The following is a 72089-nucleotide window of genomic DNA, read 5'->3' as shown; positions in this document are numbered from 1 at the left end:
TCAAGTATAGGTTCGAAGCACTCATGAAAAACATTTAGAACTTGAGACACTGGAACGAGAGGATGAGCTCGTTCATTATGTACGTTACAATCATTTCTTCTAGATCTTGTAATAGTCCAGGTTAAGCCTTCCATCCTTGTTGGATTTGAAATTTGCAAGTATTCATGAAGACGAGAACATATCTCAAAACAGCTTCTGCTACAGAATTTGTCAAGGAACGAGTCATCAGAGACTGATGCTCCTGCTTTGTTAAGGCAAGCCACATGATCTACAAAGCAAACATAAACTATGATTATGAAACAGAAAATTAAGCTATACAACAATATGGATGACCTAGACATTATTTCAAAGGCAGAAACACACATTGGCGGCTGCATTGGTAACACACTTGAGTAAATAGTTGATCCCCATTGGCAGAATGTTCCAAGCCACATAAGCCACATTGACAAGATGGGCAAAATGATTCTCCGTCAGGAACTTCCTGAAATGGCCACAGTAAAATGTATCTGTAAGGCAATTTCTTGATGCATTGAGTTAGAATCTTGTACTCAGCTAAAGCAGTTCAGAATCAAAACAACAGGAAAGCATAGAAGAAGATCACCTGTAAAATCACTTCTTAACCATATTGTCAGACCTAGGGAGTTGTATCAAGCAAGAAAATACAACTACTACCAGTCACTCTGAGAGAGTAGGATATAAAAAAACCATTACAGTGGTCATGAAACTTACACAGAACATTAGTACCGATAACACATTTATTGATACTGCAAAGTGACTTGTGTCCAAATTATATACAAACCAATTTTGATTTAGACAACCTCATCAAATCAAACTCCTAGATAGCTTATTCTATATGACTGAAAATACACAATGTTTGATGTAAAAAAAATTATTATCAATAATAATATAGCTGTCAAGCTTAGGTAAATTCCACCAAAAACATGCTATTAGCCCAAGGTTGGATAAATGAAGAAGGCCTTCAAAAAAAAAGAAAACACTCAACTCACAAGCTAAGAGTACCTCGACAGGTATGCAGAGCTGTTCTAGCGTGTAAAGAACATTTAGCTACTAAGCCTACTTTACAATCCTTTACTATGGACCAAATATAGAATAGGAGTTTTTTTCTGCTGCTGACTTCCAAGCTTCTTCTTTTTTGGAAAGCCATAAGTTACTTAGGAAAACAGGGATAATTAAAGCAACAATTGGAATCATTGAAGCTCCAGTATTACCGCTGCATACTAGGTTTTCAATGTAATGTTTTTCTATACCTACAACTTCAGGTTATCAATTGGGTAATTGGCATAAGACTACACCTCGTCATAATATTAGAGTAACTAAGACATGCTTAAACCTAGCTTATATGGTGAAGTCTGGAACACTTTAATATTTGTAAAACTTTACCCACTTTGCATTCTAATTTAGTTTTGCACCACATTAAAAAAATGATTTTACATAAATAAATAGCATAAAAGTAAAACAATTTATCTTTTAAGCCCACCCAAACCACAAAAGAAACATAGATTGTAGGATGACATGAATTGAACAGAATAAACTGCTGAAAATCGTTCTTTACTAAGGTACATAATTCAAGAAATGGAAGCTTCACCTGAAGATCGATGCAGGTCATATGGTACGAAGACAAGCAATGATCACAATGAAGTAATTCGCCTCCATACTGACAGATAAAGCAAACTGAGTCACGGCATCTACCCTTCCTAACCTTCTGCTTACGAGGACTATCTAAAGTTTCTTGATGTTTAGACTCTTGACAAGAAGCTGTGACAGATTGAATCCCTTTGCAACCACTTCCCAATAGACTGGCTTCTTTTTGTTTAGGTTTTGATAACTCCAGTTCCTTCTGCAATGTGGGTTTAGATATAACACTAGCATCCTGAGTCTTCCTTGGATATAATTTTCTGATCCTCTTGGGGCTTCTTTTCTTCCCAATGCTGCGTCTAGAAATTCTAATCCGTCTCTCTTTTCTATGAACGGAATATCTTGTACTAATGCCAACCTTCTTTTGCTTTAATAACATCACTTCTCTCCTATTGTAAACGGGATTATTATCTTGAAACTGTAAGTGCACTGAATCAAGCACCTGCCTTGTTAATCTGGAATCACAGCTTTTATGTCGTCCTAATTTATTACCACGTAGAGGGGAAGGTGTCAGTTTCCTAGGTGTCGACTTGTCTTCAGCCAACTGCCATTTCTTTCTAAAACAAATATTTGGAGACATATTTATATTTAAATTCTTTTCAGACATGCTAGGATTTCGAGAGGGAGCACCATCATTTTGAGAGGTCCTCATGAGATGAACTCCCTCATTCAGAGCTCTGGCATTTGCCAGACTACAGATCTGACTAGGAACCTGTTCAGTCTCACCATTGTCGCCAGCCTTTGAAACCTCAATATTTAAGGAATTATCAGCAGTTGCTGGTTGACTTCGCATGCAATCACCATCAGTCATATAGCCTCTCTTGTCGGCAACAGAAATCAAGGAATCCTCCGCTTCACTCAGACACATTCGCCTTGTTCTTACCCTAAGACTAAGTTCTTTATCCTTTCGTTTCTGCATTGACCTAGTTAGGACAGAAGTATCTACAAAGGTCACGTGAGACCTCTTGGGTCTGCTTTTTCTTTTCTTCACTGCGTGTATCTGAGTATTAGTAGGAAAAGAAAGACCCTTTCTTCCTGGTTTAGTAGTCATGTTATAGATAACTTCCATAAAGTATTCTTTCCACACACAATATGCACCACATGTCCACTCTGATATCATTTTCTGAAACCCATAATTTACTTTCAAGCGAGACCAAACACGCCTAACAAAATGGAATACATGTTTGTCTATTTTGTGCTCCTTGACTAGATCCACTAACTTCCAAACACCCCTTTCTCTCCATTGACCAGTAAACTCATCCCATTCAGAAGTTACACGCAAATCAGTCAATTTGAATGCACGTTCATCACCTTCATCAGGGAAATAAACACGTCGCTCCTGTGCACCCTCATCACAATCAAAAATCACTCCCTCCCACCATGCTTCCTTAAACATAACATCAACGCAGACTCCAAAAGTTAACTTTGCATCTGAAGCACTCATTATTCTAGGAAGAGGAGGTATGGGTCTTATACGGCCACGGTAATTAAATTTGACACAAGGACGCTGGTAAAGACCCTCAATCGCCCCGGTGACAGGTATTGACTCAATGAGCTTGGAATTTCCTGATTCGCACAGCAATTCATCATATTCAACCTTGCGACATGAATCTGAGACACCAACAACTACTCCAGGGTGCCATGACCCCCCTAAACCATCCTCAAGTTGCCGCACCTAACAACCACAAAAAATTAAACATTTCAAATCATCAGTTACAGCTCTTAGACATGCATTTCTAATTCAATCTACTGGCAATTATGATAAAACTACCAAAAACTATATATTTATCAGAATTTCAAAGTATAACTATAATCAAAGACTCAAAAAATAATTGCCAGCACATTTAAAAGATAGAAGAGTAAAATAAAAATAGTTATGCAACAAAAGACCATAAAAAATGCTATAAATTACTCATTATCAGCAAACTGCAAATATAAATGTGAAGATGGGTAGAAAAGGGAAGGCATAAAAGCTTCTTCCAAAATAAGAAACAGTGGAAGTACGAAAAATGAAAACATTCACATATTGTAAAACTGGACATTGACATACACTCCATTAACCCATATGACAATCATAGGTTCAGTTCCTACTAGATGCACACTACAAGTCTCTCCACTAACACAACTGATAAATATCAATCACGTATGGAATAGAACAACCATCAAGGTTTACACTCATTTCTCAATGGACAAACATTGCAAGTCCAATTCGTGCATTGCAAATTCATAGGTTCAATTCATGCTATATGAATGCAACAGGACACCACCAAATTAGTCAATGAAATTGAATCCGCAGCAATGAAATATGCGGGGATAGAGATGAAATTTGGCCCCTAAACCCCTAATGAGCAAAGGAATCATTTCCTTAATATCTTTCATAAGATGATTGCACTATTCCCGCCTACTAAAGAACCGTCACCAATCAACAAACACATCCTTACTTCACTACCCTAGCTCACTAATCACTATATCAAACTGTGGAAGCGAAATCTTCACCTTTCAATTACCCTAACAATTTAGCACCCCTCCTCCAATTTTTATTCTCGCTTATAATAATTGTTACCGACATAACAACAATCGCGATATTACCGGATTTTCATGTCCCATATTGAAATTTGTACACGAAATTGCTTCAAATAATGCACAGCAAACCTAAATTCTTTTCCTCATCTATACATAAACCATTAAACGGAAAGAATTCGCTCGATTCGACACTAACCTACACTAACACCCTAAATTTAATCAACACAAAACATAACTTCGACTACCACCGAGCGAAAATACATTACCAATTTCAATCAATTAACCAATTCCAGAACTAATTCGAACTAAAAAAAATTCAAAAAAAACAAAATATGGCATTGTTTCGTCACTCAAATCGGTCGACTGGCAATGTTAGCAGATTCAAATCGCACAATTATTAACCAAAACTATGAAAAAACAAAGATTGCGAAATCGAAACTCGATTAAATCAAACACAAACCTCAACTTTCTGGCGCAACAGCAATTTCCGTGCATTCATCAGGAGAGAGAAAATTAGGTCACGAACTCGAAAAAATTGGGGGAAATTCGAAATTTGAGATTTTGGGGAAATTAAAAAATTGAGTGAAGTTCTGGAAATTTAGTACGTTAGGGCTTCTGTTAACGAACGTATGAATGACGTGTGCTTGAATTTTGTACTTTTTTTTCCTTTTAAATAATTTTTCGCCCTATTAATTTCTATTTTTGCGCTCTTCATGTTTTCAAGAATTTTGAATTGAATAAAGTTTGTGTTTTATTTGGGCTTATATCCACTTTTTGGTTTGGTAGGTTGCTTTAGTAGTTGTCTAGTGTCATACACTTTTATTTTTGTTTGTACTAGTTTTATTCCTGTGCAAATGCACGGATTTATAATAATAAGACTTGAAAATAATAAAAGCCAATAAAAATGGAGTTAGTTTAGATGAAATGGCTTATATATATCATTTTTTTATTTTTGAATTTGAATTCATATTATTTTTATCCTTAAAATTCTCTTGTTAGATACATTATTTAAAATATTTTATAAATTATTGTAAGTTTTTATTCATTAAATTTTTTTTATCATGTTATTTTTTAAGGGAAAATAAAGAAATTAAAAAAAAAATAAAAAATATTTGGGCGGGAAAATTTTTGTTGTGAATGTGACATGTGTACTTAAGGGATAACTCTGGTGATTACTTTAGTATATAGTATTTTTTTTATCATGTTATTTTTTAAGGGAAAATAAAGAAATTAAAAAAAAAAAAACTAAAAAATATTTGGGCAGGAAAATTTTTGTTGTGAATGTGACATGTGTACTTAAGGGATAACTCTGGTGATTACTTTAGTATATAGTATAGATATGAGAAAAAAAAAATACTACGTAGATAAATAGATGAAAGATTTGTAGGATTGATTGTATATGTGGCTATAAGCCTATAATGCTGTATTGATTTTTGGTATAAATACGATTCCAAACACATGAAATAAATCATCCCTGTATATTGTGTACTAGATGAAGCCCGTGTGATGCGCGGGTCGTTTATATTTTTAAAAAAAAATATTTTTTATATTTATGTGATTACATTTGTTACTCCGTATTTTATTAGTTGTACCTTGTACGTAATATATCATTTTTTCGTATTTGTTTTAAAATATTAGATAAAATTCCTAATCTCATAAGATAATATTTCGTATTTAAATTTAATGTAATTATTAAAATGTCATTGGTCAATTATGCTTATGTGGCACTTGAATTATTCATTGGATATAACTGTAATTTATAATTCTACGTGGCACATTAACTAATTTTAGGTGCCATAATCCTATTGTAGCGTTTTAAAAATATTAATCATATGTGGCGCTCTAATAATTTTTAAAAAATAAAAATCCTATGTGGCGCTCTAAAATCTCGGGAAAAAGATTTGGGACTTTTTTTTTTTTGAGGAAAGTGTATTTGGGACTTGGGAGCATGATTTACAATTAGAGATTTGATTTCTTTTAAATTTTTTTACATGCATGTAGGTGTACTATATACTCCCTTTTTTATAATTTCGATGTGGTTTTCGCGGTTGTTGGGGTGGTTTTAGGGGAAGGGGAAGAGGAAGGGATGGAGCCGCTAGTTTTGGGGTGGTGGTTGGCTGGTTTCAACGATCGAAATGGGGGCATGGGGTGCCGGTGGTTGGGGTTGGGATATCAGCAGTGGGGTCATGGACTCATGGTTGCCGGTGGTGGGATTTTCTTTTTATTTTAATTATTTTTTTAATAATAGGTTGTGGGCTCCGCTAACGGATTTTATCCAAAAATTCATTAAGTACCGATGAAATCCAATTTTTGTGGTGTTAACTTTTTTTTTTTGGGTAATGTTATAATTCATTTTTTTTTATCTTTTTTTGTGGTTTTATAAGTCAAAAAAGCCATTTGATTATTTTAATATGTTAAGCCTGAAAAAAAATAAATTAATTCCAAATTTTTTTGGAATTTTTTGTGAAGCAAATTAGCTTGTCCAACCTAATTGTATTTTTTTGTTCTAATGGTCAAGCAGTCAAGATATACTTGCTAGAGATTTTTGAAAATTGAAAGCAGGTCTCTAGCTATAACCACTAGAGTTTTCCAATCCATACATGTCTCGTTAGATAATTTGGGCCTTTTTAAAACACGTTCATTTATTAAAAGAAACTAGTTTTTTTGTCCGTTCAATGCACGGGTTGTTACTTGGGTTAATTATTTTCATATGTAGGTATGTTTTTATACAAAGTAATTGTTTTATTTCTAAAACTTAAAAGTAAAAAAAGAGTGTGGATAGAATTGTGAAAAACGATGAAGGAATTTAGTTAGATGTATATACATGAAGATTGTGGGATATGAAATGACATATTAGTTTAAATTATATTTAAAGTCTATGAGATGAAACGACAATTTTTATTATAATTCATATGTTTATGTAATGTGTACTAATCAATTAAACTTAAATGTGTACTAATCAATTAAACTTTATTTTATTAAAGTGGAAATGAAACCGTTAATATCTTACATAAATTTGCAAGTTGTAGAATGCATAAAGACTAAAACATAAATATTAAGAGAGATGACATGTGGCATATAGAGTAATGAGTGACTTGTGATGTCATGTGTCATGTAAAAAATTTGTGGTTTGTGTTTTTAAATACGAAGTACTAAGTATAGATATAGATATAGATATAGATGTCATTAATCCTTACATTGTTACTGTAAAATTCATTGAAATAAATCACCAAGTTATATCACACTTCACGCTAGCTCTTTTAATCATCTGTATCATTTTTTATATATCATTTCACTCTTTCGCTTGAATATTAGTGACAATTGTGAATTAATAATTAACCAGCATTGAAATAAGAATAAATTGTAGCTTACAATAATATAAGGTGTTGATTAAGGATAAGATTTATTCTTATATGTCTGATTAAAATTATTTTGCCTGATTAAATTCCGATTAATCATCAAAAATTAATTTGCAAATAGATTTAGTACTAGTCAAAGTTGTGCATTCCCTTCAAAAAAAAAAGTCAAAGTTGTGCATTAGAGACCGTGTAATAAATTGCAAATGAGTATAACACTACACCAATTAAAAAAGATAATATAAAATTATGTAAAATAGATCTTGTTATTTTATTTCGATGTGTATTTTTATATTAGTAAACAAGATAATATAAAACTAAATACAAGTAAATTAATGGTCGGATGTGTATACAATATGCTCCAAAAATGCAAATGGGTGAGGGACATGTTGGAAGACGTGCATTTGTTCTAATGCAAAATAAACAATTGTATATGAGCGTGCTAAATTTTAATTGAACATATTATGAGATTAACAATTAATAAAATGGGAAAAGCAAAGGTATCAAATTACATTAGAAAGGAGACAATAATAAACCAAATTTTATTCTTATTTCTTGTAGAATTTGAGGTTCAAATGCATAGAGACAAAGCATGATTATGCTTTACATTTTATGGTTTATTTTCGATATCAGGGGCATTAAGAGACTTGATGAGACCATCCAAGTCTTCCTTGGATAGCTCTTCAATCCTTTTCTCACCCTCTGAAATCAAATGGTATAAGTTACTCATCTTCCCCTCGTGATCTTCTTTTTTCATCTTATCTAAAAATTTCTTCACTGCTGTTCGTCCTAATTCAATCATCATAGCCTTTTCAGAGTCAATTTCTGGACTAGACATGGTTGAACTTAATTAGACAAAGTGTTTTGTAAGAAATTTGGGATGTGATGATTGTTTTAGCAGTTTATGCAATTTATATATAGCTAGAGATTTAGAGGCTGGCAATACAAATAATGGTGGTAACATAAAACATGTGAGGAAAATCATGATTTTGTTACCAAAATTTCAAGATCAGATCTGCCAGCTAATTAGATGACGTGTAAGATAGTATTATGTATAGGGTGCACATCTTGTCAAGCTAGAATAATTTCATGTCAGAGGACCAATTAAACAAAAAAACCTAAGTTGTTGTGTGTTAGAGGACCAAGCCAATTCAACCAAATATTGCAACAGGTATGAGGAGGCCCATGCTAATTGTTAGAGGACCAACTCAACAAATAGGTATGAGGATCAATTCAACCAAAAGTATTAAAGAATCATCTTAATCAAAGCACAAACCTAATTATTGAGGCCTAATAATATGTTCTATATACTATCACACTGACAAGGTAAAGTCGTATCCCCTAATCAAAAGTAATTACCTAAGTCCTCTAACTAATGCAGATAGGGAAGTAGGGTCAAATCCACAGGGAAATAAGTCTTTCTATTCCTAATTAATTATTATAATCTAAATTATAAGGGTCGTAACCAATGTTGTTATAATTAAAGTCTATACTACGAAGAATATGTAACACCCTAGAAATTCCTTTCCTTTAAAATACACTTTGCCCTCTTAAAAATAAGTTTTAGGAATATCTAAGACATTACCGCCACCGTGAAAACGGCTAAGGCAACAATCAAAGATACACACACAATCAGCAAAGCTGAGTACATAAGCATATTTAAACACACTAACATGCAACTCCTAGCACCACACATACTTACCTCATTGCACCTGTTTACAAGCACACACAACAAACAACAAGACACTTTAACTGGACATTAAATAATTCATTTAGCGTTGATTACGCATCGAACGGGTTTCCACCTAAACCTCCCTCAATAAATTAAGGTTCACTGACACGGGAGCTAACCGTGCCAGCACACCTATGCCACACATTGGTGGCGGAATTCCAGCGCATAATAATAAAAAGGAATATACAGCGTCCTGTACTCCAATAGAAGTTATGGTTAAATGTAAAACCCCATAACTCCCCCCATATGTTCATACTCAAGGTATATACGTTCCAAGAGTTTTGGTGCGTAATCTCTTTCACTTTACGTTATTTACAGATTATTAAACTTGGTGATGACTCCCAAAGCATAATAATTCAATCAACAATGATTATTCAATCAAACAGACATACCAATTTAATTCTTGAATAATTAGTGACCACATATAATTTAATGTTGAACCCTTTTTAAATCTACCTCAGTGTCAAAGACACCTTAAACGCATAAAGCGCCAACAATCCTATCTCTCGGTATTAAAAACACCTTAAGTGCACAAAGGCACCAACATACTATTTATTCCTTGTGTACATAGACACTTATATAGCTCCTTCCTCATGCTTAAAGCATCAATAAAAATTATATGGACTATAATAAAATTCCTTTTCAATATTCTGAACATAATTAAACAATTAGTTTAATTAAACATGCTCTCTAACATGCCATAAATAAATATGTAGTCCATATACACATGCAAAAAATATAATTTCCAATCCATAAATCATCACAAATAATTCATGCTTCATAATTCAATCACCAATACCAATAATTCACAATTTAATACATAAACCTTAGCATGATACTACTTGTAATTGATTGAAACCAAACCTAACATGATTCTACGTCATCAAATATGCTAAGTACGCGTACGTACCTCAATTAAGCCCATAAAGTGGCCGAAAATACTACAACAATTTCCGAATCAAGTCTCCTACATAAAGGGACAATAATACTAAATTAATTACCCTTGTATACACAATTTTCAGCAACTTAACTCACTTTAAACCATTTAAAATAATCTGAAAATTATTTAAAAACCCCTAATTAAACTCATTTTTAATAGGTTATCACACCCTTTTATTAAAATCACAATTGTACTACTTTAAATAAAATTCCAGCATTTTAAACTAATCAAAAACCCCTTTAAAACTTCATCAAAATACATCTCCATACTTTAATTATCCATAGAAAAATTAAATTATCTCTTATCCTTTAAACTCAAGGATAAAATTTAAAAAAAAACTTCGTTAAAAACCAAAAACTGCCCGAAAATCATAGTTAGAGGCTGAATTTGGCCACGAGATTAATATTAACGAACGGAAATCTAAAAATTAAAACACTTTTTATAAAAATCGGATGAGTTTAGAACCTAATCGGGATTTATACGGGATTAATATTAACGAACGGAAATCTAAAAATTAAAACACGAATTTATGTGTTCAAAATAATCTGGAATTAAGTTAAACTAATTAGTAGTTATAATCACCAAAATTTCCAAAATATCATTACTATAAAAGCCCTAAATCAATTGTTCATAAAAACCCTAAAAATCAAGTCTTTAATAATTTTAAAACCCTAGCTTAGAATACTTTATAAAATCTGAAAATTTAACACTTTAAAATCTAAAATTTATACTCTTTATTTGTCAAAAAACAATTATACCATATACTAATACAATTTATAAATCAAAATTCAAAACCCGAAGTATATAAATTGTATAAAATAAAACAAGATAAAAGAGGAGAGAGAAGGGAACAACCGCCGGTGGTTGTCGGGGTGGCTGCAGTCGCCGGCTGCTGGTGGTCGACGGGAGGAGTGGCTGCCAGCGTGACTGTCATGTTGTGAGTGGGTTTGGGGAAACCGATTTCCACGCACAATAAGAAAAGCAGGGGGAAAAATAAGAGAAAAAGAAAGGAAAGAAAAAGAAGAAAAGAAAAAATAAGGAAAAAGAGAAAATAAATACTTACCCCAAAAATATGATTTTTGAGCCTCTTTGTGTGGGAAAATTTTGGAGTTTTGAGAGGTATTTATAGAGTAGAAAGTATAGGGTTAAGTTTGGGCTTATTAAAAATGTGGGCTTAAGTTATGGAATATTTAACCTACAAGGGTTCAAATAAGTTATTGGGCTTAGTAAAATGAAATGGGTAGGTCTAATAAGAATATGTAGGAAGAGTATACATATGATTATTTAAATGAGCTCATATAGTTAATAAACGTTTGGCCCAAAATATATTTTACTTTTATAAAACCTTATATTTAAAATATATTAACACCTTTAAAATATTTAATCAAAATACTTGAGCCCTTAACAATACATTTTATTAATACTTAAATACTTTATAAAAATACATAAAAATACGGGGTATTACAGAATATGAGTAGAGAAATAATGTAGGGAGAAATCAAATAATGAAAGGCTAGGGCATAGGTTCACTAATAAACAATAAACAATATTACAGGGTAAAACATAATAATTAATCATCAATGCATCAATTAATCAGATCATAAAGGGCTTTCGCTACGTATTACAATCACAAAGTTAATTTACCGGTATTAAATCTCATCTCTCGAATCTCGACCTAACCATTTATAAATTAGTCTGCCTATTGAAACTAAGCCTAAACATCAATTCTCATCTCTCGAATCTCGAATCAATATTGCTAAACTCATACAATCAAATCAGACCTAATCTAATTGCATAGCATTAAATCAATCAATAGGAAATTAATTAAGCATTAACAATCAATAATCATAAATTATCCCTTCATATTATTTATTAGATCCCCATAAACCCTAGAAAGTAAATTACTCAGACATGATTAAAACTAAACAAATCAAAGCGATTAAACAAGTCATAAGGAATTGAAGGAATAAAAATGCTAAATTAATAAAGTAGAAATCGTACCGAATCGACGGAATTACAAAACGGAGTAAAGAACAAGAGTAAAAGTTTAGAGAAAGAAAATCTAAGTAGAGAGAGAATAATAGTAAGAGTGTGTGTAAGAAGGTCCTAAACTTGCTTCAAAATAGTATTTATACTAAGCAAGAGATCCTACGCTAAAACAAACTAATTAATTCGGGGCCTTAATTAATGCTCAGAAACTCGAGACTTCTTTTCCTCGGGGCTCCCTTCTCGCGCCCAGTCGGGCGCTGCTGCTGTTGCTTCATTGACTCGCCCCGCCCGGCCGGGCGCACCTTCGGGCGAGGCTTCATGGCCCAGGCGGAGCGTATTGGGCACTCCATTGGACTTCGATTGGGCCCCTAACCTTCAGCCCAATCGGATTTCCTCTTTGGGTCTTTAACACTTGGTCCAAAACGCCTCAGAATCTCAAGTATCGAGTCCTCAATCACCGGTTCAAAAACTCTAACCGGCCTTGGGCTTCAACGGGTGGTCGTGCTCCTCCAATGCTCGTAGTCACTCCATGAAAATCCGGGAAAATTCTCCAAAAGTGCAATTTCCTACAAAACTCAACCAAAACTACGAAAACACTAGAAAACACCAATTAGTAATAAAAGTGGCTCGAAAGAGCCAAAAACACTACTAATTATGACCAAGGGACGGGGGTAAATCACTATATAAAATAGACATATCACACACATGAGAGCATATTGGGATTGAAGTGGTGATACAACATGGGCCCCTCATACATATCGTAAAATATTCCACATGAAAGTGGGAGTGAATGAGGTTTGAACTCGCAACATTTGTGTCGCATTGGCTCTAATATATACCATGTTAAATGATCATCTTAAGGGTTGAGGCCCATGAATATAATTTATATTATATCAAAAAGTGTAAGCTAATGAAGACCAGCTTGAGGCTTGATTGGACTCCATTTTGTATTCTCCGAAAAACATAGCATAAAGATTTTCCTATTTTTTATTTAATTAAATATTTCTTGAATTCTCATATTGTAATATCTCTTATATCATTTCTGTGGTTATATTAGTATTCACAATAATCAATGTTGGACTTAATTAGGTAGGGTGTTCTTTAAGAAATTTAAAATGGGTAATTATTCTAAGTATCAGAGTAATTTATAGTTAAAAGTTTAATCATACTAGATTTCTTTTAAGAACTAACGGTTTTAATGTGTTAGTGAAAACACAATACTATGGTCTATGGGACATTTAAAATTATAACATGTATGTACTCCCATTATTTTTATTTCAATCGCAATACTTTATTTGATATTTAGTTTTTTGTGATTGATTTATATTTGTTAAAATATTTATGTGGCTGGGATTTACTAGGGCATTTAAAAGTGAGAAAAAAAAAATGAAAGTGGATGAATATTTTATATGTATGTAAAAGTAAAGGATGTGAGAAGGAAAATATTTTTAAAAAAGGGTGAGTTGGGTATAAGTGGGGACTATATGAGATTGGAGATATGATAAAATAGTGAACAACATTTTCATTTTAGAAAATGTTGCAAAAAAAAAAAAAAAAAAAAAAAAAAAAAAAAAAAAAAAAAAAGAGGATCAATTATAGAGAGTTGAATTAAAAAAAATAGAATGAGTGAGAAATTTTCATGCTCAAGCACAAATTCAGGTACTCAATTCGTCCTTTTTTCACCGTTTAGGTACTCAAATTTTTTTACTTTACTTTTGGGTACTGAGTTAAGAATTCCGGCCAAAAAAAATAAATCAGCCTAAGAATTCAGTACCTTTGGTTAAAGAATTAAGTACCTTGGTTAAGAGAAAGTGGGCCCCACCCAATTAAAAAAATTCGCAAGTCACCCTTAATTTTTTTCCTTTTCTTATTCTTTATTCCCCCTTTTTGCCCCCTTTATTCTTTCCATTTTTGGAAATTCTGTTGCGTTATTGTCGAAGAACACGAGCAAGCTTGGGCTCGATTCTGGGGAAAACGACACCAAAAGCCGCCATTTTTTGAGGTAAGCTCAATTACTCATAGATTATGTTGTTATTTTGATATAAATTTTGAATTTTTTGCCCATTTCTTGATGTTATTTGCGACCTAGGGTTTTCGATTTTTGGGGGTTTTTTTTGAACAAATTGATGATGTTGATTTCTTGTGTTTTTTGTGTTAAATTTGTTGCTTTGTTGTTGGATTAAGCTAGTGTTGTTGTTGAATGTTGATTGCATGTTGTTTAAATTGCGTAAGGGTTTGATTAGTTGATATGTTTTTCGCACTAAAACAGGGGAGATTTTGGTGAAATTGTTGAAGAACCTAGCAGCAGCAGGGGAAGAACCTAGCGGCAGCTTCTGTTTCTGTTTTTTTTTTCTAAAAAATCTGGGAAAACCTTGTGATGAGTCTATTTTATATATATTTTATTCCCCGTCCCACGTTCATATTTGTGCTTATTTGAGCTCTACGGAGCTATTTTTATTACTAATATACGTTTTTTAGTGTTTTTGTAGAGTTGGTATTGTTTTGCAGGAATTTGCATGTTTATGTCAATTCCCGTGCTTATGGAGCCACTGCGAAAATATTAGAGTCGAATCGTATTTTATGATCGTATATTAAAGCTCAAGATCGAGTTAAAGGAATTTAGTTAGGTGAATAAGGGCTCGATTAGAGAAGAGAGTGGTCTACATTATTATTATGGATTAATGGACCGAGCATTATAGAGAACTTGGACTCAAGTCAAGAAGCCCAAGTCCAAGGAGAAGCAAAGCAACCCAACTTCAGTTGACCGGGCCCGATCGGGCAAGGCCTGGCCCGATTGGGCGAGTTTGTTGCTGTTTGTCGGTTACTCGTTTTTTTGTGGGTTAGATATGTAGTATAAAAAGCCCATTAGTAGGCAAATTCTAGGGGAGTTAGATTATCTTTTCTTTTAATTCTTTAGAGCTTTGTTTTCCGTAGAATTGGGTTTTAGTGGTTTTTTTTAAGGAATTTTTCACTTTTGCTACCAGCGAAAGGGCCCTAAATCACATTTGCTACCGGTTTAATTTTTTATTTTATATTACTACCACCTAAATCACCGTTTTTTAAAAATCACTACCACTTAACGGAATCCGTTAGGATTTCCGTTAAGTTTATTAAAAAAATAATAAATTTTTTTTTAAAATAAAAAAAATTAATTAAAAATATATATATATATATATATATATATATAAACCACCCTCCCCAATACCCTGCCACCCCTCCCTGCAACTACCACCACCCTGCCCTCCCCCCCTGCCGGCGGCCGGTGCCCAGAGCTTCGGCAGGCGCCGGCGCGTACCACCCCCATCCCTTTCCCCCACCCCTACGCAGCCAAACGAACCCCCCTTTCCCTTTCCCCGTTCTCGTTGCCCTGACCCCCACCCCTTTCCCCTCCCCCCCACCGGAATCCGTCCCCGCCAGCCCCGTTCCCCCCACCGAATCGACCCCCCTCCCCTTCCCCTACCGTTCTCGGCCTTCACAAACCCTAAACCGCTCGTCCACCACCCCAAAACCACCCAAATTGAATTTAGGGTTTTGTTTCGGTCTCGATTCAGGTTAGGGTGGGGGAAATCGGTTGTTTTAGGTTCGATTTAGGTTGGGGAATAGGGGAAATCGGCCGTTTTCGGCTCGATTCCGATTGGGGTGATGTCGGGGTTGGTGTTTAAGGGTTGGGGGTGATTGTTTTGGCTGTTTTGGGTGGGGGAAGGGTGGTGTCGGGGCTGGTGTTTATGGGTGGGGTGGGGGCAGCGAGGAAGGGATAAGGGAAGGTGGTGGGGCTGTTACCGGCGCCAACAGGGGGTAGGGAGGTGGTCGAAGGTGGCTAACGGGGAGGTAGTGAGGGTGTTCGAGGAGGGAGGGGTGGCAGTGAGGGTGGTTGATGTCACTAACGGAAATTGTAATGGAAAATGTTAAGTGGTAGTGATTTTTAAAAAACGGTGATTTAGGTGGTAGTAATATAAAATAAAAAATTAAACCGGTAGCAAATGTGATTTAGGGCCCTTTCGCTGGTAGCAAAAGTGAAAAATTCCTTTTTATAATTAGTATTTATCATGCTTTTAAATTTGTTTAGTGGCAGCTTTTGGAGAATCACTTTTTAATTTGTTTTGCTTTCATTGCATTATGAGTTTATGACTGAAGCTCTTTGTTTTTTTTTAACTTCTTATTTTAATGCTTTTGTTTATTAGTAAAGTTCCGTACCTTAGTTTTCGTTCTTGATTTCGTAGTGTTATTATTTTCGTTTGGATTGCAATTTATTATTATTGCTTTGTTTTAGTTTTATTATTATTGTTTTAAATATGTTTAATTTAATTGCTTTGCTTAGTTTAGTTTTAATTATGCACGAGTAGTTTTCTTTCTAGGGTTTGTGGGGATCCATGAATAATATGAAGGGGTAATTTATTGTTGTTAATTATCGATGCTTAAATAATTTCCTATTGATTGATTTTATGCTCTGCAACTAGATTAAGCCTAATCTTTTATGCATGAGTTTGACAATATTGATTCGAGATTCGAGAGATGAGAATTGATGTTTAGGTCTAGTTTCAATAGGCAGGTTAATCTATAAATGGTTAAGTCGAGATTCGAGAGATGAGATTTAATACTGGTATATTAATTCTATGATTGTAATACGTAGCGAAAGCCCTTTATAATCTGGTTAATTGATGCATTGATGATTGATTATTATGTTTTACCCTGGAATATTGTTTATTGGTGAACCTATGCCCTACGCCTTTTAATATTTGATTTCTCCCTACTTTATTTTCCCTACTCATATTCTTCGTAGTATAGTCTTTAATTACAACAACATTGGTTACCCTGATAATTTAGATTATAATAATTAACTAGGAATAGGAAGACCAGTTTCCCTGTGGATTCGACCCTACTTTCCTATCTACATTAGTTAGAGGACTTAGGTAATACTTTTGACTAGGTGATACGAGTTTAGCCTGTCACCTTGTTGAAGAATTTGTGCCTAAATAGACATTGTAAATGAACCTGTTTTGATGATATTTGTTGCTGGTATACTGCTACAGCTTCTGTGTTGCTGTTTTTGTTTTTTTATTTTTTTATTGAAATTGAATCAGGGAAAATCGTTTTGGATGAATTTTGTTACGAAAACATGGTGAATCTGCCCTAGAGTGATGCTAGTGTTTTGCAGGTGTTTTCATGGCATTTTTTGGCCAAGTTCATGCCCCTTTAAATAGAGTAATAACGGCTAGTTTCTAAGTGATGAGTTAGTGGTGAGTTAGTTCACCTGAAAATAACTTCGAGTACCCAAAAGCAAAGCAAAAAAAAAAGTTAGTGAAATTGGGTCATTTTATTCTTTACTTTATAGGCTTGGAAAACAAAAGTTGTGTACAAACATTAAATTATTTCCAAATTTTATTATGTGACAAGTCAGACAACGAACTATCTCCATCCCTTGAGCTAACACCTTTGAAGCTAGCACTAGAAACCAAGTTGTTTGCATCTATATATAAAACATATATATGGTGAATTTGGTGGCTACTTGTAAAACTTTTTAGGGTAAAGGTAAAGCACCTGCAACCCAGAGAATCGAAACTAAGTGGAAAAGACTAATTGAAGGGACTGCTAACTTGAACGTCGATGGAGAATAAAAAAAATATGGAAAAGCAGGATTCGGGGGCATTATTCGAATGAGTTATGGATAGTGGTTCCTCAAGATGTTTTGGAAAATCAAAGCTCAAAATCCAACTGAAGTGGAGTTGCAAGCAATCAAGGGTTGTATATATAGAAATGGATTTAGAGACAAGGCTTAAGTAGGTCACGGTCGAAACCAATGCATTGTCCTCAAGAAGGACCCTTGATGATATATGGAAAATTGGAAACAGGGGACGCATAAACTTGCAGCTATATTGAAAGACATTATATTGGAGCATTACTATATTCCAACAGAAGCGAATGGGATTGCCCGTTATACAGGGAAATTGGCGATAGATATGGAAGATCGTGTTGAGAACCATGTGGTTTCGCCCAACTACACAAGATATTAGAAACAGTAGTAATTGACATCCCCTACTACTCGCACTTGCTATTAATTTGTTGGTCAATTGTTTTGAGGTTTTGTCTTGTACTTTGTTACAAGCTTACAGCATTTAAATTCCTTATTAACTATAAATAAACTGGTTGTTCTTTTGAGTTCATATTGGGCTTCCTTCAAATTGATGTTGTTGGATAATCTCTTAAATTACCGTGTAATATGTTTCCCATAATTATTGATTTGTACACCCGGGTGTACCTTGAGCATGGTACACCCGGTACAAAACGACATTATTTAATGCATAAAACGCAGGCCCAAGAAAACACAAAAAGGACGGAATGAACAAAGCGTTATTAATAAAGTACATGCGGGTTTTAAGGAATATCAGCTATTCACGGGATAAAAATATTCCCATGGCCCACCTATTTTACCATATACGTAGTACTGGTAAAAATTATGCTACATATTTTATCTTTTAAAAAATTATCATGGCCCACAATGTTGACTATGTATGTTGAATATTTATCTTTTACCAAAAACAAACTTTCTCTCTCTATAAAATCACTCCATCTCATTTCAATTTCATGATCCTCATTATTTAAAAAAAAAAAAATTAAGCTCCCAAAAAAAACCGTAAGAGATTAAAAAGTAAAATTTAGTCTCACGTTGATTAAATCCTCTAATCTTTAATGTCCTTTTCCTTGTTTGGTAGGGTCAAAATATTAAATTATTTGTGTTTATAAAGTAATTTTCGTTATATTTTTGGTTGGATGTTCTTTAAGTTAAATTGTATATTCTATTTAATGGATGTTCTTTTTTATGCTAATAGATGTTCTTTAGTATGCTAATGGATGTTCTTTATGTCTATACTTTCTCTCTCTCTCTCTCTCTCTCTCCTCTCTCTCTCTCTCTCTCTCTCTCTCTCTCTCTCTATATATATATATATATATATATATATACTAGGGTATCCTACGCGCACAATGCGCGCGGAGGGGCTAGCTCTTGCGGAGAAGTTGTATGGGCGTGTATTTACACCTTTGGTTAGGGTGGTAGACCTAGTGGTGAATTTGTAGAATTATAAGAAAGCCACACCAAAATCTTTTAAGACAATTATTTTTTAAATCCTCAAAAGTTTGATAGTGTTATATCAAAATTATCATTATTATATAATATTTGATTGTTTTCCATCCCTTCATATTTTAAGCGGCCATTGTTAGTTTAGAACTCTTAATTGTTGTTCATGTTTCAATAGTACTTAGTATAATATTTCTATCGTGTTTTTCTTCAAATGAATTTTTTGTGAGCTTTGGTCATGTGGAGTAATAATATGTAAACAAGTTCTTTAATGTTCTACGACGACCATCTAATATCTATATCAATACTAAAGCAATAGCCAATTAGTTATATTTTTCATCTTAAATTCTCTTCATAATTAATACCATTTTTTTCTACCACCGATTTCGCTTGATTTTAGGATATTTAGTTCTTTATACCTCTTGATAACATACGCCTGCTCAAATATCACTAAACTATTTAATATATGAATCCCATTCAAATTCTATGATGGATGTTGTTTATATGTAGACTTAAAAAGCTAATAAACCACATAGTGAGGGATAACTCAAGTGGTTAGAGCTCCCCTCCCGGTCCAAGAGATCTTTGGATCGATCTCATCATTCGCCCTTGTGGCTCTCTAAACACCAAAACAAAGCTAATAAACCTTAACAATAGTTGCAATTAAAAAACGACAAGTTTTTTTTTTTTTTTTTTTTTTTTTTTTTTTTTTTTTGGGGGGGGGGGATAATAAATTAGTAGGATTTTATTCCAAATCAAAGTTCGAAAGAGTCAAGAGACTTTGCGGAAATAAGAAGAGCAAATATGAAAAAGTAAAAATAAACAGTCACTTGGTAATAAACCGTTTCATTGTACATACAAATTTTTTCTTTTTAAATAATAATAATAATAATAATAATAATAATAATAATAATAATAATAATAATAATATCATATAAGTGTAAAGCATTAGAATTTTTTTATTTTAAAAAAAATCATTACAAATTATTTGTTAACAAAAACAAAATTAATTGATGATATGTTTAATGATAAAAAAAAACATTAAATATATTAATGATAGTAAACATATTAATGAGGGTATTAAAGTAAATACACATTTTGTACATAACTTTGTACATAGTTTTGAGGGTATGATTGGTAGTACACTATTCCTAAGAGAATGTTTCTACTTTTTATAAGGTAGGGATATATAGTTATAATTTAATGTTCTTTTTTATGCTAATAGATGTACTTTTTTATGCTAATAGATGTTCTTTAGTATGCTAATGGATGTTCTTTTTTATGCTAATAGATGTTCTTTAGTATGCTAATAAATGTTCTTTAGTATGCTATCAGTTACAATGTCCTCAAATATCATCATTATCTAGATCATAATTAACGAATCTTGAATCTGAATCATGGCGAAATTCGTATTGGTAGGACATTATATTGCTAAATTCTCTATAATTTGGATTGTCAATATAATTCTTTGTAAAATTCTTTATGAACTTCTCTCTAAATTCAAATTTAAAAATTGGTGGAAATTAACAAAAAATTCTCTATCTAAATTTAAAATTGAAAATCTAGTGCAATTAAAATTTGGAAGTTACAGCAAAAAGGAGATAATCACGCCTCCCATGAATTGTGGAGGTTTTTTTTTTTTTTTTTTTTTTATTTTTTATATATGTGTAAAACTGGTAGAATAAATATTAATTTAATGAAAAATCCAACGTTTAAAACAGGGTGTACCATGAGCATTGTACACCCTGGTGTATTATGTAAATTTCATGTTTCCCATTCAATTTTTTTAAAGAGAAGATGTCCTCGCCTCCTCGGTGACACAACATAATATCTTTTTTTTTGGCAACAATTTCCTATTTCATGCTTGATTGCAGATAAACGAATATTGTAAGAAAATCATGAACATAATTGATAGACATCGATGCGAGGGAGGAGGTTGAGCGTGGGTTGGGAAAGGTTGTTTTTAAATTGTTTTTTTAAGAAAAGTTTTTGGATTGTTAAAAAGATGTTTAAGTTATCAATATATAGGGAGCCCCAATTTATCTTCATGATAAGCAAAATATCATTTATCCATGTTATTTTTGTAAGTAAATCAAGAATCAACCAAATATCCTAGTCAACATGACATTTTTCGTAAATAAATCAACATTAGTGGAACCCGCATTTAATAGAAGTTGACTTATTTACAAAAATAACACTAGATAAATGTATACTTTGTATATGTTTTTTTTTTATTTTTTTATTTTTTATCACGAAGATATACTTGTATTTTTTTTTTTTTGTAAAAATACATTTTAATAATCTGAACTTTGGCCAATTTAATTTAAATAATCTCAACTTTCGATTATTCCGCAATAATCCCAACTTTAACCTGTGTTTTCCTTCTTTAGTCCCAATTGCCAGTAACCTAGAGGAAGGGTTAATTTTTTTTGTACAAAAATGTATTTGCCACATGTCGCACGTTTACTGGTTCAAATTTTTTTTAATACTATTTTTTTTTTTAAAAAAAAAAGAAGAAAATTTTGAAAAAGAAAACAATAAATCAAAGCCCAAGCTTGCTGCCTGCCATGGGCACCACAAGTAGCCAACGACCATTCTATCCCAGTCCTATTTTGACGCCAATTTCCGGCGACCACCATAAATTTTTGGTGACCACCACCAATTTCCAGCCGCTTCTTTCCCTCCACCGTACCCCGTAAACCAATCCCCACTCCAACCTATACCCGAAACAACTTTCGTTGGGAGTTTGGGACTGATTTTAAAGGTGGGTGAAGGGATAGGGTAGGTTTATGGGTTAGGGGAAGGGAAGGGGGGCAAGTTTCGGTGGTGTGGGAAGGGAGGGGACGTCGATTTCGGAGTTGTACGTAGGGAGGGAGTCCATTTAGGGGGTTGAGTTGGAGATTGGAGGGGAATGATATCTTGGCGGCGTTGTGAAGGGCGATGGTGGTTTTTTGAGGTGGCATTGGGTTGGGGGCCCGATTCCCGGTGTAAGGGATGATTCGGCGGTGAAAATTGGTGGCGGGGGGCTGGGAAGGTGACTGGTGGTTTAGATTTTTAAATTTTTCTTTTTCTTTTTCTTTATTTATTTTTTGAGTTACTTGAATCACATGTTGTTGACTTTTGTTGACCGGTTTTGGATTGAAGAAAGAAAACGCAATAAAAGATGGGGTTATTTAGAATAAATTAGCCAAAATTGGGATTATTAAAGTGTATTTTTTTCTATTTTTTTTTCCAGTTTCTCATTTACCAATATTCAAAAAAAAAAAAAAAAAAAAAAAAAAAATTCCCCATTTACCAAATAGAAAGATAAATAATTTGATGTTATAAAGAGATTTTCCCTATTCCTTTCCCTTGTTCCATGATTTGAGCCGATGTTTGCCAAAACCTCCAAATCAAGCCTCTTTCTCAATGTCGCCAATTTCTCTCCCCAAATAAACTGCGCAGAATCTTCTACTACTGCTACTGCTACTGCTAGTCTGCTGCAAAGCTTGAGCTAACTCTTCGATCAAATGCTGAACTCAAGCAACAAAGCATGGAGAATCATCCCAAGACCTTTACTCGAAACTGTCCTCAACAACCATGTCCAACATCACCGTGTTCATCAACCACTCATCCTCCACGGCCCTCGTGGCGTCGGCAAAACCACCGTCATCCTCGAACGTAACTCCCCTTTTCCCCTTTCTCTCTCTACTTTCTCTCTCTAACTTCATCTTCTTCAATCTTCTGTTCTTCATTTGCAGGTTTAATGGAGAATTGGAACAAAGGACCCCATCTTACAGGGTACATTGATTTTGCGCTACCCATTAAGGAGTACCACCCATCTCACAATGCTTCATTTCCATGGTGTTCTTGGAATTCCTGCTCTGTAACTCTTCCTTCTCTCTCTTTGTTAAATACCCATTTGGAGAAATGCTTAGAATCAATGGCTGAAAGGGGGATTGAGTTGGGTCAGATTAATTCGCATCAAATTTTTACTACCCTTAATAAGTGGCATGGGATTGGTAATACCCTTAGGTACATTTTGAAATCGTCTTCGAATTTGGGTTTGAAAACTGGGGCGATTTCGAGTAAGGTTTCGGCTTCTGTGTTGTGGGATAAGGCGGTTTTTGCTTATTCTGGTAAGCTGAATAGTAAGGAGATTGAAGGGGTTATTGGGTTGGAGGGAGTGAAAAAGGGGTTGACTGTTGAGGAGAGGTCTTACTTGAAAGAGGCTGTGGTTGCTTTGAGATTGGCAAAGGAGGTTATAAGGGTTCAGCAGCAGTGGAGGGCTAAGGCTGTTGGTGATTTGAATAGGACTGGTGGGTTTTCGAGATCACTGGCGATGTTGGCTACTGATTGGCCGTATTTGTTGCTAGAATTGTTGTCTTCAGCTTCTGAAATGGATCATTTTCAGGTATACTTTTTGTATATCCTAACCTTGGATGTAATTTGTTTATGTCATTGACTACATTGTAGGGGCGCACAGGATTCACATGATTTTCACTTATTGGAACTTAACCGAACTTGTATGTATAACTGGAACTTGGGTAGTTGGATAGCCCTTATATTTCCTGAACTTATCTTTTCAGAACTTGAACACTATTTATGAACTTATTTGAACTTTTTATTGCTAAATTAAGTGTAATTAAGGTTAACATTTGCTGAATTTAGCATTCATGTGTGACAATGTTTTGTTTCATATTGAGAGCTTATAATGGTTATGTGGCTGTTATATTATGATGCTTAATGCCAAATCACACTATTTTTATGTCCTAAATATGGCCCTGGCAACTTTGTCATGGCTTAAGAATTGTCCCCTATTGTTTTGTTTCATGCCACAAGCTTATGGCTGTTAGGCGATTGGCTGTGCAGCTTTTGTAATTATCTGTCCACAAGTTTGTTTCTCTAACTTTTGGGAATAACTGATATATTTTCACAACAGCCGAAGCTCGTGATTAATAATATAGAAGTCCTGAAGAATGCTATTTCGACAAATGATTCTACAGTGTCTGCACCAACTTACCATGATAGTTTAATATGGAGAATTATTTCTTTGGGGGCAAATGAGATGTGCCTTCCCATCATTTTTGTAACATCTGATAGGTAAATGGTGTCTTCTTATAACTTATTGTTTAATAAGGTGACTGGTTATTAGAAAGTGCATGTTAATTGTAGTTTTGTGATTGGTAAAGTGACCTTTATGAGTGTCTTGTGTCTATCGTCATTAATATCTCAGACCACCTCAGTCCTTTCTAAAATCTACCTCAATTTTCTAGTTATCTATTCCCATTGTGTAAGTTATTGATTCTAGCTGTGAATTCCTCCTCCTTGGATAGCTAAGATCCTGTTCCATCTTCTCAAAAAATGTCTCATGTACAGTTATCAGCCTTTGTAATCTCAGGATCACACAACCTAGCTGATCCACTGGATATATATGAAAGTCAATGGCTAGAGGCTATGTATGGTCTTAGCAGGCAGCATTTTCCACACTACCTTCTTTTGACATTCGACAGACATCCTCATGAAACAATTGGATATTATTTGCCTTTGCGTTGTAATTTTCTATAGTTTAATCTCATAAAAAGTCTGTTGTTTAGCCAAGTGATGATGCTTCTGGCACCTATATAATTTCCATTACACCTTATTTGACTTTGACTCGCGTCAACTAATAACTTATTATTCCTGCAACTAATTTTGACAAGATTGAATAGAACAAGGTCGTAGTATACTGCTTAATCATGTTTTCTACCTTTTATTTCTTGATTTTGCAATATAGGGATTAAGCAGTTCTATCTCTTGCAAAGTTATGCCTTCTAGTTGCTTAAGGCCTGCTGTATGTTTTACAATCTAATAGTTGTGGTACTTTTCAGCTACTATTCGTATCATGCTTACATCGATTTTGGGTTTCCAGACATTTTTATATCTCGTGAGGTAAGAACTGGATCTTGTTACTTTCTTCTTCATGTACTTTCCATTTTCTTAGGTCATATGATTTTTCTATTGCTTGTTTATGGCTTTATGCAACGTTATAATTATTCTTGATTGGACAGGCCATGATTTTATATTGTAACTGAAGCCGTAATGCTATTGAAATTCAAATTTATAAGGGATATCTTGTATCACTATGCACCTCTTATGTGGATAGAAAATCTTGATTGAGCTATTTATGGTCATCTTGTGCCACTCCTGGCCTGCAAACACTGAAAAGAAATTGAAAGAACCTAAAAGAAATATATTTGAGAAGTCCAGGACTGGAGTCTAGTTACTCTAGTACTTTCGAAATTATGTTTCAGTTAGATTTCAATTTGAGATATATGTCTTTCTTCACAATGACACCTTATTATTCAAATAAGCCTTCAGAAATGAATGCATGCACACCAAAGTATAATTTATAATTAGTGCAGCCAATCAATAATAAGATATTATGATTTGTGTCTGACTTGCCCCATAGTAAATTTGAATGTTGTTACATATATTTTCCAACTCTTTTCATCCTTTGTTGCTTGATTACTTCTTTTCCGAAAGGCATTTTATGTATGACTTTTGAGAGTGTTGTAATCGTAACCTTTCCCTTCCAAACAACGAGGTCCTGAACATAATTATCCAACAGAGGCTTTACATGATACTCTGTATAAACATATCAAGGGTCGGTAACTCGGTATCTAGCGGTAGGTATAAAAAGTTGTTAATACTTAAAGATTGAGTGTGCATCTATGTGTCTAATGGCTAATGAGAGAAATGTAAGAAAATATGGCTCACAAAGCCTGATGGGACTCAGTTTCTCTCTCTTTTTGCCTATACTTGGATGCCTGCATATATACATGTTGATTATATTGTGTTTTCAATCGTAGACGTTTGGTTGGACGCCCAATGAAGGCAAATTACATATGGTTCCTGACTACTTCAGTGGATCAGAGGTGAGGCATCACAACTTAAGCTCTATCTATCATGTGTACTTGTATGCTCTACGCTAGGAAGTTTTTAATATATTATTTTATTTATATGTTATTTTAGTTATTTCCAATTAGTCTTTGAAATGGACCTCAAGATTGCCATAATGCCATTATGCCATTCATTCCCCCCTTTTGTTTTAAATGCTAATTTTGCTAACTCATGACGTACTTTCCAGTGGACAATAGTTACTGAAGTGCTTGGTACAAACTCACGGCATTTATTCGAACTTCATGCACTCAAAGAAAGCGACCGATATCTCAAGTATGGTTTGATGTTTCTTTCGGTGATCTATTCTCTATAATGTCCTGTGTTCATCATCTGAGCCTATTTTCAATTTGATGCTTATTATTTTAGTTTGCTGATCATGCCTTCTTTTTTCTGCAGCATGATAGATCGTAAACGCAGCACTTTTGAGGACATAGTGGATGCGTATTTGGCATATCTACAGGTAGGCTTTGTTAGTTTGTTATGGATTCACTTAGAATTTTTCAAAAGGGTCATGCAAGTGTGACTAGTAGCTTTTGGTAAGGGAGAGCTCTGATATTTTATGGTAGCATTAGGACATCACAGGGTTTAGGGTCTATTCTATCTGTAAATCTTATGAAAATTATTCTATCCTGGAATTTATTAGGTTTCTTTTACTTTTGATCTGTAGATTACTGTGGTGAATCCAGCCATGGACAAAGCTTTGTCACTTCTACAAAAATTTGCTCTTGATGCACTCAATGGAAAGATACCAAAAGATAAATTACGTTTTGGTGCTCCTTGGAGGCATCCTCCGCGCACAGATGATTCAAGTCTTCGTTTGGAGTGGGCAAAGGTTCAATTAATGGATTTCGTGCAGTCATTGGTTAATACTGAATTTGGGGTAATCCTCTGTCTTCATGTTATCTAAATTTCTCTGTTTCATAGCATGGTTGAGCAATAAAAATATTGAAATTCTCAGGTTGCCATAGGTGATGGCTTACTTTGGTAATTTGGTGAGCTGATGTTTGATTTCTGTTTTATGTTTCTTCAAATTTGTCTTGTTGATACATTCCAATGTCTATCTTATTTTCCAGGGTTATAGCTTTAGATCATTTACACGCTGACCTAGTTAGGGTGTCAATCTTCTCTTCTTGGAATGTTTTACTTGACTATGCTTTGCTTTTCATCTGTTCCATCTGCCTGTGTAATTGTGTAGATGCATTAATTAAGGTTTGAATGGAAAGCTTTATTCTGATTTCACAGTTGAGGACCTTGAGGTTGTCTAGCCAGACTTTTTAATGGCCTTTGTGAACCAGCATTGATGGTTATATCATACTATCACACATAGCCGTAGAAGAGGGAGTGCAAGATGACCTCTTGCACAGGGCCCCCAATTTAAGAGGGCCCAAATTTTTTTTTTCTTATTTTTATTTAATTTTTTTTTTTTATAAAAGTTGCTAATTGACTTCTTAATACTCACGCCCACCGAATCAATGAAGCATTACTCTCCAATAATTACCACGCTCATTTTCTTCTAATCGTAGTTTCCATATAATTTCTACAATTCTTCCATTAATTCAAGTTACTATATTATTTTCATAAGTACATCAATTTAATTCTACGAAAAATCATATTGCCTAATTCTCCATTCAAGAATCTTTAACAGATTATTTTAGCCAAATTCAACCGCGCGATTATTTTTCGTGACAATGGCAATGAGCAATTAAATTCAGTTTTCCATAATTATTCTTACGAAACGGCTAATTTATTTTCGCACATATTTATGGGTTATGTTTGTTTTTTTGAGGCAATATATATGGGTTATCTTTAATATTTCTTCAATCATCTAATTCCCACATGATACCCTATATATTAAAAAATAAAACAAAAATGAATTGGAAAAAAAAGTACTACCTCCGTTACATATTATTTGCAACGATTAAACATTTTCCTCTCTACTTTATGTCAAATCGTTGCAAATAATATGTAACGGAGGTAGTACCTGGTCAATTAGTCATATTGCTCTGTGAATTATTTATTTGAGTGCTTTCTGCTTTGCCCATCCTTCGTTTGAGTCAAAGGTTTTTTTTTTTTTTTTTTTTTTTTTTGACATTCAATTAGTTTCTTTAATTATTATTTCTAAATGTTTTAGTCATATTTTTTATCTTTTTTTTTTATTATTGAAATAAAGGTAGATCGAGTTGTATTAGTTTGAAATTATTACGTAATTGTATTCTTTTTATCACTAAAACATTGTTTTATTTTATTTTTTTGTGAAAGTTGTAATTTTCTAAAAGCAAATTAGAGAGGCAAAAATTAGAATAACCCTCTTTCAAAAAAAAATAAAACAAATAGAATAACCCAATTATAGACTAAAATAAGTAAAAATTTGTATACTTTACAAATTTTGAAGGGCCCCTTTGTTCTTTTAGAACAGGGCCCCTAAAACTATTGCAACGGCCCTGCTATCACATATGCCTTTATGCTGTAGAATAAGAATCAGACATAATTTAAAAGTAAATTACTAAGTTTTGATGATCTGGCCTAATGGAGAGGAACTGTTTGGGTATTGCATTAGTAGTTGGCTAGGATTAGCTTGAAGGGGAAGCAATTGAGTGAGTTCGTTTAGTTTTCCTTTTGTATCATGGGAGAGAACAATGCTCTCAAATTCTTGTGCTTTTCTTTTAATTTTTGTTATTCCAGTTTGCCAAAACAAAGTTCATCTCCATCTTTCTCTTGTTTCTATTCAAGCTATGCTAATTCATAGCATAGATTTCATTTCATTGTAGTTGCCGTTGAACTTCTTTAGGGCATCTGTTGGAAAATTAAAGGTAGTGATTCTAGTGAGGTGATATTTTGTTCTAGTCTAGAACTATTGCGTCGTTAACTATAATATGTGTTACAGTGTAAGCCTATTTATATACTTAATCTGATTGTATGGTCTTTAAAGAGTATTCCTTGAACAGCTCCTTTTGCTATCAGTCCTCTTCTCTTCCAAATCATGCATGATGCAGCTTTTATCTTTTTTTATTTAATCCTTTATCTAAGTAATCGTTATGCTTTCATTGCTGAAGAACATATATTTGTTGCCTTTGTTCTCATATATAGTAGAGCCTTACCAAACTTTTTGTTATTTGTTGATGCAGCTTAACTATTTTGCTGATTGCAGCCTTGAAATTTTTGATGATCCTTCAGCTGTAGCATTGTTAGAGGTATCTTCTGTTCCGTCCTTATTCTATTGATATAAGCTTTCACAAACCCATTTCGCAGCCTTGATGATGGAAACAATGAATCTACATGGAGATTGTTGAGTAATTTTTTTTCATATTGGATCAAGTGCAATGATATGCCATAATTTGTAAAACACGATAGACATGATCCACAATGTTAACATCCACAACACCTTATAAAGACACTCCCATCTATGGTGGGGTTAAGGGAGTCAATATGTTCTTCAGTGTGGCTTACTCTTGAGTCATTCTTTGTGGCTCCATTTTAGTCACTTGTGCTCTGATTCCTTGAATTACTCCTGAGAATTTATTAAATTAAAGCTGCTTTTGTATGATATAATCTTGATTCAGGTGGGTGTGCTTTATGCTCAACGAGATCCGTCCTTCATTCGTCCAATATCTCGTGGTATGCAAAGGTGCCTGGTGAGATGGTGAGTTAATTAATATGGTTGATAAATTTTGCCAACATGAAACAGTGATTTATTTCTTTCACCCATGACAAAGCTTTATATTATAGTTACTTTTTAAAGTGCTACTGTGCTACACTAGGGTTGGCACAAAGTATTACGGGCCTTATTTATGTTGGTTAAATCATTATGCAAATGAAATTTGTTCAAGATTTAGATACTGTGAGAAAGTGATAGTTAATAGTTTGTTCAAAAATGGAGGATGCATGAGAGAAATAATAAAGAAATTAGGAGTGGGGACCATGAGGGAGAGAAATAATGAAGGATGTAGTAGTGAGGACTGAGGACTAATATGTTTGGATAGGAGGATTTGGAGGGAAATAGAGGGAGAGGAAAGTGAGGGATATAATACCCCTTATTTAGATAAGTCATAGGGCAAGGGAAGGGAAAGGAAGTGGAGGGATCCATTCTCCTTCCCATTTTAATAAACCATTCCCTCCATTGTTGGAAGATTTGGAACTATATAGAAGGTTGCTTTCTCCCTCCCCTCGCTCCCTTTGTCCTCCCTCTTTTTCTTTCCCCTCCCTTTCCTTTCACTATTGCTATCCAAACACAAGGGAGGAGAGGATAACTGCAGGAAGTGCCCAAATTGGGGATGTGTAGGCGTGTAGCACTTAGAAAAAAAAAGGCTGCTATTGGAAAGAGTTTTTTCTAAAAAAAAAAAAACGAAAGGGAGTATCGTGTGCCGAATTTATGCAATTCTCTACAAGCAAAAAAATAAATATGAATTAGTTAATGTACTGACTTTCGGTTTGCTCTCTAAAGGCTTGTCCAGGAGCAACTAAAAATGAACTGGTTTGCCTCCCTGCGTTTTCTGTGGCAAAGACTATTCCGAGGTCGCTACTATCGGCACTTGATGTTACAAATTGGTTATAAATTCTAAATTGCACAAGAGGTAATTTTGATTTATGTTATTATAAGCTTTGTTTTTTTTTTTTTTTTTAGTTCTAAAACCAGATAGGCGGAGGAGAAAACTTCTTGCAATTGAAAAAGTACTTGAATTCCTAATGGTAATGAAAATATTGGCTGCAGTTTGAGTGTTTTTTTTTTTTTTTTTTTTTTTTGAAGCTTTGTCATTTATGTAACAATGGCTAGCTTTGACTCTGAGATTAGTTCTAGTAGAAGATCTGATTGTACCAGGCCTTGCACATCTATAAACTTTTGTCAAATTGTTTCATGATCTTAAAATCTGAAGATTGTATTTTGCAATCAGTTATCCTCCTTGGTTGCTACAGAGTATTGTATAATCTTATTTTGGTTGTATGTAATTGCAAAATTTGCAAATACCTATTGTGAATTTCTGATTGCATATGTTGATACCACGCCACGATGACTGAGAGGTGTTTGGTCTTTCATGTATCACCAGCCAACACGAGGAGCTCTGCTGTCCTAAGGGTCTGATTATCTGTGCATGAACAGCAGTGATGTCTTTAGGAAACAAATGTGGGTAATAAAACAACTTGAAAATTGAATACCTACAATAGTTTATTGTGAAGAATAACTCAGTTTTCCAAAAACCAGTTGCTCTAACTTTGTAACTATTGCTTTCAGGTACATGACAAGAGAACTTGCTGAATATCAATCTGATCATTGGTGTATTAAAGAAAGTTTCAGGAAGGATCTATGCTGTTTTACGTAAAACTCTTTCTTTGAAACCATAGTGCAGTACATAAAAGGTATTTATCTAGGAGTTTATCATTGTAAGTAGGGATGAGCAAAAATCTCAGATACATACCTGGTTTCAGACCCTGAATCACTTGGTATTTGACAAGTCCCGACTCACCGGCTTTGGCAGGACCTGTTTTGAATCCCAAATACTGTACTCTACTCAGTTACTGTATCTGATCCAGAATCTCCAATTTTTGACCCAGAACCCGCTTGGTAAAACCAGAATGGTAACAATAACCAGAACTAGTTTCTCAAGCATTTACACAATTACACGGTTACACCCAAGTCTAAGAATAAAGTTTGCTTACTGCTATTGGTTAGTATATACTGTTCTGAAGTGTGGTTAATACATACTGTACATTTATTGCTTTGTTGCCTGAAACAAATAATAGTATTACATAAACTACCAAGTGAAAGGTCAAAATTCTTGAAGTTGAATTCTTTTATTGTATGGATTGAAATAACAGGAGTAATTTGTATTTTCTCGAGCAGAGGGATAAACATGTGAACACAGCAATGTGTTACACAACTCTTCGTTGGTTGATATTGAAAATTTATTAACAAACCCTGTATTTCCTTGCACACATAGCGTCTCCACTGTCACAGTTAAACTGTCAATTCTAAAATAAACACAATAAGACCAAGCTCTATAAATTGATTGAATAATACAGTAGTATCGTTACCTTCCAAAGTTCTTACCAAACACCCTACCAAACTAAGTGCGACCATGTTTGATGTAATAATGTGGTTATTCATCTCAAATCTCCATTTTTTAAAAAAAATGGCTAATTGTAGGAAATCATACATAAACTAGAAAAAAAGTATTACAAAAACGATGACTAAAATTAGCAATGTCATGTGCCCGCTGCTATCCGGATCCACCTTCAGGATCGTATAGGTGTTAAACTTACATCCGAATTGTCTAATCTCCCTGAATTTCCAATGACAAAACAGGGGGACAATATAATTAATAAGGCGATAGAATAGAGAGAATGATAATTAAAGATTGAAATCATGTGTTGATGAATTCAATTAGTGTTAAATTGTTTTAAAAATTGTATAGATTATTTTTGTCACACTCACCATATAATGAGATAGATAAAGCTAAGTTGATGATAAATATTTAAGAAACACTTTTTAAACCTTTCTAATCAAAAAATGGGACGAACAAATAGAATGTGAACTTAACAACAAAATCTTACATGCTATTCTCGTTAATTGATGTTAAAAAATTTGTAAAACACAGATTTTCCTTACATCTAATGTGTTTTCATTGTTGTACTCCGTATTTAAATTACCAATGCTAATAGAAATCTAATAAGAACAAGATCTAGCTATAAGTTGCATGAATTGTTTAAGCAATCATCCCATTACAATTTTCTTACAAAACACCTTACCTAATCAAGTCCAGCCACGCCTAATATAGAATTAATTTTCAAAATGTCATGATAGATTGCACAAGAATAAAATAGGAAATAAAAGTTGTATTCCAAAAACATATTTAAAGTTAGAGTATTTAAGATACTATTACTATTTATATCATTTGTACAATATAAGTCAAATTGTCAAAATAAGTTGAATAAAACACGACAAACCGAATGATAAATGAAGAGGGTTCATGACCGTCTTGCCAGTATATAACTATATATGCAGAAGCCCAACTTACAAAAACAAAGCTTCGGCGCTTAAAACTATTAAAATTGGCGGGAAAATCTTTAATCTCTCGTAACCTCTCAACCTACAGTTGCAGCGATGAACGGCGGGAATTCCCGGAAACGCCAAGCGCCGCTGCAACAACCGTCACCGGCGCCGCCAAAGCACCTTGCTACGACGGAAGAAGACGACTTCGATGAAGATTTCTACTTACAAGACGACTTCATCGATGAAGACTCCCAAATTCTTCGCGACATTGATGAGCGTTCTGCTAAGCTTGCTCGTCTTTCTAAGTGGGCTCGACCTGAGCTTTCTCAATCGTACAAATCACAGTCTCAGAGTGTTGGTAAGTTTTTAATTTGATGGAATTTTAGGGTTTAGGGGAGGGTTTTTGTGATTTTGGGGGTGGAAATTGATTTTTAGGGTTTGTTGTTTTGTAGTTTTTCAGCAATTGGAGATTGATTATGTGATTGGAGAATGTCATAAGGAGTTTTTGTCTAATCGGAGTGGTTCTGCTGCGATTATTCGGATTTTTGGGGTTACTCGTGAAGGTTAAGCTTTATTCTCTCTCTCTTCTCTCTCATTTTCACCCTTTTGTTTTTCTGATTGCAAATATGCTGTTAAAAGAGTGAAATTTTGTTAAAAGAAAATCTTTTTGCCGAACAATGAACATGCATTTCTTTGGTTTGCTTGATGGTGTACACTGGTAAAATTGGTACATCATATTAGAAGATACAATTGGAAGTGCTATATTTTTTGGCAATTTTTTTCCTAATTACATACTCCAAACTTAGTTCTAGTGTCCGGGTAGGGTACAGTCTTTTGTGTTGGACTCACCCTTTCCAAAGTTTGAATCTTTATGGCCAGTTGTCATGCTAGGATTCAGTGGCTTTGCAAGTGCCCTCCAAACAATCGAAATAAGGGTGCTTTAAGAGAAATGAAGAATCCATGTGAAGTGACTGGGAGGAGAAAATGAAATAAAATTGGAAGTTAAGATCTAAATTTCAACCTTATAAGAAAATGAATGTTTGAGTTGCTGAGCTGTGTTCGTTTTTAGTTTGCTGTTGAATTTTTATGGTCATGTGTTCCCACTTTGGGTCCCAAGGGCTTGTAAAGATATCCTCCTTTTTCTTTTGAAGTGGCTTTTAAATGGTAGTATGCTATGGGAAGTTATACTATACTTGATGAAGAAAACAAAATATGATTTGATAACATGCTCTATTTCAATGTATGAAAGCTCCCCAAATGGTTTTCTACTTATCTGTAAGCTTGCTGCTTCTTGTTGTATTTCAACTGGAATTGGTTGAGAAAATTACTTGCTCTATGAGTTATGTGTTCGGAAATTTTCCATTCCTGTAAATGCTAAGTTTTGGGTCACTTCTTACAAACATGGCCGTTCACATTGCTTTTAAGTGAAATACCCTGCACAAATCATGTGCTCATTGCTGTCACACATATCATTTGGATATGCTCGAAGTGGGAAATATTGCAGAATAACAAGTTATAGAAAAATAGTGGAGATGTCCGTTAGAATAACAAGTTTAGAATATAGTGGAGCTGTCTGTTTCCTACATGGTTCCTCAGTTCCTCAACGAGCAGATAATATTGTCAATCTATATATTTTGTTGTTTTTGATGGAGCCGGATTATTTTGTCTGTATATATCATGTTTTTTGTTGAGCCAGATTATATCTTTAGTCTACACCTCCCCACCCCCCCACCCCCCCCTCTCCCCCCTCCTCTTTTATGGTCTGAGGGATTTATCATTATGTTTGCACTCTTGGTGTCTAATATCAGACAGTTAAATTATTTATGTGAGTCTAATTTAAGTTATTTTTTACTTACCAAATAGGGCACAGCGTTTGCTGCAATGTTCATGGATTTGAACCTTACTTTTACATAAGTTGCCCTCCAGGGATGGGTCCAGACGATATATCCCATTTTCATCAAATCCTGGAGGTATTATGTTTTGCCTTCATTAGTGGCTTTTCATTTTAACACTGCCGACAGATCATGCCCCTAGGAGTCATGTGGGCTGGTATATGGAACCATTGACTCTATACAACCATGGTGGTTAAATTGACATGTCTATTTTTCTGTGTTTTAGGCGCGAATGAGGGAGGCAAATAGGAACACTAAGGTTCCCCAATTTGTTCGACGTATTCAGTTAGTGCAGAAAAGGAGCATAATGTACTATCAACAGCAAAGCTCTCACCCTTTTCTGAAAATAGTGGTTGCATTGCCTTCTATGGTTGCTACTTGTCGTGGTAATTTTTTTTTCAGCTGTCCTTTCTCATCCTCTTACCCTCTTTCTAAGAAAAAGACTGGAAAGAAATGTAAGGGATCTTGAAGGAAAATGGAAAGAACAATAATAATTCATGTGTATGAATTATGACAGAGCAAATGATTTCTTTTGTTGTGGTCTGACAATCTATTTTATTAGGGTTTGACTTATTGCTGGAGTGATGTGTCAAATACTCTTTTGCTTGTTTCCTTCTACAAGTTTATTGAATTACGGTCATGTGTAGCTTAATTTGTGTTGTGTTGTAAATGCCAGGGATTCTTGATCGAGGCATACAGATTGATGGCCTTGGAACTAAGAGTTTCATGACATATGAAAGCAATGTCCTCTTTGCTCTCCGTTTCATGATTGATTGTAATATTGTTGGTGGGAACTGGATTGAGGTTCCTGTAGGAAAATATAGGGGGACTGGCAAGAACTTGTCCTCTTGCCAGCTGGAATTTGATTGCTTGTATCCTCTTTATTTATAATATTTTCCCACTTGTCGAGTTGTGGGTTTATGATAAATGTGTTTTATGAACTATAGTCGTCAATTACTCTCCTCATTTGATATGGGGGGACATAATCTGAGAACTAAAGGCAGATTTATTTACTTTTCTTTTATCATGGATTTCCTTGACTGTGCTATTAGATATTCGGACTTGATTAGCCATGAACCAGAAGGAGAATTCTCAAAGATGGCTCCATTTCGCATTCTCAGTTTTGACATTGAGTGTGCTGGCCGCAAAGGTCTTTTTCCTGAGCCCACTCATGATCCTGTTATCCAGGTGAAACATATTATTCACTTGCCAACCTATTCTAGAACCACTTATAGTTGGTGGCTTGACCTTGTCCGTTCGGTAACCTAAGTCAGGAGTTTTTCTTATATTGTCAGGTGGCAAATTTGGTAACAGTACAAGGTGAAGATAAGCCACTTGTTCAAAATGTCATGACCCTTAAGTCATGTGCTCCTATTGTTGGAGTTGATGTTATGTCCTTTGACAGTGAGAAAGAAGTATTGCTTGCTTGGAGGGTAAAGCTGTTTAAGTACAATTTATTGTTCTTTATTAGTTGGCGGTTGCATTATTTGTTATCTGTCTGAATAGTTTTCCTGATTATAGGACATCACCTTACTAGCTCTATTAATGATGAAATTCTGTATCTTTAAATACATTAGTATCCCTGCCCCTTTTCCCTATAATGGTGGGAAGTATAAAAGATCCTCTTTTAATTTGAATACTTTGGGCACAATGCCTTAAGGAGTGATGGAAAGGCACTGGAAGCTTGTGACATTCTTGCAAGGTACTCTAATAAGTCTCACACTTTTGAAGGATCTGAGTGACATGAGCTGTAAATACTGGGATTACCATAAATGTGGATTGCATTTTGCTAGTTTGTGTTGGTATTGTGAGGTATATATGATTTGAATTAGGCTAAAATTCTTTTCTACTTTGTGTTTCCTTACTGATTGTTATTTGGAAGAAAGAGTGGAGTGAACAAAGTCAATTAGTGTGTTTTACGAGAGTTATGTGCTTTATAAATGTTGCATTAGTGATGGCTTATATTATACTTCTGTTTCAATGTAAATGGACATCATGTGTCAATATGATTACATCCCGAATTCTTTTGCTACGTGATTTCAGTTTACTATGCTCAATTTGCAGGATTTAATTCGAGAAGTAGATCCTGACATAATTATTGGATACAACATCTGCAATTTTGATTTACCATATCTTATCCAGGTAAATTGCTTCTCTGTCTTTGCGAGTTCTCTAGTGACATTGACGGACAGATGGATGTATGGATGGACCTACACATGTCATCAGTGTGCATGTGATGCCATAGGCATTGCCATAGAGCTTTGGAATTTTCTTTCATTACCTAGCTGGTTGTGTTTGTTTAAACTTTAAAGACCTTTGTTAAGACGCATGACCTTGGTTTAATGACAGAGAGCAACTGCACTGGGAATTGCTGAGTTTCCTATCCTTGGTCGTATAAGGAGCAGCAGGGTTCGTGTTAAAGATACGACATTTTCTTCAAGGTGAATATTCTGTTTTGAGAATTTATGTATTTTTGTGCAATATTCCTGCTGTTTTATTGTTTGCAATTTTGCATGTTATTCCATTTTGGATTCTCAAGGCAAATATTTATTTTGAGGTATTCCGTATCTTTCTATAATACTTCTTCCATCCATATTGTTTGCGTGTCCTACATTCACCAAAGATTCTAAGAAGTGCATGGTTACAGAGATCATATTAGTTAGTGACCTGTGTGTTTCCAGCAATTAACAATTATTTTCCGCATCCACTATGGTATAGTACCCAGGATATTATCTATTTGAAACCACCGGGTATAAACAGCTCTTGAAGTTTGTGTTGTAATTATGTTCTAAACTCTTTGATGCCTTTACTTGCTAACCATCTTGTCATTTGTCTCATTATCACTTAGGGGGCATTGGTGCATAATTGTGCTTCTCGTTGCATTATACTTTGAACGTTGAAAAGCACAGAGATTTGCAGGATAATTGTTAGGAAAAAAATGTAGATGCTAAAAGAATTTGATCTCCATCCTCATGTGAATCACTTGAATGCCCTCTTCCCCCCTCCTCTTTTTTAGGGCCTTGGTCATTTAAAAGCTATGTTTCAATCTCCGTCCTTTTAATAAACTAAAGCAGGCCAGAAAAAATCTTACAAGAGTTGCAACTATTATAGGTGTAAGCTTTGGCTTGGGAGAAGTTTTCTTTGGTCTCTAGCTGGATAAAAAACAATATGGCAAGAATAATTTAATATCAGGGTAAGTGGGGTAATAAAAATTGATCTGGAGAATAAGAGTCTGGTTTGTTCATTCTATATCTTATAGTAGTGGAAGATATACTGACTATGTAATCTGTGTGTGATAAGTTAAATTAGCTTTTTTGCCAGTGAAGACATTGTTGAGGCACCTTTAGTTTGTTAGTTTGAGACTTTAAGGATCATTGAGTGGCCCAAGTGGCATATCATCTGCTCTTATTCTGATTATTTGCCTTTTTTTAGGACTTCAAATTTGAATGAATTATATGACTCTATAGGCATTTTGTTGTTTTATAGGCAGTACGGAATAAGGGAAAGCAAGGAAGTTGCGATTGAGGGGAGACTACAATTTGATTTGCTTCAGGTATTGCTTTGTCCTTTACTGCTAAACTTGACACTTGCTTTGGTTGTATAATCATGTAAAATCTTCTGCTGCAGGCTATGCAAAGAGACTACAAATTAAGTTCATATTCTTTAAATTCTGTATCAGCACATTTTCTTGGCGAGCAGGTAATTGTTTTTTTTATAAAATAAATTCTTTTTCATGTTATTTTTATTTATTTATAAAAAGCTATACAACTCACATATTTATATTAGCAATATCCACGTTATTGTGTTAAATTACTGGGATTATGGACTAAGTGATGCATTGTGTTTAAATGAGTTAAGCGCTATGGATGAGCATTAAGTATACTATCTCCAAAACTGGTATTTAGTTGTAAATTTTTATTTATTACGATTAGTTTGGTGTTATAAATTATTTAGTGTATCTACTTTTAGCTTTTTATTCATAGCCCCCTAAGGCTACATTTGGCAATTGCCCTATTTAAAAAAAATTGCATATGGTAACTTCGAACTTCTTGTTCTGATTTATGGATTGATCTTTCTTGGTTGAATCGCAAAATTATTCCATTTTACAACTGTGTATTTTCAAATAATGCATTTGGCATCATTATCTTTGCAGAAAGAGGATGTTCACCATTCAATAATATCTGACCTACAAAATGGGAATGCAGAAACTAGGAGGCGTCTTGCTGTTTACTGTTTAAAGGTACGCCTCTGTGCCTGTGTTCATATAAGCAGTCAGACTTATGTTGGGAAGGTTTGTTTGCATAAGGTGTCTTTGAAATTATTAGAATTAGGGTTCTGCCTGTAATTAGGGTTCTGCCTGTACTATGATAAAATGTTAAAGCATTATAACTATAATAATCTGCAGAAATTAAATTTATAGAAATCTACAGAAATCGCTTGTTTGGTTGTTCTTATAGGGAAAACAGGGTTTTAAGTAGTTGAGAATACGATTTGCTCAAACTATTCAATTTTTCCCCATGGGTTTGTTTCCAACAACTGGCTTAAAAACTAAGTTTGATTCCCAAACACATTATCAATATTCAACTATTTAATATATTTGTACGATGTTTTTCAATTTTCCTCGCTCCTTGTGCACAAATCTGTCCTCAAGTTCTTTATTTGTCAGTATAGTTATTATGAGAGGTTACTGGAAACACATTCATTAAAATGGTAGATATGGTGTCTTTGACGATTTTCAGGATGCATACCTTCCTCAGCGATTGATGGACAAGCTGATGTTCATTTACAATTATGTTGAAATGGCCAGAGTGACAGGAGTTCCTATATCTTTTCTCCTCTCCAGGGGACAAAGTATTAAGGTTATATGTTTATAGATATATGCCAAAATAATTTTGTCCAATCTCATACTAGTGTTTAATTCTTTGGTTTACTATACTGCAGGTTCTTTCTCAACTTCTGAGGAAAGCAAAACAGAAGAATCTTGTTATACCAAATGCCAAACATGCCGGATCTGAGCAAGGAACTTATGAAGGTGCAACTGTAAGTTTTTCTTTGTAAGCTTGTTTGATCCATGTGATTATATGAATGCTCTCTGATCTGATTGGATAGGCTATTCATACATTTAAGATAAGTTCTTTATATGGATCAACAACAAATTGACAAGTATCTTTTTTGCACCTTTGAATTTGACAATGGAATTTGGGTGAATTTCAGGAACATCACAAATTTTGTCAGAATGCGTAGTTTTTGAATAAATTTTTTTTTCTTGTCAGCTATAATCTTGTCAACAAATTTTCTTTTAACTGTTAGTCTTGAAATATTCCTTTTTCTTTTGTTCTATGTGATGCAGGTGCTAGAGGCCAGAGCAGGGTTTTATGAGAAGCCGATTGCAACATTGGATTTTGCTTCACTATATCCATCTATTATGATGGCGTATAATTTGTGCTATTGTACACTGGTAAATTTGATTAGTTGAGAATCAGGCATCATAGATCTTGTCATCATATATATCATTTTTGTAGAGGTCCTACTTCTAATTTACCCTTTACTATCTTACCTCTCTTACCGCACAATATCTGTACCTTATCTACCTTATTTTAATACCCCCTCCACCTTTTCCTTTTTTTTTTTGAAGACATTATCATTTTTTTTTTGAAGACACCCTCCACCTTTTCCTTACACCCATATATCTTCAATTTGTTTTTAAAATAAAAAAATTAAGTCGTAGTAGATAGAATTCAACTTGCTTCTTGAACTTGATTTCTATACTTTTGATTGTTAAGGTTACACCAGAAGACATTCGTAAACTCAACATACCTCCAGAATGTGTGAACAAAACTCCTTCTGGCGAAACCTTTGTCAAGCCAGAACTTCAGAAGGTAATCTTGTTTTCCTTATGCGTTTAATGTCTTTGGGTGTGTTTTAAGTCTTGACCTGAAATACTTCAAATTATAGGGATTATAAAAATCTGATATATATTCATTACATTAGGGAATACTTCCAGAAATTCTTGAAGAGCTCATAACTGCTCGGAAAAGGGCTAAAGCAGATTTGAAGGTGTTCCTCTTCTCTAAACTTGATTAAATTCTCTGTTTGTTTCTTTTCCCTGTTAAATGCTTATGCAATATTCTTTTTATTCACTAATGATCATGTTGTTCACCCACAGGAAGCTAAAGATCCTCTGGTGAAGGCTGTCCTAGATGGTCGTCAGCTGGCTTTGAAGGTTTGCTTTTCCTTCTAACAAAATCTATGCTGTTTAGGATTAGCTGCTGTGAACTGCTGCTCGTTGTTTATGTATTAAAAAAATTTTACTAGTATAATTTTTGAAAAATGTCTTTCACAGTTTCAGTCCTTTATCTTGATTAAGAATTTATGGCTCTTAGTATTGGTCATTTTAAGGTTATTTTTTTTTTTTTTTTTTTTTCCTTCTCTCTTTCAGATAAGCGCAAATTCAGTTTATGGGTTTACAGGAGCCTCTGTTGGCCAGTTACCATGTTTAGAGATTTCTTCGAGTGTCACAAGCTATGGTAATAAATTATTTATGCATGAACTTATGTTTACCATTTTCTTGCAATGTCTCATTTAGATTATCAGATGAGAAATGGAAGTGCAGGATCAGAGAAATGCTTAGAATTACGACTTTTAAGGGGAAGTGGTGAAGATGGTTTTGTATAATTTTTCTTGGATGTAATAGCATACCATATTGTGTCCCAAGTGCTTTTTTTAGGGGGCAACCTAAGCATGGTATGGAGTGGTTGAACTTCTTTAAGGGGGCAACCTAAGAATGGTGTGGAATGTTTAGAAATATACTCAGTCTTGTGCCTTACCCTTTTAATTGCATAGAGTTTGGTTTCAATTGGATGCTATTGGAATTTGGATATGCATGCACTTATGGTACCCCACAACCACAAATGGGACTATTGGAGGACAATAGGTCAATATTTAATTTTGTAGTAGAACCTGAGCAACATGCCCAGTAACAAATCTTTTAGCTACTTTGAGAATGTACCAATGGTTGGGATGGTGTTTTTGTTGGCTTCCATGCTAATAAAATCCATTTCCAATATTTATTAGAACTCTCTCCTTGACTCTTTTTTTTTTCCTTTTTTTTTTTGGCTTTATGCTTGCTTCTGCTTTGACTTTATTCCAAGATGTTAAAGCTATAAAATATTGGTGACAGGACCCAAGTGTTGCCTGTCTATGGGACTCAAAAGACATAGGGCTATGGTGCAGAGCCATAATGCTTATGGAACTATTATTTTTCTGGATTATATTTTCAAATTAGGCATTTGGTTGTGTTTCTGTTGATTTCCTTCTTTTCAATATGTACTGTATAGGAGATCATTTTTCGCTTATCTGTGCTTTATGAGGTTTCTTCCATCATATAGGTCGCCAAATGATTGAACATACAAAAAAGCTTGTGGAAGACAAATTTACTGTTGTTGGAGGTTATGAGCATAATGCTGAGGTAATCAGTCTAATTACAGCTCTTCTTGTAGTCATTTTTTGTAAACACTATCATAGGAGTAAAATATGTGAGGTATATATACATCTGTATGGTCACCATGTTTAGTGAAGAGGCTTAGGTTCATGTTAAGTTATAATATTTTGACATTATTTAGCATTTACTTACCCTCTAATCCAAAGTTATGACGGTGTCCCCTTGTCCTAAGATTTTGAAAGTGACTTATCGGACACTCAGCTGTATAGTCCATACCCATATCAGATACTCGTACCCATGTTCATGTAACAGACTAAAACCTTAAACACCCTATATCTCGAAGTAAGGGAATTAATTATTTTCTGAATATCACAGATTATGGTACATTTTTTTTGGTTGAAATTTCGGGTTATGTGTTCAATAAAATGTTTTTTCTCGTGATGAACAATTTTTTTTGAGCTTGTAATTGTTCATTTGACTTCTTTCTCTTTCTATTATGCAATCTTATATAGTTGCATCTTGTCAACTCAGATTATCTATGGAGACACAGATTCAGTTATGGTACAATTTGGTGCTTCTACTGTTGAAGAAGCAATGAAATTAGGAAGGGAAGCTGCTGACTATATAAGTGGCACTTTCACAAAGGTATTATTAATATATTTCCATGTATAGTGTCAAGGGCAGTTCCTTTATATTTTTTGAAATTTGGAAATCATGATAATTTACATATTGCACTCCCTATCTCCCCTGTCCCCAAAGATCTGTCTTCATTATTGGGATGTCCTCAAAATATCTTCTAGTGACCTTAATTTTCCTTTTTTGAAAAAAAGGAAATAAATGAGCCCAAATTTCACTTATAATCTTTTCTCTCCATCACACCAACATAATTTTCTCTCACAGTTCAAACAGTTTTTAACTGCTTTTTCTCCATCCATCTGCATGATTTGAATCCAAATTTAATCACTTTCTTGATATCCATGCCAAAAGCTTACAAGAAGATATTTGGGCTCAGAGGCAGAGTTATAATTTTGACTCTCAAAACTAAAGTGGTATTTAATTCGTATATGTACTTGATTATTTTTGAACACTCACATTTGTGATTCTGTATTGTGGTAGGCAAGTTCCTTGGTTTTGGAATTGATAAGCCCCTTCATTCACACAATCTTGGTCCTGATTGAATAAACTACATGCTTATTGACAGGTTTCCCTGCAAAAAGAGACTTGACACTATGGAACTTTCACTTTTACGTTTGCTCACTTGGTGTACAATGCTAGAAATTTGCTAAAAGTAGAAACATCAATTATAACATAAATAACATTGATCAATGCGTGATATTTTCATGAACTTATAAATTAATAACATTTTAGGAAATTTATTTAATGCAGGGCTATGTATAACGAAACTGGGAAAAAAAATCCGTTAATATCTAATTTTTAGAGGCTTTATCTTTTTTAATTTCCTACAGGGCTCTCCTTTATCCTATCTCTACCCTAAAACAATTATAGGAAAAAAATATTGAGAATTTTTTATCAATTGGAAGCATCTCCAGGACCCACTTCTCTTGCAAAGAAAGTTACAAAGCCAACTTCTCACTTGCTTTCTGGTAGAGGCATTGATCGACTAGAGAAATTGCTGCAAGTGTGAGGCATATCTGTTTATAAAGTTTAGTCTAGTTGTACTTTTCTTTCTGTTTTCTTATATTTTTTTTTCTTAGCATCACTTATTCTATTCATCAAAAGCGGCTAAAATTTTCTATTCCTTTTTAGCAGCCTTAAAGGCACAAGCAAACCAATGAACCAAACTTGTCAAAGTTGATGGGACTGAAACAATTTTATCGAATATCACTGATGATCCAGATTATAAGCCAATACTCTCATTTTAGTGATGTGTTCAACTATTAAAATAAAATGGATTGATAAAGTTAAAACTTCATATTTTCCGTGGTTTGTTGAAAGCTGAGTACGTTGAATACTATGCTACAAAAATACCTCATTACTGTAATTTCTTTCTGATGTCTCTCTTGTATTGCTGTTTGTTCTTAGAAACTTTTGTGTATGTCATTTGCAGCCCATCAAACTAGAGTTTGAGAAGGTTTATTTTCCATATCTGCTGATTAGCAAGAAGAGGTATGCTGGCCTTTACTGGACAAAACCTGACAAATATGATAAGATGGATACTAAAGGTGAAATCTGGGATTTCTTATTTAGTCTTTCTTGAAGTTTTCTACATGTGGTTGCAACTTAGCTGAATTTCTTGTTGCCCCATTTATCTATTGTCATTGACAGGTATTGAAACAGTCAGGAGAGACAATTGCTTGCTGGTTAAAAACTTGGTTAATGAATGCCTGCATAAGATACTTATTGATAGAGATGTCCCCGGAGCTGTCCAGTTCGTGAAGAATACCATCTCAGATCTTTTAATGAATCGTCTAGATCTGTCATTATTGGTCATTACAAAGGTGGGAAAGTATTATTCAACTGTAATATGCTATGATATTTTCCATGAAGCTTGCCTACTCTATTTTTGTAATTTTAGTATTTTCTAAAAGTTTTCATAATCTTTCTGTCTGCTGAAGCTAATATCTGTTTCTTATAGGGTCTGACAAAAACAGGAGAAAATTATGAAGTAAAAGCAGCTCATGTTGAACTTGCTGAACGTATGCGCAAGGTGTGTAATCTTTTATAATATCATGATATTGTCTTCGGGGGTGCCATAGAGTTTAGTGACTTAGCATTCTTGCAAGTTATCTCTTACATTGATAGTAGCTAATGATAACTGTTGACAGCAAAATGATCCGGTTTGGGTCCTCCCATGGCTGTTGAGAATTTGAGATATATAAATATCAAGTAAAATGAACTCTTTCGTGTGACCGATATTGATAGGAGGAGGTTCTGGAAAGTGTATGTATTCAAGTCCATCCCATAGGCCTTCTTATTTCCCATTCTAATTTCTTCCACCTCGTCATTAGGGCATCTAATTCCTTATTTCATGTTTTGACCATTTATCATGAATATCACCTTACATCTTCCCCTCTTTTTATAGATGACAAGCCTGCCTCGTAATTCACTTAATTTTAAATCTTTCCATCTTGGTATACTCTTATTAGAAGCACGTATCTTTCTAATTTAAGTTTAACAGAGGAAGTATTAAAATATCATATACATAGATTTTGAAGTGAGATGATGTCACGTTAATTATTTTACCCTTCATTGTCTAGAACAACTGAACAAGATCAATTTTTCTGTGTTTTGGTTGACTTTATAAATGGAAATCAGATTGAGATTTAGCAGCTAGGGAATATATGAGAGTTCAGTGGTTCAGTCTGTACATCACATTACCATTTGTCAATGTTAATCTTTTGCTAAGCTTATACTCTTATTGAGTGCCTTCTATTTGAAAGTTTGAAACACATACACTTTTCTGAATCATTGACATTTTATCAGTCATGTTCATTTCTTCTGAATGCGGATATAAGTCAGCTGAGATGGATCATCTTTTTAGGATTGGACTTCCAAAATTATATATTTGAAATATCTAATCTCTTTTCCTCTTAAATTTGACAGCGAGATGCTGCCACTGCTCCTAATGTTGGTGATAGAGTACCTTATGTCATAGTAAAAGCTGCCAAAGGTGCCAAGGTAATTGATTGCTCCTCTGTTGTTTATGTAGATTGAAGGCTCTAAATTTCAGGTATTCAAATTGATGAATATTATTTTCAGGCATATGAAAAATCAGAGGATCCAATTTATGTGCTGGAAAATAATATACCAATAGACCCTCAATATTACCTTGAAAATCAAATTACCAAAGTAAGTTAAGCTTTAGCTTGATTCTTTTTTACTGTCAAATCTTATATCTTTCATGAACTTGCGTCTTATGGATTTGTTAATTTTGTAGCCCATATTGAGGATCTTTGAACCAATTTTGAAAAACGCAAGCAGAGAGTTGCTTCATGGAAGTCACACTAGATCTATTTCCATATCTACTCCTTCAAACAGTGGCATCATGAAATTTGCCAAGAAACAACTCACGTGCATTGGCTGCAAAGCAGTGATTAGGTAGTGTTTTGCCACATCAAGGTTTTTTTTTTTAAAATCCGACTTAGTTTAAAATGTCTTCTGTGTGACCTCCCTCACTCCCATGGGTGGAAAAGAAGGATTCTCTGTATTTGATGTGATGTGGGTCAGATGCTGGGCAGGATAGTATGGACTATGTGGAGCTAAGTGCATCAAATGTATTGTGTGGCGGTGATGTTTATTGGTGAATTTTATTGTACAGTGATTTATTTTCAGTCTGGCTGAAGGGAGGCATTAGGATACTTGGTACTGACTGGAATCTCAGTTCGTCCAATTAGTCTGAAAGATGAGCAGTGAGTCCAGGAAAATTTTAGTGGTAGTCTTCTGTGTTGGCAGATAATTGCTAGTGCAAACATGCTTACTATAGCTTCAACTCTATTTTTTTTCCCCCTAATTGGCTTGGCTATGCCATATTGCATGATCGTCAAATTTGTATTTTGTAAATTGTTTTAGCCCATTCCTTCAAAAAAAAAAAAATTGTTTTAGCCCATCACACATCGTATTCCAAAATTTGACCCTTGACTTCAGTTTATGACTATGCACTCTTCCTTTCTCTCCCCCCCCCCCCCCCCCCCTCTCTTTTTGGTGTGTGTGTGTGAGCAACTTTATATTGATTCCTTAATTGACATATTTACTTTGATGTTGAACTAGTGGCTCCAACAAAACCCTTTGCTCACATTGCAAGGGAAGAGAAGCTGAACTTTATTGCAAGACTGTAGCTAATGGTATGTAATATATCTCATATATCCTCATGTTGTTTTAACTTTATGGTGCTTACTGTCAGAAAATGTTGTTTCCTTGCAGTGTCCGATTTTGAAACACTTTTTGGGAAGCTATGGACACAATGCCAGGAGTGCCAGGGTTCCCTTCACCAGGATGTGCTTTGTACAAGGTCTGTCCTCCACACACCCCCCAATGCCGCCCCCCCCCCCCCCCCCAACCACTTGGTTGTTCCGATCTTTGAAGCTAATCACTTGTGAAACACTAACCTGATGTACATGGTTCCTTTTCAAGTTATCATTGTCATGTTGCTCTGATGCTTCTCTTGACTGACTTGTAGATATTATAGCATCCCTCATATTGTCTTTTCCTTTTCCTTCAGTCGTGATTGCCCGATATTTTATCGAAGAAAGAAAGCGCAAAAAGATATGGGTGAAGCCAAGCTTCAGCTAGATAGGTGGAGCTTCTGAATGAGAGTATTGCTACACTGTACAGTTACCTTTCGTGAATGTATTGTGTTTATGGCTGTATACTGGAAGAACACGACAATTATTTGTTGGAGCAGTTCAGATGAAGATTGCTTTGCAACGAGTGGAAATTGATCAAATTGTTCAGAATGCTGAATATCTCAATGGTCGCTCATGTACGACTTAAAGTTCTATGGCCCTTGAGAATATCTCAAGCTCCTCTTTTGGTATCCTGCAGTTCCTGTTCAGCCTTAGGATCTACAAGAGGAAAGGACAAAAGGAGTCTACTTGCTTCAGCATTATGCCAGTCTTACAAAAGGGGTGAGATACCTTATGATGTAACATCAAATAGCAGTAGGGTTTTTTCCGGAGTTGGACAGATTTTAAGTTTGATGTTTAGTGTATGGTTCCCGTACTGACCACCATAGAATTAGTATAATGCTTCAAGGAAACTGCTGTTTTCTTTTGTACATGATGTATCTTTATTTTGGATCATTAGAGTTGTGTAGCACTGTAACTAAGTGTACAAGGGCAGTTGCCTTCAAAAAAAGTGTGTAAGGGCAGTTAATGAAATGAAGTACTCTGAAGTCCAGGCCATGTGTCGTATTGCAATCTGTGTAAGGCTAGCTGTTTTCAGTGTAAAGTAAAATGTTCCATGTTTTTAAGTTAGTATTATTATGGTTTGTCGGGTGTAAGTGAGCCAAGATATTCAAGTTTCGGAATAGTACATTTTTAGCATCATACACGAAACACGAGTACCATTCAAAGCTGTTTGGAGAGAAATTTAATTTTGAACGACACATAGTATGATATATATCTTTGGGAATCATTATAAGCTGCATAATGCTCACAGTATTACAAATTGCAACTCCAATGGTTGTAGCTAGGGACTTGCTTGCAATTTATAAAATTCCCTATCTATTAGCTTAACCATTGGAGCTAAAAAATGAAATTAGCTTGGTCAAGCAAATTAGCTTAGCTAAGCTAATTTGCTTAAGAAATAAACTTGCCAAAAAAATAGGTTAATGCATTAATAAAATTAAATGTAAAAAGCTAATTAACAAATTGAGGCACTATAAATCACATGCTACTAGCTAACCATTGGAGCACAAATTAGCTACAAAAGAGATTAGCTTATAATCTTATGTGGCATAACAAGCTAATTTGTTAATTAGCTTACCATTAGAGTTGCTCTTAAAATGTCTAGTATTAACATACCAAGAATTTCAATGATCACAACAAATAACATAACTTCCAATTACTACAAATACGACAAATATTACAGATTCAAACCATACTACGCTTCACATTATCATTGTGATGGATTCTGCTACATCACGATGAATATTTTCAACTATACAGTCTCACGCGAGTTGTGATGAGCTGCCTACACAGTGGACATGTCGGAAGTGCTTCACCACAATCCTTGCATGTCTTGAAATAGTGATAAAATTAAGTCAGTGATACTTCCAAGCAAGAATAAAGGGGGAATAAAAATGCTATCAATGAGGAACAAGGAAGAGCATACCAAATGACCACATCCAAACGCCATGTTTCTCGGATTTGTCAAGCAAATTGGACAGCACTAAGAGGAAAAATCAGGTATGAGTAAACTTCGCATAAATCAGGAAACATATAAACTGTTATGAAGATCTATGAGAACACTACCTGTTCCAAAGGAATATCAAAATCCACTGGTTCTGCAGAGGAAGAAGTGTAAGAGGAAGAAGTGTGAGCAGCCTGTCTGACCGAATTATCATGATCTATCACTTCACGTGGAGGAGGAAGCGGCTTACTTCGAGGACCATCATTCACATGTTTACTACAAACAAAATTTCGGATTTGGGGCATGTTTATAAAGTTGTTACCAAATATTAAGAATATAAATTCAAGCCATACCTCTTGTTAAATTCAAGCTGTTGGATGGCTCTGTACTGAAATGGGACTTCCATTAATGCAGCAAGAGCAAATGCTGCTTCTTTCTTTGACATATCCTTCTTCTCCGACATTATCTTAGTGAAATTCACGAACTACATAACAAAAAGTATCAGCTGTTAGGGGAGGTTCTGGCAATCAATGAATTGCAGTGTTTTATTTCCCAAATGAATCAATGATCATCCTCCCCCAAAGTTAATAGTTAATACAATGACAAAGAAGCTCCATCACATGATGCAACACACCTAGTTCCATCCCATTCTTTCTTTATACGACTAAGGCAAGCACATACATCCTTTCCATCAAAACGAATGACAGGCAGGTAACAAGGGTCAAATTATGACTAGTATACAAAAACCATATATATATATATATATATATATATATATATATATATATATATATATATATATATATATATATATATATATATATATATATATATATATATTTTGAAACATACAAAAACCAAATATATAAATCAACCACTATTACAATACTAGGTGTATAGTGCTTCTACAGTTAAGCATACTTAAATTATTGTTGCTGGCCATATATCAACCATTAATTTAACGGCATATCAGATATATAAATCAAACAAGGCAAAGGTTCGCCCCACACACACACACACACACACACACACACACGCAAACAAGCTCCCAAAAAAAGGGACAGAGGAGAGTTTTAAAAGTCTGAAACAACCCATAGCCAGTTTGTCAAGGAAGCCTAAATTGGTCTTCAGTTTATCCGAGAAAGAAGCAGTTTTTTAAAAAAAATATTTTAAAAAAAATAAAAAAAAATAAAAACTGCATAGAAATGCAGCATTTGGATACCTGAAAATTGTCAAATGCCCGATGAGGAATATTATCATCAAACTTTTGCATGGCATCCCAGGGTCCATCACCAACACCAACCAGAACAATGGAAAGTGGATAGTTGCTGACATGATGCCAACAGAACAGTTACAATGTAATAGTTATAGATTCGGTGGTGGTGGGAAGACGTCAGATTTTTACCTGGCAGCAACAATAGAATTGACTGTTGCTTGTTCTTGGGGACTAAGTTTTCCAGGTTGTGAATCCGGAGTACTGGTTACCTATGTGCATGATGATAAATATTCAAGAAAAAAAAGAGAGGATGGCAAACTGGTTCTCAAAGTTACTTATTCAAGAATGACAAGTATTGTAAAGACCTGCCCATCTGCAATGATCACCAGGACATGATATTGCATATTGCTGCTTTTTACTATGTCAATCGCCACATCTACGATAGGGGAAAATGAGGTAGGTCCTGCAAAGCAAATGGATTGGCATGAGAAATAAGCTCATAGTCCAAATATCATCCAGTACTCGCACGTTTCAAGAGCCTAAGAAATAAAGTTCAAGAGTAGATAGATGCAATGGACTTTACAGAAAGCTTCACTCTGGAAGTAACATGCAGCGGGGAACTAACTGCTATACATTTCTAACGTGTCAAAATGCAAACCACAGTCCTAAGACAAGTTACATAAGATGGTATATGAGTGAGACTGCCAAAAGTGTAAGAGTTGGAAGCATGTTGTTTTCCTTACTCTCTGTCCTATAAATAGAATACAGTACACCTTTGACTAATCTGAATGCGAACTGAATTTCTCTGAATCTATAGGCCTAGTCTAAACTCATATAACTTATTAGTTCCTTCTCTGAACATATTAAATCCAATTTTAGAGTGTGAATTGAGCTTACTAACCTTTACCAGAACTTGTAAGTAAGACCTAAAACTTATTTTTTAAAGGTGAATAACATCGCTCTACTTAACTCTGCTTAATAGCATTTATTTCATCCTCTCACTTGATGTATAACCTCCTCCATTTTCACCCTACACGATATTAATTATTTAGTATTCTATGTTAACAAGTCAAATGTGGTCTAGGCTGGCTATGTTGGAGAACTTATGCAGCTATGCTAGATAAATATTTAAGACACCCTAAGATCCCTCTCTTCTCTTCCTACATCATAGCTGGAAATCGTTTGGAGTAGGAGACCAACTCAAACAATTATTCTTAGAAAGACAAAACCTATGACTCCTCAAAATTTTCATACCCTACACTGCCATTCTCACTGAATTGTTTCCTTGCTCACAATAGCTTAATTTAGAGGGGTTTTCTGGAGAGCATGGGACAGGAGGGAGGAAACACCACATATTCTTTATTGTTCAACAGCCAGCCTGGCTAGAGGAAGAGGTTGACAGTGGAAAGATCTTTTCAACTTCAACTTTAAACAAAAAATTATAATTCAAATCGGCTTTGCTGTGGATACAATTCTAGAAGGCTGATCAGACAAAGGGGCACAATGAGAACTTGGTCAGCAAGGAAAATAAGTGTTTTATTTTCAAATAATTCAGGTCTCATGTTTATCATACCATTAGGTAACAATGGGAATAAATTAAGATTATGACAAACCTGATAACCTGATGTAGGGAACAATCTCTTTGTATCGTGCAAGCACCTCCTCAAAACCCTTGCAAGGACGATGATTAGGATAGAAGCTAAAAACACTTCTGTCGCGGGTTGTTGCTGAAAATACCAAGAATTTAGTAAAAAAGCAGCAGTTAGCAATCAAATATAAAAATATAATAAAAAGATAGAAGAACCAATATAGCAACTCTGATGAAAACTAACCGTCACCAAATCCAAAACAAGGTATCAAGTTGTCATCGTCAAAAGGAGACAAAGTTCTGCCAATTACAGAAATAGCTTTCTCATAGGGATTTGGATCACGACCGACTGCGTGAAGGCTTCTTCGGTTGAATGAATATTTTCCTTGAATCACTCAAGATTAATGTCATTTAGCAGTACATAAAATAGTAATTTATTAAAGCATCCTGCTAAATAAGACAATCACCTGACCATTCGTTGCTCTTTGTGAAATCAATACCAAGTATCAAATTCGATGACTCGAGGCCAGCTTCTCTCAGAGCCGTCGTGACCTGGAAATCAGACCATGACATCTCATTTCATTCTAGAAGTATATACTATATAAGACATGTTAGAAAATAAATTAGAAGAGGAACCATAAGTTAACGTTACTAGCAACGCTATGATTATACATCCTCCATTTCTGTTGACACTTTTGACTTTGGGCATTATTCACATAAGTTACTTGACTTACTTTTGCGATTTATTACTAAGAAAAAAAATCATGTGGGGTCTCGTTAGATTCCTCTCAACGTTTATTTTCTAAATACCAATGTTTTTTTTTTTTTGGATATTTATAATCAGAGATATTTGAATTTGAATTTATGCATTGACAAATGTGTTTAAATGAATGTGTCAACTAAAATAAGACAGAGGAAGCACGTTATTTCTTAATAGAAGGCATTTAACCTTCAAGAATATGGTGAACATGCTATGCAAGACACAAAAATTTATATATGAAGAAGCACAAGTACGAGGAATTATCAAAGAAAAACAATATAAACCTCATCGAGAGAGTTGAAGTGGTCAGCTATAAACGTAGGCAGTTCCTTGCCTTTGCGGCAGTGAGTGAAGGATATAGACATTCCTGCATAAGAAGGAAACTAAATTGGAAAATGTATCCTCACTGTCTTGGATAACAGATACCTGATTTCCCATTAAGTAGGAGCTCATTTATGAATTCATGGTTACTGATCAACTAGAAAAACAAATTATCTTCCCGGTGATCGCCCCAAACCCCCAATTCTAGCCAAACCCATTTACCCAACAAATTACCAATTGGTGCTAAAGTTCACTTAGTAAGTGTATCAAAATCCAAGCTTAATTTTTTTTTTTTTTTTCTTTTCTTATACTTAAACAAACTACCAGTTTATGTTAAAAAATCACAAGTTTTTTTGGTGGAAAAAAAACACTGATTTGTGTATCAATTTTATCAAAGAAACAATCTTTTAACAGCAGTATAGGTTTTTTCATACAAAAACATTTAAAATTATTGGTATAAAGCAAAACCTATTTACCCAACAAATTACCAATTGATGCTAAAATTCATTTAGAGACTGTGTCGAAGAATCAATTTTAACTAAAAAGCAAGAATTTTTCACATACCCATTAACAAATCACTGATACAAACTAATTTAAGTGGGAAACATTCCACGATTATTAAGATAAAACCAACAATTAATAGTAAAATTAGTAGAGAAAGGGCAATCGTCCATATAATTAAGTAACCAACTACAGCAAAAATTGAATTGGGTACTCCAAAATAACAACTTTTCATATACCCAGAATATAATTGATTCATACAACTAGTGGGTTATATCAACTACAACTTTTTTTAAGGTGAAATAAATTAACAGGGAAAAAAAAGGGGTCATTTGAACAAGAAAATATACAGTATCAATCAATAATTGCAGAAAGAAAATAGAAAAGCAGTACCTTGAAGTTAAACAAGATAATGAAGAAGAGATAGTTGAGAGTGCAAATAATCACATGAAGCTGCAGACTTTTCTAATTTACCACAAATTTAATTTTAATTTTGATGGTAAAGATTAGTACAAGAATCATACCCTAGCATAGCGTACACGCCAATAAGCCACAAATTTAGTAACGTATCGTATTCCTTTCGGGGAAAAAAAAAAGGTAAAATACTTTTTTTTGTTGTGAAACTATCACCCAAGGCCAAACATGTCAAATGTGTACGGGTAACTTAGGGCCTGTTCACTTCAGCTTAATTTCAGTTCACTTCAGTTCACTTCAACTCTAGTCAGTTTAGTTCAGTTTCTAATTTCCTTCTCTCATAAAATATTCATTTAAGCTCCATTCAGTTCAATTCGGCTCCAATCAGTTTAGTTCAGTTTAGCTCAGCTCATTTCAATAAATGTGAACATGCCCTTAATTGATGAAAAGTAATTAAAGATATTATTGGTTAAACTATTGTACTAGCATAAAAACAAAGGGAGTATCAAACAATTTTTTCCTTGTATTTATTTTTTTAATTTCTAAAATCATCAGTCCAGACCAGTCTTGTCCTAGGCTCCTAGCACAATTGGTTTGATTTTTTTTGGATCTTAAACTTAATTAGCTCTCCATGTTAGACCTTTAGTCCAGTGCAATTCCTCTTGCCGAACCTACAACTCAGTCCATAATCCGATCTTGGACCGCTGAACAACGAACCTAAAATGAGTGGCAAACAAATACTTCATTTATTATCCATAGGGGTGTAAATGAGTTGATACACTCATGAATTACTTGCGAACAAACTGATCAGTCACAAAACTCGTTTGCTAAGTAACAAATTAAACCAACTTGAACAAAAAAACGTATGTTCGTCAAATAAATGAGCAAAGCTCGAACATAACATCATGTTCGACTCGATAATGCTCACGAACAACTTTTTTATTTTATTTGTTAGAAAGACAAAAATTTTGTTAGCTCACGAACAACTTACTTGAGTTCATTTATAAATTTGTTCACGCTAACGCTTGATTATAACTTGGTCAAATCTCGTTTAAGCTCAAAAAATATAAATCGTACTGTATCCCTACCTTATAAAAAGTAGAAGATTGCTCTTATGAATAGTGCATGGACCCTTATACCCCTTAAAATATTTGTTTACCTTCTTACCTCCATGTGTAATTTTGTAATTTTACTTAAGACCCATTAATCAATTACAATAAATGGAGGATGGAAAAATAAAGTTTGAGGTTATGGTTTAATTTCATGACAACATTAGTTAATGGACAATGAAAAGTTATTGCTTTATGTGGGCGTTATTTTAAAGTAGTTTAACTAAAGTTTAGAATGTTGCACAACTATACAACATTCGATCATCACATTAGTTTGAGGTTATGGTTTGATTTCATGGCAGCATTAGTTAATGGACAATGAAAAGTTGTCGCTTTATGTGGGCATTATTTTAAAGTAGTATAACTAAAGTTTAGAATGTTTCACACCTATACAACATTCATCACATTTATCTATATATTTTCAAGTGTTACATTTCCGTACCTACCCAAGGATAATTGTTAATAATTTATTTCTTAGTATATGCATTTAAAAGCATAGCCAATAGATTTTGGGTGTCATGACAAGCTATTACAATTCGACCATAAACATCTATTATGTCGCGCGCAACGCGCGCGTAGGCTCCCCTAGTTATAGTAAAAGCTACTTTAATTTATTTATATATCTTTTACATACTCATACATATTTAAAAAAATTATAGGCATGAAAACTCGGATTTACCTTTTTCAATAGAAAGAATGAAAACTTCTATGAAATTAATTTAAAAGTGGATGCATTAAAACTTAAAAGAAATAATCATGATTTAATGATAAATTATAGGGCTTGTTTATTTAATGAGTTTAAACTCAAAATACAAACAAGTCAAATTCTTAATGAGTCAAACTCGAACAAGATTTTTATATGCTTATTGAAACTTGAGATAGCTCGAACCCTAATATTTTTGTAAAAACTTAGCTTGAATAGATCAAAACTCGCTCGACTTGAATCATTTGAAGCCCTAATTATTATTTAAGCATATTGATAACTCATACAAGGTGTGGTCCAGACCCATAAACATTTACACTTGACCTATTTCTTTCAGAGGGACAGATTAATATAAGCACCCTGTGCTTGAGATCATAAAATTGTGATCTTCACGTGTTCCTGACTTTATTTGTTGTGCAAAAGGATTAGAAAACGACTTTTCTCACTAATTGTTGATTAGACTAATTAATAACATCACCATCTAAAATATGGACCAATCATTTCCAAGTTAATAAACTGTGCAACTAATACTATTAAACTATTTTTAGGACATGAGCTAGTATGTCACGTGGGAGAGAGGCAACTTAATGTAGTTAAATAGGTTAATAGATACAATTCATACATATTAATGGTGGCCATTTTTCTGCATTTTAGATATTAGACAACTAGGGCCCTTTTTTAGGTTCAATTTCAATTTCAATTATTTTAGGTATCTCTCCCTCCAAAAAAAATTATTTTAGGTATTTATGTAGTATGTGATGTATTTTTTTTTTTTTAATGATATTATTTTTTAATTGCAACATGGATGCAAAAAAATTATTTATTCAAAGATGCTAGGATAATGGTTTTCTCTTATGGCAAATGATCGACAACTTATTATAATGATTACATATATATATCTATGTTGAGTGTGCATAATTTTGTAATCCGATCTGTATTTAAAAAATCCTTTTTTTTTTTAGGAAAAAAAAAGTTTTAATTATTGAATAAATAGAACAATTTATCAGGTATAGGGTGAAAATTTGTGCTGTATTAAAAAAATACTAATAGAATGGTTTTCTCCAATCTCCTTTTATTGACTCCTCTCTATTAGACATATTTCACCTTATTTTCACTTATTTCAGGTATAATAAGTCCAGTTAAGTTGAGATTGGTTCTAATCAGGTTTAATCAGTTCTGATAAGGGTTACCCAAATACAAATTTCAACTAAAATAAGTTTTGATAAGTTCTAATAAGTACAGATAAGTTCTTGTAAGTTCAGATAAGTTTAGATAGATTAAGATAAGTTCAAATAATGAAAATCAGTTAAATAGAACACACCCTAAACAAGAAAACTTCTCACTTCATATTTTCTTTTATTTAAGGGTTTTGTCTAAGAAAATAAAAGAGAAGAAGAAATGAAAATTTTCAAAAGGGGTACATGTACATTCGTACCTAGTGTTCTTATATTAATTTGCTTACCTGATCTATTCTAAACTTATCGGGTCTAATCTAATGTGATATAATCTGATTTGATTTGATTAAACTTTGACTTTATGTGTACAAATGTACAATAATCTATAAAAATAAATAAATTATCACGTTAGGTCTTATTAAATTAATAATGAGTATTTTATTAATATATAGCAATAAAAACCACATATAAGAGGATAAAGTATGTCAAGACTTATTTTTTCCTTATTTGATTAGGAACTTAATGTTTCTGATTTGAACTTATTTTTTCTACTATGATGTGAAATAAGTAACATAAGGTGAACTAAACGTGACATTAGTAGTGAGCTAGTGATTCTTTTTAAAATTTGAAAGAGGGAAGAACAAATATGCTCCATAAATAAGTGATGACAATAGATTTTAGTCAATTTTTTTAGGTGTCCCTATGAGTGACCCATCACCTTTAAAATTTAAAATGACATTTAACAAAAGACTTAGAACTTGTTAGCAACACATACTCCAGGTACCTTCAAATATTGAAAGTTTGAACATGTTCAATGATTATTTTTATTGGTGTTAGAGATCCACATGAACAAAGTAATGAAAATTGATCTCAAATTCCTTGTTTATTTAATTTGAGCTCTTGTCAATTGGAGGATCTATTATGTTTACCTTATTTATTTTCACGTACTTACAAAAATTTAAGATATGCACATGACCTTATTTGGCGGAAAACTTTAGTAAACGCCAGAGTTTGGTCAATGGACCCTCCCCACAACCCAAATGGGGAAATGGGGTATAAGGACTTTTTGTGCCAATTTTTTTTTTGAAAAGGGCCTTCCGCCTCACAAGGTCGACAACTTTAAAGCACCTTTCTCTCAAATTTTCCAAAAAATTATCCTAAAATGGAAAATTGAAAATTACAATGATGTGAAATGGGTCCTTGAATTATTATTAGGTGTCAAATCTAACAATCATATACTATTATACAAAATTTCACAATTGATTATTGGTTCATAGCCATTCCTTATTGTACATGTTTATTTTTTATTTTTTTATTTATTTTTTTGTTTTTGTAGTTTTTGAAATTATGACAATGAAGTTGACATAAAAGTTATCTGCAAAATTCATAAAAATTTTTATAGTTGGCAAGTAAGACATACGTAGTATTATTATCGTCTAGAAGTAGAATTGCCCCGTTTGTATGTAGTGATTGGATAGTTGAGGCATGCATATCACCTTATCATTGATTTATAAACATCTAATCAAATATTGTATGTAAAACATGTATACTAAGGACAAGACCAAAAAGCAGAAGAGTTGACAATTAATTAATTAAATAATTAATTAATCAATTAATTAATTGCCAAAACATAGAAATTCAAGGAATGAAATGATTGTAAGACTCAACTAAGCAACATGGGATGTCTGTGTTGCGCTATTCATTGACATAGGATTAAACACGACTAAACCGTTGTGTATTATTCTTATTGGTTTATTTGTAACCTATCTAACATTCTTACATAAAACAAAAAAAAGGGAGGATGATTAGCTCAATTTATAGATCTAAAATACCAAATTAATAATTGTATTACAATATATATATAATTGTGTGATATTACGACAATTTGTCGTGTATACAGTCAAATATATCGTGCGGTATACCTGGATGTGTAGTGTTGGATCTGAGTTATTACTCTCTCAAGTTTTGATTTGATTTTCAAAGAAAACAAATAAATTAAGGTATAAAAGCAACATTGTCCCATGTTAATTTTGTATACCAATTAATTCCATTAATCGATTGTATAGCCTTTAACGATAATTATTTAACGGGTTGATGATATTCTTATACTTGTTTTGTTCTCTAAATATTAAACGATTTACCTTTTAATAACAAAGTTTTACACATACGGAGGCCCTGTTCTTTTGAGCTTCTGGGCAGAGCAGAGCAGATTTCAGCAGAGCAGAGCAAAGCAAAGCAGAGCAGAGCAGAGCAGATTTCAGCAAAGCAGAGCAGAGCAGATTGAAGCAGAGCAGAGCAAAGCCGAGCCGAGCCGAGCAGAGCAGAGCAGAGCAGATTTCATTATTATTATTATTATCATTATTATTATTATTATTACTATTATTATTATTATTATTACAATTATTACTACTACTACTACTACTAATACTATAATGATAATAGTAATGATTTATTATTGTTATTAAATATTAAATATTAAATATTATTATTATTATTATTATTATTATTACTACTACTACTACTACTACTACTACTACTACTACTACTACTACTACTACTATTACTATAATCATTAAATTTTATTATTAAAAATTAATTATTATTAATAATATTAATATTATTAAATATTAATTATATTATTATTAATATTATTATTATTAAATATTAATTATATTATTATTATTAAATATTAATTATATATTATTATTATTAAATATTAAATATTATTTATTTACTATTATTATTAAATATTAATTATTATTATCATTAAGTATTAATTATTTATTATTATTATTAAATATACATTATTATTATAATAATTCAATATTAAGTATTAATTTTAAGCAGAGCAGAGCAGGGCAGAGCAGAGCAGAGCAGATTGAAGCAGAGCAGAGTAGAGCAGAGCAAATTTCAGCAAAGCAAAGCACAGCAGAGCAAAGCAGAGCAGATTTCAACAGAGCAAAGCAGAGCAGAGCAGCTCTAAAGAACGGGGCCGGAGTATCTTATCGCATTTACTTTAGGAATAAAATATTTAGATTATGCTTGCAAACGCATAAGTAATAAATTGGTTACCCATTGTAGACTTGTAGTAGATGGATTGAGACAACTTATTTGATGTTATGTCTGCTGTTGCAATGCAATTTCTAGAATTCTTTAAAAATATTTTTTTATGAAAAAACAATAGAAGTTTCTCATAATAACTACATTGTCTTATTTTTTTGGCAAATAGTTAGATTAGTTACTACATACATGTCAAATATGTATGGTCGAAAATTGTGGGCCAAATATAAAATGAACATTATTTTAAGCTATGATAAAGTTATAAAAGTTGAGCATTCAATAAACATTGAAATGATGTTTTTTAGACGTTTCTAAATAAAGGAATTTATTGTATATATGGCTTATACTTGTACGTACTCGTATTAGTTACGAAGTGGAGTATCCAAGAGATTCACTTTCATTGAATAGTGCCCCCACTTAGCCCATTCATTTAGGGCCAACCGACTAACTAAGGGCATGTTCTAATTTACTGAACCGAACTGAACTGAATATTTTATAAGAGGAGAAAGTTAAGAACCGAATTGAACTGAATTTAAGCTGAAGTAAACAGACCCTTAAGTTTTAAAAAAGTTTAAATGCTACTTTCATCAATGAATATTATTATGAATGTCAATTACATTACTCGTAGCTTTTTTTTTTTTTAGTTAAATTGGTTAAATTGTTAGAAATGCATAACTAAACGTGTAATCAAATTTACATCTACATCATTTAATCATTATGATTCTCTCATCTTTATGCCAAAGAAATTATCTTTTGATACATAGTATTGTATTTCTAAATGGTGTAGAGAAAATAAGTGAATAATAATTTCATATTTTTGTTAGTATAAATTCTTTTTACGTTAAACATGTTATGTTTTCCTTTCAACTTAAAGATCCATTTAAGTAGTTCAGACATAAAGATGATCAATATTAGATTGATAATGCATGACAAAGTGAGGGCTAAATACTAAGGTACTATGGATGACAACTAAATAAGTCGGATTATCGAATTACATTTATGTAGATAAGATAGGGGGTAGCATTGTCCTGTTTTTTTTTTTTTTTTGGTGTTTAGAGAGCCACAAGGGCGAGGGTGAGAATCGATCCCAGGATCTCCTGGAATCGGGAGGGAGCTCTAACCACTTGAGCTATCCCTCACTCTCAGCATTGTCCTGTAAGTACACCTTATTACTCTTTTAACTAAGCCTAAATTAAAGCATGCATAAGAATCAATATAGACTTATATAGAGGGTATAATGTGAGTTAAGTAAGGTATTAGGGCTTATAAATTTGATCCACGTTTTTATGTGCACGTACATAGGCGGTTCAAGGGGTTTAGCTTGTGCACATATTTAAAAACAAGATATTTGGGTCGTTCAAAAAATGATTTAAAACACGAGTAATCCTAAAAATTAAATATAATTCAGATATTAATTTAGCTTGTGCTCTTATTACCTAATGAGGTGTTATAGCCTTTTTTTTTTAATTTTTTTTTTAACGTTTAATCTTTTTTTTTTTTATCTCTCTAAGGCTTTATTTTTTATGATCTCATATTTTAGTTTGATTCAATCTGACTAGTTTTAATTAGATTTAATAATAACTTACCGAATTAAGATGAAAAAAAAAAACACAACTCATGTTTAAAAATAAATGCGATTATGGTTCATATATACTTTGTATATATAGTACTCGTAGTATATATTGAACATATAGATATAGTCCTTGCCCTCCTTGGAATTTTTAACATCTTGTGCAAATTATAGAGCAACGGTGGTTTCACATTGGGTAAGAGATATCTATTAACTATTATTAAAACAGAAGTTGATGACATCACTATTGCCCACGTGTCGCTTTCTCAATGAAAATCTATTAACTATTACTAAAACAGAAGTTGCTGACATCACTATTGCCCACGTGTCGCTTTCTCAATGAAAATCTATTAACTATTACTAAAACAAAAGTTGCTGACATCACTATTGCCCACGTGTCGCTTTCTCAATGAAAATCTATTAACTATTACTAAAACAAAAGTTGCTGACATCACTATTGCCCACGTGTCGCTTTCTTTATGAAAATTTTCTCGCTTAAATGCAATGATGATGTCATCTCTTTTTTTTTTTGTTTTTTTTTTGAGTTATCATATTTAACATTTTTGAAATTTAAATATTGGAAGCTTCTACATTACAACTAAAACCTATCAATTTATCTTAGGAAATTGAAACAATTTTAAATAATACACTAATAAATGATCTCCTACATTGAACTATGAATTAGACAACGTTGAGCAGATACTATATCATAATTTTGATGAAAAAATAAAAAAATTTAAAATTACAAAATATACGTAATTCTTATTTATATTCATGTGTAATAGCGATTTATTTTTAAAATGTACAAATTAAAAATAGATTTTATATAAATCGTGCATCGCACGGGTTTTAACCTAGTTTGGGACTAAAATAAAATGACTAATCCAAAACCCTTGTACTATTTGTGAAATTTTCCATTCTATTAAACGGGTGGTATGCTTTATTATTAAAGATACTTAAAAAAAATAATAAAAAAAAGCGGGTAGTATTGCTATTTGACTATTTCTCTTGACCTTTCCACAAAAGGAAAGAAAAAGTGAAAAGGTGTACGTGTTAGTATATAATTGGCGAATTTGTGATACCTTTCACTTTTTTAATATCTCCTTATATTTATTTTTTTTTTTTTTTTTGAGATTGCATCTTAAGCCAGTTCATTAACCATGTTTTCCGACGTTAATTACTCCACATGTCTCTCATGTACTTACTCAATACCACCCCTTTTAATTTTTCCCTTTTCCCCCTCCAATTACACTATTGTACTTCCGACACTTCTTTTTAATTGTCTATTTGAAATATTCTTTCAAGATTCTAATGCAAATATAATACTTAGTGTGTAATCTTTAAATGTAAATACTTATATATGCTTCAACAAAATTATAATTACGTGAGACTTTACTCCGCTCCTTCGACTTATTGTTCGCATCGGATCTCAGGTAAAAAAAAGGATAATGCTATATGTACCCCTAATGGCTATATATATATAGGGGAGGGATTCGGTGAGAATAGGCCCATATGTGAGAAATTGTATTTATATGAGAACTGATCTTAAATTTAGAACATGTGAGTACAAATTTAGAACATAAGAGTAAAAATTTAGAACATGTGACTCAAATTAAAATTTAGAACATATGAGTAATAATTTAGAACATCAGGGTGAGTAATATGTTTAGAACATCTTATTTAAGAATTAGAATAAGTGATTAAATATTTAGTAAATTTGATTTATGAAATATTAAACATGAGTAAAATTTAGATCATCTGATTTAAGATTATGAACATGTGAATAAAAATTTAGAATAAATTGATATAGAATATAGAACATGTGAGTAAAAAATTTAGAATATACGAGTAAAAAATAGAACATACGCTTTAAAATCTGGAACATATAATTAAAAATCTTAGAACACACGTTTTAAAATTTAGAACATACAAGTTAAAATTTTGGAACAAGTTTTTTAAAATTTATAATATCAAACTTAACTAATTTATGGTTTAGAACATGTGAGTACTAAATTAGAACATTTGATTTAATTTAGAACACCTAAGGAAAAGTTTAGAACATCAGATTTAAAATTTAGAACATAAGAGTTAAAATTTAGAACATAAAAAGTGTTCTCACATAAGATAAATTCTCACAAAAGATAAATTCTCATGAGAGCCTCCCCATATATATATATATATATATATATATATATATATATATATATATATATATATATATATATATATATATATATATATATATATATATAAGCATTTAACCACAAGCTACTCAACTATCCAAATGATAAATGGTAATTGGCATTTAATATATAGCACGCCATATTTTGAATTGTTAGCACGACATTTCCTTTTCAACATGCACAAAAAACTGCTCTATTAAAGCAAATGATCAATTCGAATGATTCAAGTCATATTTAACACTTTAGGTCAGTTAGTTTAAGGCCCTAAATATATAATTTGGCTAAATAGCTAATCATGGGCATAATCAATTAATCATATTACACTGATAAATACGAGTAGCAACATAAATAAAGAAATAAATAAATAAAGTAAGGAAGTGAAAAGCTAGGGCTCAAATAGTATCACTTCAGTGCTAAAAAAAAAAACAAACAAACATATGATACATGATATGACTATGTCTTTTTTTTTTCTTTTTTTTGAATAGCAAAAATATTTCATTAATTAAAAGTCATACGACATCTACAATAGAGATTCGACATTAACAAATACATAAGATATTGAATCAAATAGAATTTTCCTTCATAAAAACTACGATCGTCGAGTAGATCTTGCACTGCGGAGCATCTCCCGCTTATATCGCTGAAAATTACAGCCTTGTTAGAGAGACAATCTAACGATCCTTTGTAGCCGTGAGGATGTTTTCCTTCTGATTCATCTGTTCGTATTCGAAAACTTGATAACTTTTTCACCAACGAAATAATTTCACGAGTATCCATTAGATCTGCTACCATGGATTCAAAACTAAGAAATTTCTCCCTCGAAAAGAGGAGATAAACCTTGTCTTTCAAAGGAGGTCTAAAAATCCTTGTCTTTCGAAAGAGATCGGAAACAATTTCTTTCGAGGGAGAAAAGTTCCTCACAAAAGGGGGAAACATTATTATAAACCTAAAAAAACAATAAAGAAACAAGGACTATGTCTTATATAGAATTAAAAATGAAGAAGTTTCAGTTTATCTCCTTGATAAACAGAATCTGTTATGAAGTGGCAAATTTGTAAATAAATAAACAATTTTGTCTAGTCAACTCTATTAAAATCGTGATTATTTAGAAAACGAATAGCTAAAAAGTGAAATAACTTTTTCTAGTTTTTTGTTTTAGATTTTATAAAAAAACAATAATGAATATGCCCTAGGGTTTTAGTTTTAGTTTTAGTTTCTATCTTCCACCTATTATATATTGAGGTGAAATGCTGCGCTAGGGACAATGGGAGTGTATTGTTGTACAATATATAATTTATTTTATCAAAAATGAAAATCCATCAATTTACATAATAATTCTGTAATGTATCACATGTAATCATTTTCACAAAATTTGAAACGATAATTATTATATTTTTCATTGTTTCCAATACCCAAAAAATAATTAAATTTACAGTATAACTTGATTCGGACGTACAGTTTATCCGAATAAAAGAACAGTCCAAACTAATAGTCACCGATTCAATCACAAAATCATCAACTATCGTCAGACGTTACGCGATCGAGGAATATAAATATACATACACCCAAAGAGGGAGCCCTAGGGAAGAAGCAAGTTTTCAAATAGCAACAAGAGAACACAATTGGACAAAAACACACATGAAGAAGAAGAGCAAGAAAAGGATAAAATGTGCTGCAAAATCAAAGGGCTTACATTGTTGTCTAGTGGAAGATAAGAGTGACCAAGTAAATGTATGTTTTTTTTGTTTATATTCCAATCTTTTTTAGTCTTACCTCATCTTCTTTAACCTCTTTGCATTGTACTTCCCCAATGGACCACAATGGTTGGCCCCCTTTATTTAATTTTTCATTAGAAATTCTCCCTATAAATAGCACCCACATTTTTCCATTTAATTCACTTAAAAATTGTACCAAAGTTAGTACTTAACACATATATAAATATATACATTTTCAATCAAGTTATATATAAACCTACTTAGCATATTTTTTTTTATATAAAATATGTCTTCATCATGCATTATGAGCTCAAATGAGAGCATAGTGTTTGATCCATCCATACAAAACCAACCCAAGTTACCAAAAGAGTTCATTTGGGCCGGGTTCGATTCGATGCAACAACAAGAAAACAACAATGATATGCTCAATGAACCATTGGTAGACTTGGATGGCTTCTTTAGGGGTGATGAAGAGGCCATCAAACATGCTGCTGAGTTGATCAATAAGGCATGTTTAACCCATGGGTTCTTCCAAGTAACGAATCATCGAGTCGATTCGAGCCTCATTGGAGCTGCCCATGATCAAATGGATGGCCTCTTCAAGTTGCCATTGGATAAGAAGTTAAGGGTTCAGAGGAAGAAAGGAGAAATGTGGGGCTATTCTGGTGCCCATGCTCATAGATTTTCTAAACAACTTCCTTGGAAAGAGACTTTCTCTTTTGGTTACAATTATGTTGATGATCATCAAGGTGGTAATAAGCCTATTGTGCTTGATTATATCAAATCTTCATTAGGAGAGGACTTTGAATATGCAGGGTAAGTTGGTTTTAAACTAATTACGACGATGTGACATATATACTTTTAAGTTAGTCATTGTAAAAGTTTGACCATTAGTATCTTTAAATATCGAGTAGTAAAGATTATAATTAAGTTGATATCATATAAGTATTACATGTTAAAACTAATATGCAATACTTTATCTAATAACACTTATAGTTTTTTATGCACGGTAAAAATATGTGGTTAAAGTAATACATAGATAGTGTAAAAGTCAAATTATTGCAACTGATTTGAGAGAACCAGAGTATATATAGACATATATAGTGTAATGAGGTTAACTTTAGTCCATTTAATTAATTTAAAAAAAATATAAGAGAAACTAATGTAAAAAATAATATAATGCTAAAAAAATCATGTTGATTTTAAAAATGTACAACAGATAAATACGGAGTATGATTAATAAATGGAGTATGTGTATGACTTTATGACTAGTTATAAGTATATTTTACATCTTATATCAATCGAAAAGCTAGAAATTGGTTGTAAAAACAATCATGCCCTACCATTTCTAGTTTCATAAAAGTTGGTTCACTTGGGAAAAAAAATACTATATAATAATCTGTAATAACTCACAACAGTGATAACAAGACTTATTTTTTGTTCAATTTCAAATAATGGTTTTCAGATTTCGAATTTTAGAGATATAATAAACTGATAACTCACAAGTCACCATGTGTCCAATACGTCTTAATCACAAAATTTAAATTATAACAATAATAAAACAACGTAACGTACTCTTACAATATACCATTTGGATGTTTTAATTGGTTAAATGTAAAAGTATGCTTATCCGATACTATAGTCATTATCATTAATATTTCATATATTTATATATCATGACTGAACATCGCATTGTATATTTGTATGTACATTAATATATTTACGTATCCGCAGGTGGGTGTACCAAAGATATTGTGAAGCCATGAAGGATCTCTCTCTAGTAATATTTGAGCTACTAGCAATAAGCTTGGGAATTGAAAGACAATATTTTAGGAAATTTTTTGAAGATGGAAACTCACTATTTAGATGCAACTCATACCCACCATGCAATGAACCAAGCCTAACCTTTGGCACAGGCCCGCATTGTGACCCGACTTCTTTGACCATTCTACACCAAGACCAGGTTGGTGGCCTTGAAGTTTTTGCACACAACAAATGGCAAGCTGTTCGACCTAGACAAGATGCCTTCGTTATTAACATAGGTGACACTTTCATGGTAAACATTTCATCCGTTCTTTTTAAACTGCAACATGCATATGTATGAACTTTTTATTCTATATATGTCCAATACTCCAATTTGACTCGACACATGAGAAAAATTCATGAATCCATCCATTTTCTTTTGTTGCTATAAGGATAGACATAAGTACTCCAATATAACTTCTTAAATCATAATTTTTCTAAGTTTATAATTGTTTGGACTATGACATGATTTTTGGAATCACATCAGAAGATTTATACTCTAAGTAGGCCATATCTAGTACATTGTGAACGAATCACCAACGTAGTACTCTGAATTTATTTAGGTACACAATTTGCCAAGTTGCTTGGATAATATTGACTTTAACAGTAATTGATTTAATTACATGGCTGAGGCTTTCTTTTTTTCCATTCAAATAATTTGAGCTTTACACTATACATAAATTTTTATGACCTCCTTGACTATTAGAAATTTTATATATTGCACAATACCCAGTTAATTTAATTGGTAGCATAAGTTTTATTATTATAAACTCGTACATACAATATGTACGAGTATATAGAAATGAAATACAATAATCTATCATAAAATGTAAAGATTTACTGACTTAATTGGTTAAAGCGGCCTTAAAATGTACAATGTTACTCAAAGATCAAATCTCATTCATGCTCTTTTTGACTTTCTCTAAATTTATAGTTAATAATATGCGCCGTATATAGATAGATACTCGGTGACTCAGTGTCTCAGTACGTGTACACATATGTATGTATTAGGGTATTAAAAGAATTTTTTGAGATGATCAAAGTATTCACCGACTTAAAAAGATGAAGTTTAAGCAAAAGATTGGGCCGAAATTCTGTCATAATATGACCAAATAGACAGCTATGATTATTTCCTGTACTTTTAGATTATTGATGAGTTACATAAATTTCATGTATAATTTAACCTGAAAAAGAGAGCTACCTTTGTTTTTATATATATACAAAAGATATATTTTTAGCGCATCGTATGATTGTAAAATTCTGTCAGATCATATGATAACCTGAGGGATATTGATTGTAATTTTTTTTTTTTTTTATCTATTGAGTTTATTATTGATAATCAAATCTAAAAAAGAGAGCTACCTTTGTTTTCATATATACACGAAATATATTTTTAGCGCATAGTATGATTGTAAAATTGTTTTTATGCATGTGTAGGCATTGTCTAATGGGAGATACAAGAGTTGCTTGCATAGGGCAGTGGTGAACAAGAAGAAAGAGAGAAAATCATTGGTTTTCTTTGTGAATCCAAAAGAAGACAAAATAGTGAGGCCCCCACAAGATCTGATTGATAGAGAAGAAGGGACAAAGTCTAGGAGATACCCTGATTTTAAATGGCCTCATTTGATGGAATTTACCCAATTTCATTACAGAGCTGACGTTACTACCCTTCAAAGCTTTTTCCAGTGGTTACCCTCTTCTAATTTGCCTTAATTTTTTACTCTCTTTTTAAGCTACTAGGCTCATAATTAAGTACAATGTAAAATAAAATGAAATGAAGTTAGAGAATATGTCTTCTCGTTTTGGTTTGTACTAGGCTCATGTTTGTATGGTGTGCGTGTACTGTTATATTCGCATTGTATAATAATTAAAAAAAAAAAAAAAAAAACGTGTTGAAACCTTTTATCTTTTTTATTTAGTAGGTAGGTATAAGTAAATTATTTTACCGAATTATGTCCCTTTTATTATCTGTTTGAATTTGCCACCCATGTACTATAGTAATATACTTGGACCAAGAGGCTTTTAGAGGTGCTTTTGGTTTCTTTACATTGATTTTGTATGCAATTGCATTAATGTGATTAACGCGGGGTTGAATTTTCTATATATGTCGTGCACATTCTATATATATTGGGTATATACTTGCACTTCTCTTATAAACACAAGGGGAATTCTTAGCAGTAGCTTACTCCTTGGCAAAAGGGAAAAACCAAAGGAGTGGTGAGGTGCTTCATTATCTAATGTTGGGTTAGTGTGGCACAAATTTCATAAGCCCAATTAATTATATCTGAAGTTATTCAAAAATTAAGAAAAATCTTGTTTATTGAGAAATTGATGGAGAATTGTGGAAGAATCTTGAATTTGGTGAATGGTCATGAAGATTCTAGATTTATGTGGCAATTTAAAAAACATATGTGTAGAATTTTTCACACACTTCTTTCACCTCCATACGTCACCTATAAATAGTGGTGTTGGGTATCATTTGAGAGCAAGTATCTATATACATATCTTCCAATACTTCGATGCTATACACTTTATGAGTGTCCCTCCATACTCCATTCTTGTAATACACACTTATTATGTGTCTATTTGTTTACTACTTATCTTGAATTCATCTATCTCCTAATAATTTTATTAATCTCTACCTCTTTTATTTGCTTCTCAACCTCTCTCTAAACTCTAATGAATAATTAGCGTGCTTCCTAACCTCTCATGTCCACTCTCTGTTGGGCATACCTGCACTAAACACTTAAATGGAAAAAGCCAAAATTTGTGATAAAAACAACTTAATAAAACCACATAAAGAAAATAGTCAAATTTAGAGTGTCAATCTATGTCAAAACATCTACTATTAATAAAACAAAAAAATTGTACAAATCAAGCATGACTAAATAACCAAGAAAACCCCAACACGTCTTATCTTGTTATAAGTATGTACTAGTGCACAAACCAAGAATTCTATGAATAGACCTTTAACCATGTCATTTTGTACACCAATTAGTAGACCAAGATTACCAACGGACCATACTATAGAAGAAATGGTGTAAAGTTATTAAATCAACTGTTAAATTTTAATCGTAAAAAATTCATTTGACAATAAACTTTATTAATACTATATGAACCTGGAATAGAAAAATAAAGGTTTTAATTTTTATAAATACCTTGAATCTTTATGAACACCATAATTCTAAATTGTTTGCGTTAATCAAAATATATAGCTCACTATACAAGGATTCAGAAAGATAAAAAAAAAAACAATGAAAAACTAATCAATTATAAATTTCAATCTTTGTAATAAGTATATGTGGTTGTTTCCCTCATATATATATGTTTATACTATATTGCTATGTATCACATTCTATTATTCCATAGTGAAAAAAAATATAAAAAAATAAACAAAAAAAAATACTAAAAAGTTTAAGAACACGAATTCAAGAGCAAGTTACTTTCTCTTCTTTACCAATGGCCAACTGATGAATCAATTTGATCTTGATGTTGGTAATTCTTTTGAATAGAACTTGGTGAGAAGGGCAAAGAAAACGGCTGCTCCGGTACCGGAAAAGATGGTTGAGGAAGTAACAATGGGTTTGTAGAAGAATATATACTAGTAGCATAAGGTGACAACCCTTGATCAACTTGTTGAAATTGGTCATGGTGTTGGTGGTGTTGTTGTACTAACCTTTGATGATTATGTTGTTGTGAAAATTGATCATTTGATCTTTGTTGCTTAGGAACATTTAATTTCTCCCCTTCAAACTCTCTATACTTATTAAGGTACATTTTTAAAGGATTCACGTAATCCTCGAAACCAAGGGTTGTTATAGCCCATATAATATCGTCCCCATTGATAGTCTTCCTTTTTTCTCTTTGGCATTTGTCCGAAGCTTCCCCCGTGACAAAGCTTATAAACTCGGAAACACATTCTTGAACGGTCTCTTTCGCGTCCTTAGATATTTTTCCACTTTGTGGAATAACCTTTTTCATGATCCTCCCTACATTCGCTATAGGGAGAAACCGGTCTTGCTCTTTATTACTCGTGTTGTTGTTGTTATTGTTGTTGTTGCTGTTGTTGTTGTCGTCGTTGTTGCTATTGTTCTTAGAACAAGGGCTATCCGGGCTTTCTTGTTTGATTCTATCTTGCTTGATCCTTTGACTTTCACCATCCATGTCTATACAATTTTATTTATTTTCTTATTTTTGTTTGTTTACTTGTTATCTTTCACAAGTATTAATTATTTTTTTATTTGAGAAAATTGAATTAGTGATAATTAGGAAGGAAAATAATATAAGAATTGCTGGGTTGTGAATAAATGGCAAAAAAAAGCAAAAAAATAGGCTAGTGAAGTGGTAAGTGTTTGGTTAATTTTGACCGTGGGACTCGCTCTCTTTTAAGAGCCCTAATTTACCTATTAATGTTGATAAAACAGCATTCATATGACCTAATTTTAACTTATTTTTGTTTTTGTGTAGTTAGTGTAGCATTATTAGATAATTTACTAGCCGTACTTCCGTACAATATGTAAGATTATGTAGACATTTGAGGCAAGATTTTAGAAGAATAAAAGAAAGGCATGCAATTCAACATGTAAAGGATATGCATAAATAATGTTGTGCTAATTTAATCCAAAACATTGTGTCAAACAAAAACTAAAAAAAA

At 33.2% G+C, this 72089-nt stretch overlaps 6 protein-coding genes across 7 annotated transcripts in view; 3 read left to right on the top strand and 3 right to left on the bottom strand.

Moving 5' to 3' along the window:
• The window catches only part of LOC145605117 (uncharacterized), a 9983-nt gene extending 5156 nt beyond the window's left edge, over positions 1-4827 (bottom strand). Inside the window, exons 1-4 of the mRNA XM_081661139.1 lie at positions 4640-4827; positions 1607-3331; positions 364-481; positions 1-268 (exon numbers count right to left, since the gene is read on the bottom strand). The exon at positions 1-268 is cut by the window's left edge and continues 48 nt beyond it. Coding sequence (XP_081517265.1) covers positions 1-268; positions 364-481; positions 1607-3331; positions 4640-4678 — 2150 coding nt within the window. The 5' untranslated portion in view covers positions 4679-4827. The remainder of the gene's footprint in view (positions 269-363; positions 482-1606; positions 3332-4639) is intronic.
• Positions 4828-21806: 16979 nt separating this feature from the next.
• On the top strand, positions 21807-32018 carry LOC145604978 (uncharacterized). 2 transcript variants are annotated; one of them, XM_081660975.1, is made up of 13 exons: positions 21807-22928; positions 23009-23661; positions 24190-24350; positions 25118-25178; positions 26099-26164; positions 26377-26462; positions 26586-26649; positions 26857-27069; positions 29315-29380; positions 29750-29829; positions 30631-30760; positions 31232-31312; positions 31417-32018. In XM_081660975.1, exons 1-11 carry the CDS (start codon positions 22778-22780, stop codon positions 30746-30748), a joined length of 1719 nt encoding a protein of 572 aa, XP_081517101.1. In that variant the 5' UTR covers positions 21807-22777; the 3' UTR covers positions 30749-30760; positions 31232-31312; positions 31417-32018. The 2 variants fall into 2 exon arrangements, with proteins under 2 accessions (XP_081517101.1, XP_081517100.1); XM_081660974.1 differs by having other exon boundaries at positions 31232-31308; positions 31417-32017.
• Positions 32019-33220: 1202 nt separating this feature from the next.
• Positions 33221-48359, top strand: LOC145603584 (DNA polymerase delta catalytic subunit-like). Its single transcript, XM_081659512.1, has 30 exons — positions 33221-33532; positions 33627-33737; positions 35038-35144; positions 35293-35452; positions 35743-35938; positions 36119-36254; positions 36362-36499; positions 37131-37208; positions 37416-37507; positions 38553-38619; positions 38694-38765; positions 39220-39306; positions 39806-39925; positions 40008-40106; positions 40417-40524; positions 40850-40945; positions 41058-41123; positions 41233-41289; positions 41506-41593; positions 42455-42534; positions 43039-43152; positions 44576-44690; positions 44794-44966; positions 45104-45175; positions 46072-46146; positions 46228-46317; positions 46406-46566; positions 47236-47309; positions 47389-47476; positions 47687-48359. The coding sequence occupies exons 1-30, from the start codon at positions 33286-33288 to the stop codon at positions 47772-47774; spliced, it is 3255 nt and encodes a 1084-aa protein (XP_081515638.1). The 5' UTR covers positions 33221-33285; the 3' UTR covers positions 47775-48359.
• A 418-nt stretch (positions 48360-48777) lies between these two features.
• On the bottom strand, positions 48778-54235 carry LOC145603708 (E3 ubiquitin-protein ligase RGLG3-like). Its single transcript, XM_081659668.1, has 12 exons — positions 54097-54235; positions 53166-53248; positions 52589-52673; positions 52366-52506; positions 52147-52260; positions 50899-50996; positions 50723-50802; positions 50540-50645; positions 49671-49801; positions 49440-49593; positions 49300-49356; positions 48778-49205 (listed from the first exon to the last, which is right to left on the bottom strand). The coding sequence occupies exons 2-12, from the start codon at positions 53244-53246 to the stop codon at positions 49122-49124; spliced, it is 1131 nt and encodes a 376-aa protein (XP_081515794.1). The 5' UTR covers positions 53247-53248; positions 54097-54235; the 3' UTR covers positions 48778-49121.
• An 11599-nt stretch (positions 54236-65834) lies between these two features.
• Positions 65835-69482, top strand: LOC145605104 (gibberellin 20 oxidase 2-like). The gene is made up of 3 exons (XM_081661123.1): positions 65835-66448; positions 67367-67688; positions 68873-69482. Exons 1-3 carry the CDS (start codon positions 65919-65921, stop codon positions 69146-69148), a joined length of 1128 nt encoding a protein of 375 aa, XP_081517249.1. The 5' UTR covers positions 65835-65918; the 3' UTR covers positions 69149-69482.
• Positions 69483-70747: 1265 nt separating this feature from the next.
• Positions 70748-71599, bottom strand: LOC145606265 (uncharacterized). The gene has a single exon (XM_081662292.1). It carries the CDS (start codon positions 71597-71599, stop codon positions 70889-70891), a length of 711 nt encoding a protein of 236 aa, XP_081518418.1. The 3' UTR covers positions 70748-70888.
• Positions 71600-72089: the final 490 nt, after the last annotated feature.

The sequence above is a fragment of the Chenopodium album genome, chromosome 22 (assembly GCF_948465745.1).
Source record: "Chenopodium album chromosome 22, dcCheAlbu1.1, whole genome shotgun sequence".
Classification (NCBI taxonomy): Eukaryota; Viridiplantae; Streptophyta; class Magnoliopsida; order Caryophyllales; family Amaranthaceae; genus Chenopodium; species Chenopodium album.
Note: the sequence above shows the minus strand (reverse complement) of the source record. Positions and strands in the feature narration are given on the sequence as shown.

Coding starts and splice junctions, on each gene's coding strand:
- LOC145604978 (XM_081660975.1), top strand. CDS start 22,778: ATGCTGAACTCAAGCAACAAAGCATGGAGAATCATCCCAAGACCTTTA. Junction 26,650..26,856: donor CGTATTTGGCATATCTACAG/GTAGGCTTTGTT, acceptor TTTGATCTGTAG/ATTACTGTGGTGAATCCAGC. Junction 29,381..29,749: donor CAGCTGTAGCATTGTTAGAG/GTATCTTCTGTT, acceptor ATCTTGATTCAG/GTGGGTGTGCTTTATGCTCA.
- LOC145605104 (XM_081661123.1), top strand. CDS start 65,919: ATGTCTTCATCATGCATTATGAGCTCAAATGAGAGCATAGTGTTTGAT. Junction 66,449..67,366: donor GAGGACTTTGAATATGCAGG/GTAAGTTGGTTT, acceptor ACGTATCCGCAG/GTGGGTGTACCAAAGATATT. Junction 67,689..68,872: donor ACATAGGTGACACTTTCATG/GTAAACATTTCA, acceptor ATGCATGTGTAG/GCATTGTCTAATGGGAGATA.
- LOC145606265 (XM_081662292.1), bottom strand. CDS start 71,599: ATGGATGGTGAAAGTCAAAGGATCAAGCAAGATAGAATCAAACAAGAA.
- LOC145603708 (XM_081659668.1), bottom strand. CDS start 53,246: ATGTCTATATCCTTCACTCACTGCCGCAAAGGCAAGGAACTGCCTACG. Junction 52,674..53,165: donor ACTTCAACTCTCTCGATGAG/GTTTATATTGTT, acceptor TCTGATTTCCAG/GTCACGACGGCTCTGAGAGA. Junction 52,507..52,588: donor AAAGAGCAACGAATGGTCAG/GTGATTGTCTTA, acceptor GAGTGATTCAAG/GAAAATATTCATTCAACCGA.
- LOC145603584 (XM_081659512.1), top strand. CDS start 33,286: ATGAACGGCGGGAATTCCCGGAAACGCCAAGCGCCGCTGCAACAACCG. Junction 37,209..37,415: donor ATTTACCATATCTTATCCAG/GTAAATTGCTTC, acceptor GTTTAATGACAG/AGAGCAACTGCACTGGGAAT. Junction 45,176..46,071: donor TTGCTGAACGTATGCGCAAG/GTGTGTAATCTT, acceptor TAAATTTGACAG/CGAGATGCTGCCACTGCTCC.